Genomic DNA, 72,089 nt, shown 5'->3' with positions numbered 1-72,089 from the left:
GCTGGACTCAGGCATCCCTGCCTGTGCGCTGGGGCGGCCTTGCCTTGAGATCCTATTTCGATCTTGCCCTCCCCGCATTCCTATCCGCCCACTACGCTTCTCGTATTCTCTCAGACATCGTTCTTAGAAACCTCCCCGAACGGAAATTGTCTGAAGATTACTCTGCAGCCTGTAGTCGGTGGGAGGCTCGGTTTGGTTCGAAGCTGCCCAATTCTCAATCTGTACAGCGTCAATGGGACGAAATCTCTTACGAGACAATTTTCGAAGGCCTCCTTCCTGTCTCCAATCAACACCGTGTCGCTTGCCTCCGTGCAGGTCGCTGCGAAGGCGGCGGTGTCTGGTTAAAGGCTCTCCCTTCCATCGGGAACTTGGTGGAAAGGAATGCCTAAGAATCGCAATCTCCCTCCGTGTCGGGCTGAAAATCTGCCAGACGCACTAATGCTGTTCTTTACTCCAATTGCCGTGGAGTCCTCCGGGATCTGCGGCCCCAAGACACTCAGCTTCCTTCGCTCGGTCGACGGATTTCAAGGACAAGCCACGATCCAAGAGAGTATTCTTGGTTCCTGGAACGTCTGTCGATTGCTGTAATCCGAGGAAACGGCTTCGCCATTGCGAGGCTGGCCGGGTGTCTCGTGAGGCCATTAATTAGCTTAGCTATCTTCTTACTTTCACAATTGCCAATATCTGTCATATTTCTAAAAAAAAGTGAAGTAGGTTCCCAACTCACTCTTTAAAGAAATGCAGACTAAATATAGCGTTGTACCTGTTTCGTCAACATTCCGCAAGCAGTTCCAAATTTTATTGAAATAGATTTCGTCTAATAAATACCTATAGAGTGGTATCAAAATACGTCGCGTTAGAATGACTAAATATAGGGTCAAAAAGAATAAATGTTAGTGAAACAATCCTTTAAAATCCTCAAAAGCAGACTCAACATCAAATAGAAACTGCCGTATCTGATCCCCTTGTAGCACATCAGCAGCTCCCATATCATTAAAAACTCTATACCTACAAAAATATAAAAACAGCAAGACCATTTATCTATTTGAGAACGGCCATTAAATGTGGTATATTTATTCGAATAGGGAAGCAGTAAACGCAGCAGATCGGTCACATCGTGGTGTAACTGATCCTTTGCCACGTCTCCCAAATTTAATTTGTCCATTAGAGTTATAAACAACTAAAATCTGGAAACCAAATACCGACGTGATTTGTAATATTTCTTTTGCCGATTTATTCCCGCCTTCAGACGTCGGTAATAAAGGTTCGCCAGAATTAAGTCGTTCAAGAGCGGCGGGAACATTCATCAAAAAATAAATTATAATAAAAACAGAATATTTTTTCGCAAACTCCACAAAATTAGAGAATTTCCCAGCCTGTCTGAATGCTGCCTTGCACTGCTGAAGTAGTTTACTGCACGTCTGAGTATATCTGGACGTGACAGCTTCACGGAAAGTACAATTCAGGCTCGATGAGGTCGCGGATATATGCGTTTTCGAGAGCCTCGAGTGTACTCAGGCAGGCATAGACTTCTGAAAAGTTGTCATATCTTGAACTATGATAAATAAATAAAAACATTTGACGGTCTTTGGTTGTTTTGAATAATTTAACTTCCTATAAGAAGTAAAAGTAATATTTTAATACTTCAAACCACTTTGGATTTATAGAGTCTATTTATTATAAGTTAAACAAACCAACCTGACATCAACTTGATTTAAAATTAATATATTTCAGAATAAATAAAATTTATTAATATAAGTAAACAAATTTAATTTAAATTACAACAATAAAAACTTTTCTTTTAAAAGTCAAAACCTAACATATTTTATTTAAAACAATGACTTTTAATTTTTATTATCATAAATATTAAAGAATTAATATTTAAATTATACGTTTGTTGTGTACTTAACATGCCGAGACCTCGTCGTTCACAAAATCAATCAAATACTGAAGTAAATAAAAATCCCATCACATTTAAGACTGTACCCCCAGAAAACATAATTGTGATCAACCCGGGCTCTCTAAATCTCCGAATTGGACGTTGTACTGACCAAGTCCCCCTGAAAGTCCCAAATTGCATTGCCCGCAAAATGCACGTGGGTTATATTAGCAATAGTGACACTGTCCTCGACAGAGTAACCCTCATTCTTATCCCAGTACCAAATCGACCCTGATGCCCTCCTCAAGGGACAAGCCGACGTCGAATTATTGGTTAGCAGGCTAAAATCTAAAGATCGTGTTCAAGTTGATGTGTTTTTACCAAAAATAGACACCGAACAAAGGTTCTGACATTTTTACCCAAAAATTTACTGATTTGTCAGAACAGTGCGACTTTTATGTCGGTTCTGAGGTTTTTGGTCCATTTGAGTATGAAGGCCCTCAACATTTATCCCCGTGACTCATACGAGTTGCATTTCCCATTCCGTTTCGGCCGTCTAAACGACAGCAGGAGACCCTTGACGTCTGCAGTGGCCGATTTCATCCAAATAATATCCTCCACTATCATATCCCGCCTGGGAATAACCCACAATTCAACTTACAACGTGATTTTGTCAATCCCGGATTTATTTGTCCGTTCGCATGTCAATTTGTTGGTCGACGCTCTTCTCAACGAACTGAAATTCAACGCGGTTTTTTTACAGCAGGTCAGTTGTTTGGGTCATTTGAGGAATCGGTTTTGGTTGCTTTGGGGACTGGCCTGAGCAGTGTTTGTGTGGTCGACGTGGGACACACCAAGACGAGCGTGTGTTGTGTCGAAGAGGGTTTTATATATCCACAAACCAGGCAAGTTGTTGATTCTTTAAAAAATGAACAGAGTTACATTTGGATATGGCGGGAAAACAATCAGCGAAATTTTTAGACATGTTTTGACTGATTCTGGCCTTGCTGTGGAGTCTGATTTACTTGTGGAGCAGTTGAAGATGAGATATTGCAGTATGACTCATTCCAAGGTTGTGAATCTAAGTCAGTCTGTTAGACACGTGGAATGGCTGAGAAATGTCTACATTTCACTGTGGAGGGGGAAGAAAGGGTAGAATATTTCACAAATATTGGAAACCTGCAACTCCTGTCTTGTTCGTTGGCACTCTTTTCTTCGGAAATGATGGCAGTTGTGCCTAAATCCCCAGTTTTGACATTGGATACTGAAACTTGTCATGACGATTATTTACATCGTGACCCAAAACACCGGAAAGTAGTCCAAAATAAAGTATTGCTCGAAGCATGTCGAATTAGCCAAAAATCGAGACATTGGGGGATTCCTCTGATGGGAGTAATCCCGGGGGGTGTCAGTCAGAGGGTTCGGAGGAACTGAAATTTGGCGGATCTGCCGAGAACACGATGCCCGGAGAGACTCCCCAAGACCTTCCTTCTGTAGCAAAGGCTGTCGTACACAGTGTGACTCAGTGTGGTGGGGATTTGTATTTTTATTTCAGCATTGGAGGATCAAAAGACTAGAATGTTGAGGTCCATTCTAGTGGTTGGAGGAGGCCTCAATTTCAGAGGAGTTGACAAGTTATTAAAGTTTTTTATTCGGGAGAATTTGCCACAAAATATGATGAATAATGAAGAAATTGGCGTGTTTTGTAATCTAAAGGTTTCTTGCTTTTAAGACATTTTTGGAATCGGAAATGGACTTAATATTTTGGAAAGGTGCAGCTTCTGTGGGTCATGTGAAATCTATAAACGAATTATGGATTTCGAGGACACTTTGGAACACACGTGGGTCTATGAGTATACGTGAAAAGGCTGCCTTTTCGTGGTGATGTTGTAACATTCATTTTCCTTTTTGTTCAAAAATGACTATAATTTGTGTTACAATAATTAATTTATCATGGTTTATAGATGAGATTATTATATGCATTTACTAGATATGTCGTAAATGACAAGACCTAAATAGATTGGAATTTTAGATAGTTTCTGAAGGCATTACTTTTTTCTTGTCATTGTGCCGTAATCTAAATAAACAAAAAATAAAAATTTATTTTCACTCATCATTGCGAGCTTAAAAATGTTTTGTATCAAGAACAACAAGGGACTTTGGACTGAAGCAGCAGTTCTTAACCGTGGTCCTCAGGCGTACACTCAGTAAAGTGTTGCTCACCTGAATATTTAAAGTCAAAAGAACGAAATTTGATTCACCTCCAAAGCTTGAATGGTTTTATAAATCCCAATAAACCGAGATTAGAAGCATCATATGCTAAATTTTAATTTATATCTAAAACAAATAGGTCTCAGTGATTATTTCAAATAATTATTTTCCTGTCGAAGACCTAATTCCAAACTTGATCGTTCAACTTTCTTGACTTTATTTAAAGAATATCAGGAACTCAATTTTCACTAGAGCTTAATTGAAATTCAAGTAATCAGTCTGTCGGATTATTTTCAAATGTACTTCATTATTAGATTTTTGGTATTCTCATAAGTAATTATTTTATTTGTAAGTATTGAATTATGAGTAAAACTGCTTTGGAATCAATACTTGCATTTTCCACTACTTATTACAGTGAAATATCGATGTCGTGTCTTACTTTTCTAAAAACAAGATATAGAAACAGATTACGGTTACAAGATGATATTAACTTTTTTGAAGATAGAGCTCCTCAACATGAGTAAAAATATTCCAAAGAAACAATATCAGAAATTTCGTTGAATTACATTTGACTTGTCCTTTATTTTCATAATAGTCGAAAATATCTAAACCTCCCCCTGACGAGGCCAGCAATTGTGCGCTAATAGCAAAAAAATGTCTATTTTATATAAAGTGGTCCTCAGTCTTAAAAAGGCTAAGAACCCCAGTTTTAGAGTGTTGGTCGTTATTATTTAAAAACTGTCAAAACTTAACTAGTGCCTTATTATCGTTTAATTTGATAATTTTATTAAATTGAAAAATTTCACCAAATAGTCAACAGTTTTCCAAGAACAATTTATTAATAAAACATACAGTAAAACCTCTCGCCGATTTTTGGACCGACCAAAAAATCAGCGGATTCGAGAGGCAATTTAAACAATATTTTATAGTTAAAACATAAACTTACAATATAGATTAAGTATTTCATTTTATATACAAATGACTGAATTACCTATTGAGATTAATGATAAATTAAAAGTTAGATTAATTAAATTTTTCAATTTACTGGTCTTAAGCCTCCCTGAACAGCACCATCATCTTTCGTGATCCTCTTGCTATTAATTTGTCCTTCCTCAGAGTATTCGTTTTCTGTCACCTCATCATGTCTCCTCTTCATCGAGTTAGCTCCCCTTTGGTGAGTGTTCCACACTGCATAATCTTTGTTGAGAATCAATGCTTTAGTCATTACGTCTTCGAAACCATGTTTATATTCTACGAACATTCCTTCCAACGTCTTCTTTAATGCAATCGTTTGGATGTATGCCAGAACACTGTCTTTAATGCTAATCAAATCCATGTATATTTTAAAATACTTGGAGGTGATCGCATCCCAGGTAATGACAATCGGAAGTATTTTGACTTTGGCTTTGTAAATGATTTCTAATTCACTTGCCAGGATATCATATTTATGAAGTTTTTCAACTTCAACTGCTTTTAAATTATCCACACACGTCACTCCAATCTCTATTAGCCATATGTGGTTTAATTTTTTGTCGTATAGGAAAATGTCCGGCTTGTTATATTGAATTTTTGACTCGGTAGGGATAGTAGTGTCAACTCGTAATTCAGCACGATCATTGGTAATTACGCTTTGGATAGAGTGAGTCTTCAACCCTTTTGATTTTTTGAATCCAAATTTTCTGCATAGGTGCATGTGTATGCATTTAACAATTTCGTTGTGTCGCCTTGTATAATCGGAATTAAGCATTCTATTGCATCGAGTTGCCAAATGGTCGACTGTCTTATTAGAAGATTTGCAATGTGGGCATTTCGAACCAAGCTCGCGGAAGAAAATATTCCTGTCCTGCAGAAGGAAGAACATGGCTTCAGATTTAGGGGAAATATTTCCTTTTACAATCCATTTTGAGGATGTCTGTATATCGAAAGTCTCATTATCAAGTGATTCAAATAATTTTGAATGGAGAGTTTTCTTTTTAATAGCTGATAAGAGACACTCAATCTGCAGACTCTTTAGTGTCTGTTCAATGTGCTGGGTTGATTCATATTTTATTTGCAAGAATTCTGTGATTGTGGCCATATGTGACTTTCTTTGTTGTTCAGCCCACAGAATTCCTGCACTCCTCAGAGAAGTAAATTTTCGCCTTTCCAGACTTGTTTTGAAATCAAGCAACATTTTTTCAGCTTTGAAAGTGATAGATATCAATCCCCTTCCAAACATATTCCTCGGTAAGTAAAGTCTTTCTTTGCAAGCTGGTTTCATATGCACATTCAAATTCATAAGTATTTTTCTGACTAATTTATCAATTTCTTCAAATTCACAGGGTTCTAAGTCAATGAGTCCAATATAGTAATTGCACAGTGATAGAGCATGTTCATTGATTGCTTTAAATAAATTGACTGAGTTCAATTTAGTTTCCGATAACTTTTCAATACGGTTTTGCATTTCTTCTTTAATATTTTTGAGTACGTCTTCTTTGAGTACTTTACTACATCTGTTTTCTAAAACTCCCAAATATCTGTAGCTGTCCAGACCATCCATCAATTTACCATCATTTCTTAATAGGTAACTATTTGTTGCTGATTTATCGAAATTCCTCTCCAGTCCAGATGATTCAAAGTAATAGTTCACATCTTCCATCATCCACGCCAATGTCTCCTCTTCTTTGGACAATAGCTTCAAGTCGTCAATGAATAGGAAGTGATTTGTAGAAAAGGTTAGGGAATTAATGTCACCAGAATTTATCGATATATTTGGATATTTTGAAGATAAAAGTCTACTTAACGGATCCAAAACAAGTACAAATAATTGGGGCGACAGAGAGTCGCCTTGGAGTATACCACGTTCTATATTAACAGTTCCCAGCTGTTTTTTTCCCAATCTCAAAGAGACTTTCCAGTTTGGAATAATTGACATAATAAAACTAGTTATCCAATTAGGCAGTCCAGAGTTTTCGAGGATTTCAACAAGAAAGTCATGACTAACTGAGTCAAATGCTTTCTTGACGTCGATCCATGCACAAAATAATTTATTATCGTGCGATTTGTTGACGCATCTGTTTAAAAGTGCAAGTTCTTTTGCTCCTTGACAATGTCGTTTAGTTCCAAGCTGGTACTCAGTTATCAAGTTGTAAGTGTCGGCATATATTGCAATTTTTTCATTCACACACTTTGTAACCAGTTTGTACAAACATGGCATACACACACTTTGTAACCTGAGGTCCTTGGGGTCAATAGAGGTTGCTTTCTTTGGGATCAGGTAAGTGAATCCAGTATAAAACCAACTTTGCGGGTGACTAGTTCCGTTAATAATATTTCTGATTTCTTGAAATAGGAATTTGTGAAGAGAATCCAATTTTTTGATGAAAAAATTGTATACACAATCACATCCCGGAGCTCTCCAGTTAGGAAGAGATTCAATTAAGTTTAAAATGAACTCGTCATTGATGTCGGAGTCATGGTGCTCAGCACCAGTAACTCTCTTATTCACTCCAAAACTTAACTCATTTTTGTCCTTTTTCTTCCAGACGTCCATCCAAAATTTAAGACAATCAGATGTGTCGAAACAATCGATCAGAGCATTATCAGAGTTAGAATGGAGGTTTCTGTAGAACGACCTTCGATTCAACTCAAACTTCCGATTATCAATTCCGTATTGTCGCCTTGAATCTGCAATAGACACCTTTTTGTTTAGAATTCGAATCTGGTCTGTGATTGTTGTCGAGATTCTTTCAAATTCTCCCCTTTTGGATTTTTTGTAATTGTAAGAACATAAAATGTCATTGACTTTCTTCTTTTCTTCGTCTTTGATAGTAGACATAAAGTATTTTGATATTAATATATTTTTTTCAGTCAAAGACTCAATTTTATTTTGTATTCTCTGCTTCCAATTCGTTTTAATTGGATCTCTCATTGTAATTTGTTGATACACACATTGCGCGGAATATATCAGAGTTGAAATATCTTCAATACTTGTAGGTAGGTTGTTTGTTGTATATTCGATCAATGATTTATTTATTATTTCGATTAACTCGTGATTTACATATTGAGACGGTATCTTCCTTGTCTGTTGCCTCGCATCGATTGTTTTAGAATTATTTGCATCAATTTGAATTAATAATTCCTCATGCACCTTGTTGTAAAGTGCCAAATCAGGGGAATTATTATTCGTTCTATTTTCATTTTTGGAAATTTCGCTTCTATTCCCGAAGACAGAAGCGAGTTTTTTTAATTCATATATTGATTTCTTTTTTCCGAATTTAGAATTAAAATGTGTAGCAATGAGGGGCCAACCTCCTCTGGGGACTCGTTTAAGACGGTCTTTGACACAAATCAATAGAGATGACATCCATTCTCCAGGGTTGGAAGATTGAATGAATAATGAATATGGTTTATTTAATACAATAGGTCCAAAAGAAAAGTGGCCGAGGAATTAGAGCTTAGGGGGCTTGATAACGAGAGCCACGAAGGTCTCAACTTCGGTTTTGCCCCAGGAGACTGTCTTATCTCCCTCAGCGAATTCGAGTTTTTGCCAGGATCGCGTCTATCGTGTCAACACTCCGCTCATGCAGGTCCTCCAGCGGACTGCTGAGCTCCAGGCCGAATGCCAGTTTGATGGCAAATCGTCTGGTTTTTTCGAGTTTGGCGATTAGAAGGTCCCTTTCATCAGTTTGGTACCAGCCCTCCGAACCATAGATTATTAGTGGCTGAACATAAGTCTGGTAGATGTGTAGAAACGTTTCTGCGCTTAGACAAAAACGCCTCAGTCCTTTTAGGATTTTCGCTCCTTGTTTCCGCTTTGCATGCACATGGGGTTTGTATGACCCGGTGGGGTCTATAGTTACTCCCAGGTAACGTAGGTTCTTCGATATAATCAGGTTCCCATAATCCTCGAAAGTCGGTTTTTTGTCACGACCCATTGAAATCCAACAAATGGTACTTTTGTCCCGAGCGAGATTCAAGTCTTTACCATTGCACCAGATTTCAAGTTCCTCCAAGTACGGTTCTAGTCTGCTCCAGGACAACCTTCTTCTGTGTCGGGGTCCCCACATCGAGACATCCGTAACCAAGATATCGTCCGCGTAGATAATTAGTCTGCTCGTAGGAAAATGTGGTTTCGGGACGTCGGCCAGAAATATATTGAAGAGCAAGGGGCTGAGAACCGATCCCTGAGGAACACCTCTCCTCAGATTCACGGCCTTCGATAACAAATTTCCACAACGAATGAACGATTTTCTCTCGCACAAGAAGTCCTTTAGCCATCTGACAGTTTTTCGCCCAGCACCCAACTCCGCTACTTTATCTATCAACCCCAAGTGCCAGACACTGTCAAAGGCCTTGCAGACGTCCAGGCAGACCGCCGTTAGGCAGGCTTTATGGAGTTTGGCCCGAGACAGTTCTTCCTCAAGAAGCGAGAAACAGTGACCGGTTGAACGACCAGGTCTAAAACCCCACTGTTCCTCCGCGAGTATATTATTTTGTTCCACGTAAGCCGATAAACGATTGAAAATAATTCTTTCCATTATCCTCGACGTTGTGCAGATAAGGCTAATTGGCCTATAACTTCCTGCCTGCGTATTTGGTTTTCCAGGTTTTGGGATCATTCGGACGATTGTTCGTTTCCAGCTAGATGGGACGTGACCATTGTCCCAACTGGCATTGAATAGTTTTACCAGAATACGAAGCAAGCATCCGGGTGCCTTCTTGAACACCTCCATAGGGATGAAGTCAAATCCAGGAGCGTTGTTCTTGCAACCTCTGATTGCTTCGAACGTCTCTTCCGTGGTTATTTCCCTGCACAAGGGTCCATCCAAAACAAATTTCGGGTCGACTCCTCGAATATTTTCAGAGGCAGGATAGACGAAGGGTCCACCTCCTGAACCCCTGCTAGCTGCTGGCGGAAGACCTCCGGGACTTCCTCAGTAGGAATAAAGCCTCCATCCACCGATTTAAGAATGATTTCTTCACCTTTCGCCTCCGTCCCGTTCATTATTTTGTATAGTTTCCAGAATTTAGGATTTTTCTTGTTGAGTTTTAAGCATTCTCTCTTCCATGCCTCATCTGTGTTAGCTTTAGTCAGCTCGTCGATCCGACTCTTCAGGGTGTTGATTCGGGCCTTTAGACTTCCAGAGTCCTCAGATTCGAAGCACCTCCTTCTTTTGCTTTCCAGTCGCGCCTTGTCTCTGACTAGCTCAGATAGTCTAGTATCGGACCTCTTCGCGCAAGATCCCTGGGATTTCATATGTTTTTTAGAAGCGAATCTGTCCAGAAAGGCCACCACATGCTTTCGTATGGCCATATCGAGATAATCAATACTTTCACTCGTGGACAGATGCATGTGGGAGAGAGGTTCCAAAGCTGCACCCATGAATATGGCGAACATGGGCCATTGCACATGGGACAAGTCGTATCCCGTGAAGAGATCTGATACCAACTCCGTAGATGTCCGCAACAACATTGATTGGGGCAGATGGTCACTCCCAGTCCGCAGTTCTATCCGGGGCCTGTCGCAAAAAGGGCTCACAGACGCGGAAGAAAGAAATAGTCCGAGGCGATCACCTCCACTGAAGCAGAAATGATTAAGTTCCTCAGAAGTCCGGACATTAAGGTCATATTTCCTCGCGATCCTCAGTAAAGCCCGACCATCTTGGTTAGAGGTCTCGCATCCATAAGCGGTATTTTTGGCGTTGAGATCTCCCGCAAGAATGGCCATCTCATTATCCTCAAAGAACTTCCTGATCACTTCAGGGTAGTTTCTGAGGTCCTTCGAGTACATTCCACCGATTGTTATCCATCCAATGGAAGTTAGGAGTTCTAGTGCGATCAGTTCGCATCGGTTCTCTTCAAGGATCCTCAAGTTCTTTACAACAATGTCGGCTTTGTAGTAAAGCGAGGATCCCGTTCCCGCAATCGCCCCCGACCTCCATGGAATGTGGAGGGATCTATAGCCTTCGAATTTGATCTGCCGAGGCTGGAAGATTCGATTGACTTACAAATAGCTTTCATGGGAATCAAAGTTGAAGGGGTCTGTGGGGGTCCGTAATTGCAATTGCCCGAGGCATCAGGATGACCATGAACTGTCAGGTCCACACTTTCTTGAGTTCCATTTGTTAAAATTTCTGTGGATCCGTCCATGGAAATGACTTTTTCAGACTGCGAAAAACCAACCATCCGTACACCACAAGAACAATGTATATTCAAATGACTGAATACATAAAATTATTTATATTAAAAAAATCAGAAATTTTATTTTTTTAATTAATTTTCTTAACATTTCCCCAATTCGCATAATATTTTCATGATCATCTATATCTTCATTTACCTGAGAAGCATAAGTTTTAATAATCTTTAGAGCTCTGAAAGCTTCTGAAAGATTAACTCTTTTCTCCTTTGATTCCTCTTCAATAATTGTTTCCTAAGTATAATTATTAAATAAAATCACTAACTGATTGAACTTTTTTTGACAGTAATGTATCAGCTTCAGATTTTTCTAAAAATTCCATTAACTCTTCATTTTCAGTATATTCGTAATCAACAAATTCACTATAAGATATTGGATCGTCAATTTGAAATTTCTTAATTATATTTTCGTAGTTCTTAGATTCACTGTTGATTGTGATTGTTTCACATTTTATCCATTGTGCATGACGGATACAATTTTTGATGGTCATAGGAGTAACTTTATTCCAAGCAAAGAATGTTAATGTCGCAGCAGTTTTAAGGGTGATTGCATTAATTGCATTCTGACAATTTTCCCCTGCCTCAACCTTTTCGATTATATCATTTATTTTCAAATTGGTAAATTCGGCTTTAAAGCATTTTATAATTCCTTGATCCATTGGTTGCAAGAGCGAGGAAGTTCTAGGAGGCAAAAAAAGAATTTCAATTGAGTTTAACGTGACAATTATTATTATTATTTAAGCCAAAAAACAGAATCACCGTCTTAACCATTAACTAACGTGTTCAGGTGATTCCGACATTTCTCAACAGTCGAGCCATCTTTTCACGATGTTCAGACCGTGACCCCACACACTTTCTGTATGTACGGTGAAATGCTTGTGGTCCATCTCCACGATCCCTCCCACTTGCCTCTACAAGAGACTCCAGTGTTCGATGGACAATTTTCCTGTCGGTATGGTCCTTCAGTAGGTTTATGGATTTTTCTTGGATTTTCTCGATTTTTACTTGGTTCGTTGCCGCCAGGTTACAGCCCCAAGCAGCACATGCATAGCCTATTGTTGGCTCGATATACTGCTTGTAAAGGGTCTCTACCCCTGGCGGACAAGTTCTCCCACAGTTCCAAAGAAAGGCTTTCACAAAATTGATTTTCTTAATACAAGTTGACACGATCGATTCAACATGAGGTGAAAAACAAAGGAAAGTATCAAACGTTACACCCAATATTCTGTGTTTTCTTTTGTGTTATTGGGACTCCATTCAGCGTGACTTCAATAGTTTTCGTCCCCATCTTCCTGTTTTTCGTGAATAGGGTGACTGCTGACTTTTCGGAACATGCATGTAGTCTGTTTTCATATAGCCATCCATATAAGTCGTCCAGTATTCTTTGTAGTCTTTCCTTCGCGTATTCGGCATTTACATCCCTTGATGCGACAACTATGTCATCGGCATAGGAGAGTAGTATGTCATTATTATCCATAGGAACCGGGAGATCATTCAGAAACAAGTTGAAGAGGGTCGGGGATAAAGGAGAACCCTGGGGTACACCATTGGGCAATAAGCGTGATCTTGAACTCTCGTTCCCGACGCACACTTTCCCACGACGTCCGCTCAAAAAATTCGCTATCCATAGCTTCATAGGTGTAGAAATATTTGTACCAAATATCTTTTGAATTAGGATCCTTGGGACGGAGTCAAACGCTTTTTGAATGTCGATAGTGCATACAATTGATTTCTCCTGCAATTTCTTCTTTTTGTGTCCTTCATTTATGAAATCTGTTAGTGTGGTGAGGAAGGAGGTCGTTGACAATCCTTCCTTGAATCCATGTTGAAATGTGGATTGTGAGAGGAAAGGGCGAATATGTTTTAGGACCAGTTTTTCCAAGATTCTTGACAGCACACATATAAGGGATATTGGTCTATAGGAGCCGGGGTCGTTTTTCGGTCTTCCAGGTTTTAATATTGGCCGGATTTTTGATAGTTTCCATAAGTTCGGTATAGAGTTCGTGAATAATGATGTGTTATAGATCGTGGTTAAAGCATTTATTGAAACTGGGCCCAAGTGTTTTAGTAGAATAAGTGGAATTCCATCCGGTCCACATGAGTTTGTTTTCTTCTGATTCGAGATTGTTTCAGACACCTCTTCAGAAAAAATAAGTCGTCGGGGGCCTTTTGGATGGCTTTGATTTTAATCTTGGCTGTGAGTTCATTTTTTTATAAGGAATATGACTAATTTTGACACAGTGTTTCATAAAATTGTTTAGATTGAGCTGATATGTTTCTGTTTTACGCTCGTCAGGATTCTTTAAGCGTCTCAACATCGTGCACATGGCCGAAATAGAGGCTTGTTTATTCATGGCTCTAGAGATTCTGAGCTTCTTCTTCCTTTGGACTTGGTTGGTATTATTCGTAATAAGCATGTTTAGAGCCCTGATTCGATCGATGATTACTTTGGGTCGATACTTTTTTCTTTCTTGAGGCTGGTTCTTTCTCTGATTAGTTTTTTCGTTCTTGAGTCATATTTTGAGCTCCCACTTCTTATACATGCTCTTCTGATAATCAAATTTCTTGCATCTATGATGGTTTTGTTTGAAGCTTTCCACTGCCCTGTCCAAGAAGAAAAATTCTTAGGGTGAAAGTTCTGGAGTCTTGAATCGACGTAATTTGCGAAAGCATTCCAATCTGCGTTTTCGTAATCATAGAAATAATTTGGTTTCAGTATGAGATGTGGAGAACAGTTCATTCTCATTATCATTGAGTGGTGGTCACTTCGGAGATCATAGCGGACCGACCACTTGATGATAGGGGAAAGCCGAGGTGAGCAGATTGATAGATCTGGCGATGTCCTCGTGTCCTTAGAGTTGTAGGGTGTTCGAGTGTTCTTTTTCGGGTTGTTAAGGATTATTAACTTCTGCAATTGCGATATCAAAAGTTTTCCTCTGGCATCGGCAGTCTGGTATCTGAACCAAGCGGGATGCTTCGCGTTCAGATCTCCGCATAAGAGTAAGTTATCCAATTTATCAAGGCTTGATAGGTCAAAACGATAGCCCTTCTTGCATGAACCTGGGGGAGGTACGTAGACATTGGCGATTTCAAGTCTTCCGTAGGAGGTCATAAGTGAGATTCCAATTATTTCGGTGTTGGAGTCCTTCTTTAGGCTTGTATACGGTAAGGGATTCTCGAAATATTTTATTCCTCTTTTTATAAGGGTCAGTAGACCCCCTCCATGCTCCGACTCGCGGTCACATCGTAGTGCATCGTATCCAGCAAAAAGAGGAGTAGGGATCCGTTTCGAAAGTTTCGTCTCTTGGAGAAGACAGATATCTATTCGGTTCTCCTCCAAAAAACTAACAATAATTTGATGAGATGGACATTGATCCATTACAAGTAGAATTTTTCTTTTTTTCTTCGCAAGTTCACAATCAGAATCACTGAGCCACTTGTTAAAAATTTCACGCTTCATCCATACCTTATTGGAATGGGTGTAGGTAACATATTTTCCAATATTGAAATTTTTAAAACACCTTGGACTTTTGAATCTTCCTATCATTACAGGCCTTCTTTTATCGGAACCAGAACAATTTGCGAATAATAGTAAAGAAAATCGATCTTTCGACAACTTTATTCCAGGCCTTGATTTAGTGCACACACTTTTAGAAGGAATCGCCTTGTAAAAAAACACCAGTTTCATCTGCATTATAAAGATTGTCCAATCCATATTGTTCAATTTTTAAACTGATTGTTTCATTAAAATCAGCAATAGATTTTTGATCATAATTTACTGATCCACTGTCGCCGTGAAATTTTCTTAGCTTGATACCATTTCGTAATTTAAACTTTTCTAGCCACCCACGACTTGCTTTAAATTCTGTAAAATTTTTTCCAAATTTAAGAGCTTTTGCAATTAACATCGAATCTGATAGAATTGCTCCACTAGATTCCATTAAGTTAATCCATGTTATCATCGCTACACAATTTCATTAAATTTGAGTTTTGGAATTCTCGTTATGTTTAATTTTTTGATGTCAGTCCTATTCAAAAGGTCCGATTTTGATTTAAGGTCGTTTATAGTCCTCGGAGAAATTTTCTTTTTTAACAGTAAAGAAAAAATCCTGGAAAGTTGAGGTGCAGAAACGAACGGGTTGTCAGAAATATAACGTAGTATAGAAATTTTTTCGTTGATAGAAAGTCTAACACAACGACGAATCACAAAAAACAATTTAACTTGTAAAGAAAATTTTAAAATGTTAATTAATTTAACTTACAATTAGATAAAAAAATTATTTTTCATAATACTTGAGGAGCGGATTCGAGAAACAAGCGGATTCAAGAATCATTCATAGGAAATTTCAAATTTTTAATTAAAACAAGCGGATTCGAGAGGTTTCACTGTACTTAGATTAATTAAGTTAATATTGATGTTAATCCGACCGTTGTCCGCTGGAGGTTTATCTCCTCCTTTTAGAAGAGGACGTAACCAACACCACTCCTTGATCCTCTTTCTCCATGTTAGTTACGACTCTTTTTCCCGCACTCTCCATATTATCTTCGTACAAATGACTTGCTTCAATTAAGATGCTACTGGCTGAATTTATCTCCTCTCTTCTTCCATGATATTTTATTTGTTTTTTAATTCAAACCTATTACTGTTAAACAACTTACGATCGACGTAATTAAATTAAAAAAATAATATGCTTCTTCATTTAGATAGTTTAAAACAAATACAGGAAATTAAATAAATCAATTTTTTGAAAATAAATAGTAAAAATAAAGTTAGTCATAACATATCAAAAAATGATATTAAAAAATTATCTGGTAAATTATTGCGAGCCAATCTCAGTTTAAATTCATCCAATGTCATCGATTCCAACTCGTGATCAATACTAGTATAACAAAACACAAAAAACTGTAATTCTCCATTTGAAAGTTTATTAATAATATCCCTCAAAATATCTAAATCCATTAAAAATAAAACTACGTTGATAACGTCCAATCTTAGTCGCATTAAGAAGCCACGAATGAATACTCAAATAGCTGATTGAACACATCTTGGAACTCATAAGCAGAGAATGCGATGGACTTATCTAAAACATTTTTTCATTAATAAATACTTGCAAATCTTCTTTTAATGTCATTAAGTGTCCACAAAATGAAAGTGATTTCAATTTGGAATAAAAAAGTTGATAATATTTTTCAGAATCAGATTCATTTTCTGTAGTTTAAAATATTATAAAACCGCATTCAATAATCACCTCAAACCCCAAATAATCTTTTATATTCATTACAAGCTTGAAAAGATCCATTTTATGATCCTGATAAACAAAAACGGCTGAAAAATTCAAAATATTAAACCAATACACGAATCTTTAAACATATTTTGAATCTATTTTTTGCACTATCATTATTCACAATAACCCAAATCTAATAGATTTAAAAACTTGATTAAAAAACATTTCGTGTATGTCCAATTGATGCTCGCAATGTCTCATAAATGCAAAAACCAAAATAATTAGCAGCGTCTAGTAACAAGATGGATTGGTTCACGGCAACACGAGCAAGACAAAATATTGCAGTATATGCTTTAAAAAAATTATAGACAAATGACGTCAAATAACGGAATTTTGAAGATGGATCAATACGAACTAAATTTTTTAGGCAAAAATTGACCAGAAAAAAATTCAGGAATAGTCAAAATATTTAACATTTTTTTAGATGACTCAATGGGAATAATTCCTACAATTCAAAATAATAATATAAACCTAATATTGTGTCGTTTATATTTAAGGATTTCACTTCTTTGCCTATTCCGACAACAACTCCACAAAATGCCATTACTGAATATTCGTGGTCAGATTCAATTTTTTGTTCAAAAATAAAATCTTTTAGCTATTATGTGATAAAAATTTGAAAAACTTTTCCGGTGTCATGTTCAACGTAGGCATAATATAGCTTTGTTTTTACACTATAAAAATCAGAAATCTAAAATATTCAGATAATACTTTTTAAACATAAAAGTTAACCTCATACATAAGCGGTTTTAGAATCTATTTATATTTAAAACTTAGTATGATAAAAATATGACTTAAATATAATTAAAAAAATTTTTGATCGACTTGATTAATTTCATTTTTTCTGAAATTAACTGAATATTTTTAAAATCAGTGTCAGTTGGTACTAACATATTATTCAACATAAAAACAACTTTCTCGAATATTTTTGATAACTCTCTTTAGCAATTGTCGATAATTCATATCTTTGTCCGTTTTGAAATATTTAGCTCACTGGGAATTTTTAGCGGAGCCTTTAAAAGTTGGGAAAAATAAATCAATCATGCTAAATATTACTTTACCGGTTTCTGTATTTAACAGATTTAATAAAAACGACTTTTCAAAATCTTTTTCAAATTTCCATTTTCCAGAATGGGGGCTCATTGTCATAATTTTTTTCATTGCTTTTAATTTCAAACTATTTTGATAACAACAGATAAAATTAACAATTCTAAGTCTCTGGCTTTACCCAATTCTGAAATCGCAATGAAATGATTTTGAACAATAGATGTAATCAAAAATAGTTTTCTATCGCTCAAAGTGTTTATTTACATGATCTCGTCAATAATGACAAAACATGCGTAGCACAATAGATTAAATCCCTCGATAGATTTCTCTATTTCGTTTTATTCTAAGCCCCGTCGCGTAAAATATTGAGATCTTCTTCATCTTTAAAACGCTTCCAAATGAAATCCTAATCAAGGAAAACCTTAAAGCGTGGTCCGTCCATCCATTTCTATTCTGAGCATGTGACTAAACTGGCTTCCTAGATTTATCTCAAGAAGGCAGGAGTGCCGTAGCTGATCCCTGTGAAAAGAGTTCAGCTTTTTGTAATCTATAAGTTATTGAGAAAAATAATTACTGAGACTTTAAATGAGAATTTCTTTTGTATCAATTGGTGTACCAGAGGGTATCTATAGAAATCTTGCCAAGGATTGCAAATTAAACTCCTGAAGTCACAGCATAAAGTTTCAGTCCAAATTTCTTTGCGCATGTCGCGTCCCAAAAAACAACTTTCCAAACTTGAGATAGAAGATGAGTGAAAATGACATCCCAGATAACCCCTTTCATCACTCTACCGGTTTTCGAATCGCCAGAATAAGTCGAATACTGTCCTCTACTCAGCCTTCAACCGCGACGTGTGATCGACACACTAATTGTCAACACTTAACTGTCTGAACACAGAGTTGACATGCCTAAAAACAAGTTCATTTTATATTTTTTGGCAAATGGTAGACTGTTAGGAAAATTAAATTTACGTCTTTATTTACAAACAGCTTTGAACAAATTATTTTCAAGTAAATTTTCGCTTTGGAGTTAGTGTTCGAGTAAAATAATCCTCCCATTTTTCGAATGACCTTAACGAATCCGACCTGAAAAATAAAGTAAGTATAAACCTGCTATAAATTGGATTAGTTCGAATATTTTCGGGCGAAGCATCAATTTCCTGGTTAATCTAGTATTAAATTCACAAGACTACCAATAAAGAATCCGAACAAGACATATCTTGTTCTATTTCTGAACTAAAACTAGAAATATTGTCCATATCTTCTGATTTAATGGTTGGTGATGATTTGGTTTCGAATTTGTAACCTAATTCAGAACCTTTTTTGGAAATTGAAAATTCTGAATTATCGCGATTGTAAGTTTTGTCAGTTGATAGCTAAATAATTCATTTTCACAAAGAACTTTGCTTGTTTCGTGAATATTGCTTGAGATGCTGCCATTTAACGAAATAGAATGGTTTAGTGAGGAATGAGAAATAGAAACGTCTATGCTCTCAGTGGGCGTATTTTTGATTTTCAGATTTTCCGAGTTGTCAAATTTATACGATGAATATTCGTCGTCGTTCGAATTTTGTCCTTTGTCCAAAACATTTGGAAAATTAAGCTTTGCCAATTCTTCTTTGTGCTTATTTTGCTCTTCACGAATAATCTATCAAGTTATTAACATGGTTAAGCTTTTTTTTGTATTTTAATTTCTTTTAATATTTCGGCGATATTTTGTTCTTCGGACTGATCTCCGCACAAAGAAAAACTTGAATTCACACAATTCTCCACGGAATTAATTTTTCCTAGTGAATCCAAATCGCTTTTTGAATTTGTAAGTGATTTCGATTGATTAATTTTCTCTCGTTCTTTTTCTAACCTGTCGACTTGAAGCTGAACAACGTCACGGCAACTCCTTTTTATAATATTTAACATATTACTTGATGGTTTCGTATTCCTTCTTTAGTAAATATTCTTCTTCCTGTTTTGAATCTATCGAGCTATTTATGTCAGTGCATGGCGATTTTGTGGAAACTGAATTAATATGAATTGACTCATTCTCTTCCACCATTTGTGTTGGCAGATCGCAGAACTCTTTAGAAATTTGTTTATTGTCATATTTTTTACAATCCGCCAAATCCATACTTCTTAAGCATAAGTTTTAAAAATTGATAAACTCGCTGGTTGCTGAATCGGTGTGATCAATGTATATAGAAGGCACTTCGGCAATTAGAGACTTTATAGGAGAAATAGGAGCCTGAGGGATATCTTCAAGCACAATTTCCCCATAGATCGTCTGGTCTATTTTTTTGGGAGTCTTTTTTTCGGTTGAAAATATTTGATTCTAATAAAGAATTTGGTAGTTGGAAAAAACTGGAATGGCAGTCGTTAATCCACTTCTTCGAATCTTGTCGTCCATGGTCATGGAATTTAACTTTTTACACATTTTTACGTAATGCTGCGTTGATTTAATTACGAAATGCTACCTGCTTAGCAAATTCATGTTCCAAAGCTGCATTTCCACGCAAACGAGCTTTTTCCAAGTTATCCACGTGTTTCTTGTTATTTTGTTCATTAGTTCCTTGACTTTCTATGTTCTTATTTTCTGCAGATATAATTGCATCAATCTTCAATAGAATAAACAACAAAAAGACTTGATCAGTACTGAGTGGTCTCTCAGTGTAACATTTTGGTAAATGATAATAAGTCGTAGAGAAAAATCCAACTTTTTTCATGTCAGAAAGATTGTCTATAAAGTTTCATGAGATTATTAATTAACTTAGTTTCTTTTTGGATTTTAATATTTCATGTAAATGTGATTGCGAAATCTTTGAACTTATAATTCTTTTGGACCGATCAGTTTCTGTGGCAAGTGATTTCATTCTTAAAATATATGGCTAAAGAGAAAACCTATAATATGTCTGTTTTTTGGAATTATAGACTTTTTCTTTATTTTCTTTGCAAAGTAACTTTAACGCAATTTCGAATCGTTTTTGCGCCACTTGTCGGTTTTCCCAGATTTCAGTTCTTGTAATATTTTCAAAATCGGGCTTAGAAATTGAATTCGAAAAAAACCTGTTGCTCTGCACTAATATGTCCTTGGCCTATTAATTCGTTTGATTTTTCCAATTCATTATAAAGTTCCCGCAATCTTAATTTTTTGTTAAAATGGAATTGATTCTAAAATTGATATCTTTGCGATGCCTGGATATTATTTATATGTCGGTCTAATTCAAGTTCTTTCATTTTTCGTATATTTTCTAAGACTTTTCTGGCGTTCTGTCTTTCCTGTTGTCTGACCTGGAATATTAAAGTGATAATCACACCTCTTGCAGTCTCGAGAGTCTTCGTCGGTTTTTTTCTTCGGAAACTAAACGCTTAAGTTCATTCGGGCTTGGGGTAGCCATTTCAAAAACTTTGGTTGCTTGACAATAATTTTATTTCTATTGAGTAAAAAAATTATTACCTAGGTTAAGGTATTTAATTTAAAACTAATTAATTCAATTTTTATTTAGTGAAGAGTAATTTCTTCTTTTTAAGAGACGAGATATCAGCATCTATCTTGTGTTCTTGTTCCCCATTTTAGTGACGAGTCTTTTTTTGACTTTATATACTGTCTTCATGTGAATGACTTGTTTCAATTATGAAGCTACTAGTCGAATTTATTTTGTTTTCAGTCATTTGATCTCATGTTTGTGTTCGACCGTCATACTCTCTGCTGTTTTTTTCAATACAGCTAATTATATCGTCCTTGTGTAGTGCGGCGTATGTAAGTGTTTTCCTTATTCTAATATCCTCTGCGTCACTGAGGAGGGACCTTCGTTTCTTAGTTTTGCGTCTATCTTCTTATAATTTTATCAATAAATTAATGAAAGAGGAAAAACAAAACTGAAGACAAGAAAGCTCAGCTTAATTAATTAAAACTGTTTATGCTTAACTTCACATTATGTTGCCTGGTTCTTCTTTGCGTGTCCCTTTTTGGCTGCTGCTTCTCTGCCTACTGTTATCTATTAATGTGATAGCTTCTATTTAATTGATGTGTTGATTGATGTCTTTCATTAAAATGTTTGATTAGTGTGTTTGTGTATCATAAACTTCCCCTCGCTCAGCAATAACAAATTAAAAACTAAACAGAAAAGAAGATATCACAAAATCCAAAAAGAAAAACTCCAAAAAATAAAAATCTTACGCCACCTAAATTATGCAACGGAATGAGATTAGTTATCAAAAAATTGATGGTTAACGTAATAGAAGCGACGATATTAACAGGTATGTATAGAAGTGAAAATGTTTATATTCCACGAATTTTGGCTTATTTTTAGAAAGCGAATGTTTTTCTCATGGACAGCTGTATGTGGGATGTTCAAGAGTAGGCAGAAGAAAAAATTTATTCATCAAGGAAGGACGGACAACTAAATTTTGATTCTGGTTAAACTTTAGTTTGGTTTCCAATAAATAAAAAATTTTTTAATAAAATTCTAAATCCAAAAAATTCACTCTATTTTGTCTATAGAAACTCGAAGTGACTTTTAAGTTTTTTGACACTCATGAAAGTGGGCAAAAACTTATTTCAATTATACTTATTGATTTACTGTTAAATCTTTAGTTTCTTGAATTTTTTAATTTCCAAATTATTCTTACAAATCAGTTGGCTGGTGTCTTGACAACGTTTACATAATACATTTTTTTCTCAACTTTACTAAAAATTGCCTTTTTCTTTGAGGGACTTGGAACTTTTTTCTTTGAAATAAAATGAGAGATTCCAGTGTAAAATTATATTATATATACAAATTGTCAAATATTCCGAAACTGAAGTTGTTCCAAAAACTGAGGTGTTCAAGCCCCGAGGTCTTTTCCAAATTAAGTTTTGACTGTATTACTTAGAAAATCATATTCGCGATTAAACATTGTATACGAGCGTGATTTGTTTATGAAAATACGTTAAAAAATTCAAGATTAGATAGATATTCATATGAAAATAAATTCACATATTTGTGAGAAGCTGATTTACTGATGAGATATAAAACAGAAATGCATTGACGAAACTAAATTTAAAATAAATTGATAGTTGGTAATTAACTAGCAATTCATCAAAATATATACAGTAAACTCTCTAGAATCTGCCAATTCTTAAATTTGTCAATTCTGAAATTCGCCATTTTTTATCGATTCTTTCTACTTTTCAATGATATTTGCGAATTATGAAATTTGCCACAATTTGTGAAAATTCTCTTTATTAATTAAAAAATTCTTTTAATTGAAAAAATAAAAAGAATTTAAAGCGAGCATGATTCGCACTGTTCCTGTTGAAAGCTACACTAGACTTACAATTGGTCAAAAAGTAGAAATATTGCGTTACAAAGAAAGTAATAAGTCTGCTTCATGTCAGTCGATTTGCAGCAGATTGTCTACAATCTTTAAAAAGACAATCTCAAGAAGGACGGTAAATGCAATTTTAAAGGATGCAGAATCGTTCTTATTTCATTTCAAGAATCGAATTCCTGAACAAAAAACTTGTAAAAAATTTAAATATCTCGACCTCGATCAAAAATTAGTCGAATGGATGGATTCAATGGAATCAAAAGGTACACTTCCTACTCTGACATATAAGGTGCTTTATTGAACGATTCTCTAATATTACATAAGGCAGAATTTTTCGCTAAAGAACTTTCGTTAACTAATTTCAAAAATTCATACGGGTTTTTAGACAAATTAAAAAAAAAGACATGGATTTCGAAATCGTAAATTACACGGAGAAATGCGCTCTGAAAAACATGTGGCTATTGATCAATTTTTTAAAATTTTGAAGAAGTTTCACAGAGTTACTCGTCGGAAAATATTTACAATTTAGATGAGACAGGAATATTCTATAAATTGATTCCATCTCGGAGTATTTGTAAATCACGTTTTGACGGATATAAAAATTTCAAAGATAGAGTCTCAGTCATGTTGTGCGCCAATATGTCAGGAACACATAAGTTAAAACCACTATTGATCGGGAAACCAAAATTGCCCAGATGTTTCAAGAATTATGATTATAATTCCTTTGTTTCTTATTACAATTCCAAAAGGGCTTGGATGACAGCATCAATTTTTGCGAATTGGATTACGAATTTCGACAATTTATTGAAAATAGATTAATTTTGTTATTGATGGATAATTGCCCATCCCATTGACCGCCTCTTTATTTGTAAAATATTAAAATAATGTTTATTCCAAAATACAGTACAGGGCTTATTCAGCCAATGGATCTGGGTATTACAACAACGTTCAAAATACATTTTACAAGACACGGATTACTTTATTTAACGGATATATTGGAATGTGAGAAATACTCAGTCTATGAATCGTATAAAAAGTTAACTCTTAGAGATACTGTATTGTTTGTAAAAATGGCATGGGAAGATGTGAAATCTCAAACGATTTCAAACTGTTTCAAACGTCTAAAATGTACAGAATGTGAATCACAACTTCTTAACATAAATATACCAGGTGACATTGTAGGCAAAACAGATATGATCCAACTGAAATAGAAGAATTTATTTCAATAGATTACAGTGAAAAAGGAGGCAATTGATGATGAGGAGAAATTAATTTATATTGAAGAACAAGAAGAATCGGGTTGTGTAGAAGTGCATAAATCATTAAGCAAGGCTGAAATGCTTTACAAATTAAGAGATTGAAAATAGCCTTCTAGAAAAAATTGAAAATGACAATGATGTGGAATTCATTACTTCAATAAGAAGATATTTCGACGGTTAATCGAGACAAAAGCTCTTGACATATCAATGTCAAGAATATATGCCGCATTTTTGAACTTTGAATGGCGGAACAATGCCATCTATGGATCCACACGATGTCAGAAGTCGATCTTCCTTCCCGAAATCCGCTGTGAAAAGCGGATATAAATAGTTCGGTGCGAGGTTTTATTCTTTCTAGCGTAATGATTGCAAGAACTTTCCGTATGCTATTCATAAGAATTACTGGCCTCAGATTCTCCACTTTTCCCTTAGCTTTGTTCGGTTTTTGGACAGGGACCAGTATTCCTCGTCCAAGTGGTAAATGGTTGTTTGTTTTAAACATTCCGTTAAAAAGGTCTGCAATGAGGACATTTAGCTTTTCACTTCCATATTTGAGTAGCTCTGGTCCTAGTCCGTCTGGTCCTGGGCTTTTATTGTTTTTGAGGTCAGCACATGCTCTTTGCACTTCTGCAGGAGTTATTTCCAACTCCAATTTCCTAGGATGCCCGGTATATCCATCAATTCCTTTGCTGTTGGATCTAAACAGTTTTTCGAAGTGGCCGGCGATTAGTTCTGCTAATTCTGCGGAATCTGCAATTCGTCTTCCATTTTTGTCATTTATGATTAGTGGTTGTCTGTGTTTACGTCCTCGTAATAATCTGATCGCTCATAATACCTTCCATTGTCTTTCAAGGCTTCCATGGCCTTAATCTGTATCTCAGCCTCCTTCCTTGACATATAGAAGACGCACTTCTTGATCTTCTTCTTAATATTCAATCTTTCCCGACCAAGTTTTTCTTTGATGTGCTTGTTCTCCGTATTTAAATATTGTAACCAAATAGATTTTTGTTTCTTAGCAAGGAGCGATATCTCAGTTGTTCCATTTGGTGATGTGGTAACCATTTCCCTGTCCATGAGCTGTTTCTCCGCTGCTCCTCGTATTGATTCCTGGATTTGTCCCCAGAGTTTGGGGAATGGTTGATTTGTTTCCACACTTCCCAAATACGTATCAAGGTATTTCCTATAGTTATCTCCCATTTGTTGTATTGAGAGTCCATTTAGGTCGAGTATTCTCTTCCTAAGGATATCCTGCCTCCCTTTGATATTTGTGTTGTTTAGATGTTTATTCAGTGATATTCTTGCAATGACCATTTTGTGGTCACTGTCAATGTTTGACCCACCATATGACCTTGCGTCAGTGAAAAGAGCTTTGTCTTTAGATCGACAGATTATATAATCTATCTGGTTGTAAATGTTTATAAACCCCGTCCAAGTAGTTTTGTGTCTTGCACGGTGCATGAATGCAGTGTTGCAAATGAATAGACCGTTTGCCTGATAAAAATCGGCAAGTAATGATTTTTTATGCGATCATTTATGCTCCAACAGCGATGAACCATTGGTTTCAATTCCTTCTTTATTACAAATTCTTGGCCAAAGTGTCTGCATTCACTTCGGAATAAGATGAAGTGATAGCCCGACAGTTCCTTTTCTAATCCCCCATGCAGTTTTGTCTCCTGTAAACATCCAACAGAGACTTTGTATCTTTTCAGATCTTCGCACAATGCTGTTCTTTTCCAAGATTTAGCGATTACTCTGACATTAAACGAGAAATACTTACACGGGTACGCTGGATAGAAACCTAAAGAGAGCTGGTAAAGAACTGAAGAACGGGGACGATCTCGATGCACTACGGGACGTCGCCCAAGATCGCGGGAAATGGAATAAACTAATTACTCGTATTGTTTCCTGTGCTGCACAAGCTTTGTCATGATCCATGCCATCGTGAAAGTGCCTATAATAATAAGAAGATATAAAGAAAATATTATGTCGCGAGCGCAGCGAGCGACGAGCGCAGCGAGCAACCACTCAATTCTAGATCCGATCAATCAAAAATCTATAAATTGACAAATAACCAGGCTTGTATTTGGGATTAAATATATTCGATAACAAAAATTAAAATCGATGCCAAAGCAGAATGAGCTTAAAACCGATTCATAAATAAAAATAATATTTTAAAATTTATAATTGATATTTTAGAATAATGAGAAAAAATCTAAATGCTTCATAATTTATAAAAATGTCAAAACAAGAATCTTCTGAAGGAGCAAGCCTGTCTGCACAGTTCATTTTTGATTAGAAGACCTAATTTTAGAGATTAAAACGAAAAAATAGCAATGAGATCTGTCAAATTATTACCCCCCTCACAACCTAAACCAAATTAGCGTTCAGTATTCATTGATTTTACTTTTTCTATTAAGGTCTACTTATAAATTATTTTATGGGATTCAATGGAAAACTTAAGTTATTTCAATTTTAATTTTAAATCATGTTAAAATTTTAAATAATTTAATAAATATATTTGTTGATGATAGGCTTGTTAGGTGTCAAAGTTGCGTCTAGCGCTCGGTCGCGCGCTGCGCTCGCGACATATTAAAAATTCTAAAAAGAGGCAATTGGGGATTGAATATTACTTTAATAAAATTTAATTTTTTAAATTCCTTGGTTAATAATAATATTTCCAATAAAAATACAATTTATTAATTTGGCCACAATTTCGCACTGAACCAAAAATGGCAAATTAGAGAGAGTTTACTGTAATATAATCTACAATGATATGGCACCATACTTTATTTTGAGATTAATTAGTTTTGAAAACTTTAACATCTGTCGCAACTGAGTAGATTATAAAACATTTCTAAAAAATTTTTGATAAAAGATGAATTTTTCAATCAACATTTTATGTATATTTTTTCTACTAATGTCTCAATGGTATTGACTTATATTTTAACTAACTAGCTCAAACAAAAATCATACAGCTAAAAATAAGAAAAAGACATCAAGAAAAGAAATTAAAAAAAGAATAGAAAATTTTAAACAAATGATGGAAAAAGCAGAATCAGTTTTCGACTTGGCTGATCAAAATGACGATGGGAAATTATCACTAGGAGAACATATAGAGTTATATTTTGACATATGTCCAAACAAAATTAATAGCACAATTTCTAGTATCGTTAATGTAGCTCGGTATTATAATAGTGAGTGACGATGAGATCAAAGTAGAACATTTGGAAAAATGCTTCATGAGATTTGGAATAACCAAGTATTATGCTTGTTTAAAAGTCTCATCTTTTGATAAAAACAAAAATGGATTTGTAAGTCAATTTGAAATACTGAAAATTCACCAAAAAATGGATTCAAATGGTAGTTGATTAGTAACACAATTTTTTAGGTGACAAATATATCACTAAAGCAGAAATTGGAAAATTCTATAACAGAAAAGCACGTAAACTAGTAAAAACATCTCTTTGTTCTGTTAACTAATTACTAACTATATTAATCAATTTTTTCTTTTATTTGGTCTATAATAAACTAACCAATTTGTTTTTTACTGTTCAATTTTAATAAATCAGATTGGAAAAAAGATAAAAATACGTACATGGATATCTCCCCTCATGATTTTGTTAGTTTATAAGACGATTCATTTAAAGAATAAAGACCCCTAATTCTCCGCCTTAGAAGCAACAATCTCAGTCTATCAGAGCTAACAAATTCAGCGGTGAACGTTCATATACTTTTCGGGAATGTTCTGGTGACTCTGGTACTTCTTAAATATGGCCAAGATGGTTCAAGCAAATTGTGGGAGTGTATTAATGGCTTAAAAAATTAAACAAACAACAGTTTTTATATTCATCAAGAATTTTGTTAAGGCCAAGCTTATGAATGACACAAATCAATATATATTCAGGTCAGACTTTTTGGAAATAATTTTTGTAGCCCGTCATAGGTTAGAATGATTATTTTTTAAATAAGTTATCAAAGAACTAAATGTACAATTATTTACAAACAACGGATATAAAAAATAAATTTATACAGCAGATATCTTGGTTCACTTTAAAATATGCAAAACGTGTAGACCCTCACAGGATAATAAATGACACAGAATCCCCTGACACGTACACTTCGGTTCAATCAAGGTATTTCAGGAATGTCGTCGTATACACACTCATTTCCGACAAAAAACTAAGAGCAAAAGCATAATAGACCCATCACATTATATGTGCGTGACTTGGAAAAAAACCCTACGCCGACTGACTTAATTACCGTATTCTAAGGAGGGCTGAGATCCGGAGATATCCTTCACACTTCAAGATCTCATGTGAGTTTGTCATGGTACACATAATCAAACATCTTCTCAATTTCTAGTAAAAAAAAAATTTCTAGTATTATTTGAAAAACATTCCATTAAATAAAATTGCTTCGACACTTTCTACCGCTCTCTAAATCATTTTTTTAAATTTTTTGATAAAATAGTTTATTGGGCTTAAAATAACGGGTATTTGACAGACGAATTGTTTCCGCCTCTGGTCTTGTCAAGTTGCTGCAACTGCACTCGCAAATAGCGCGAAATATCCAACAATAGTTCAGTCCTACAGCTATTAGAATGTTATTACTTTTTTGTTATTTGGCTTTCAGGTTCATTTTTATTTGTTTCCTTGTAGTTTTGGGAATATTCTAAACTAATGGGCATAGAGTACACCTTGAGCTACTTTCAAATACTCCAGCTGCTGGATGAAATAGTTCAGATCTTCGGATAGTTTTAATGTACATTCCTTCGAGTCGGATGCAACTGATTTTATTCCCGGTAAACGTTTTTCCTGCATTTCAAATTGTCCTATGTTTTGATAGTGAGAGATGAATTCCTTCGGATTGTCTGATTTGAATGTCCCCCCGCATTGCTATTTTATAACGACAAGACTGGACCTCTCTGAGGGATAGAGTACCCCGAAGTTCAACAGTTTTCGAAATCAAATTGCAATTCGTAGTTAAAAAAGAGAGAGGAAGTGTTATTCTTTGGCAAATGATGATTGCAAAAAACCTCATTTGGACAGGTTTAAATGACGACCCGTTTTTTGGAATTTTCCTTCCACAAATGGCGCATAGACTTTCTCCCTCCTCATTTTTGTTGAGGGGAATGGGGAATAGACGATTTGTTACGCAGTATGTGTGCACACCTAACTCGGTTTATGATTAGATTACATTCGTGAGTTTCTGAATTATTGACAGGAATTTTAAACTCATGAGATTCGGGAAATATACTAAAGTACATAATGGTAAATTGTTACTTGGTTTCCAAATTTGCTGAAACTTGTTTGTGAAAATAGTTTCGGAAATTTTTAATATCCTCAAAATACTCATCAGGACGGTCTGTCACGTTGGATTCCAATATGTTCGATACCCAGTCATACCCCAACAGCAAAGATGATTTTCTCGAGGAAATGTTTTTGTTGGAAATATTTAACGGAGTAGGTTTCTAATGCTGAGGTGAATTGGTTACTTGTCTAAAGTCAACTATCGGTCTGGCAAGTTCTTGAAATCTCCCAGGTTCTGTATTTGTTCGATAATTCTCGAATCTGTTTGACTGAAAATGTTATGTATTCTTGTACTCTTGAATGCAATTGTCTATTGTTTATTTTTTTATTCTTTTGTTTTCCCGATGAAAATTTAACTTTGTTATCTATTTGTTTGTTAAATAATCGAAAACCTTTCACCAAAACATTCATCATTGTTGGCATGGATTTAATGAAATATAATTTACTAATAAGAACGTAATTTTAGAAAAAAATACACATATAATCAAATAAGTAACAATCAGCGTATCGATCTAGGCACTTGACGGGTTTAAAGATTCATATATCTACTCTTCATCAAATACTACCGTAATCTATTTTTTGGCATTAATAAGCTCAATACCTTTTTTATTGGCTACCGAATTGTTCAAGACTTCCCCTTTATTGCAGGTCTCGGGTCACAAGTAGTTTGGTCAACTTGTTTGGTTTGGATTCGATTTTCTGCTCTTCCACCTGATTTTGATCGAGATGGACTATTACTCCGTGTCACAAGCAAGCTCCACATCGTCCTGAACAAGAAACAACTATCCCGATATATTTGAAGCCAACAAGCGAAGCAAATTTAGCAGCTCGGGTTATCCTTTTTGGTTTCCATTTACGTGAAACTTAATAAATTTACATCAAGCTGTCGAGAAAAATATCAACATGCATGAATAGCTAACTTTGGTTTAATCACCATTATTTTTGCATTTATTAAGGAGGTTATTCTTGCCTTTTCTTCAGAGTTTTTTTTATATCCAACAAGAGACAATTAATGGCAAAGAAATTTTAATGGAATATTCCAACCTTCTATATTCGGACAAGGAGATTGTATCTCCAAATTTAAAATTAAAATTCTATAGTATGACATTCCAATCACCCTCAGGACACGCTCTAACCTTGAGTGGATAGATACCGGCCACTGTTTTTTATTTCAACATTAATGGAGGAAATAATTTCTTTTACTGCGTTTAATTTTGAGTTCGTTCTCAGATTAGGGGGACTTGAACTTTCACCAACTGAACGAGGCTGGACATCCTCCATGGCAGTTCTTTTTACATGTTCCGTGCTAGCTCCGGCACTATACCTAGACTCTAGGTGTTTAGTTACCAAAAGAGTCAAGCATGACAACCCAAAAAAACACCGTAGAGAAATTTAATTAGAGATAATTAATAGTTATTCCGTTTTCGTATTATCATTAATTTTTTGTGGTGTTGTGCATGTCCGTTTTTATCAATAACAAGAAAACGAATCCCATGGGCCTTTCTGCAGAATCAAATAATAAAAACAGTATAGTGGATGCAGGAGTGTTGTCTCTGGGGCTGGATAACGGCACAAGAACTAATATTAACAATAATCCTACAGTTGGAAGTCGTGCTGCACCAACTAACTTTCATTCCATGTCCGCCATTATTAAGGATGTCAAGTGTGTCTCTGAGACTGAATGGGTGTCTCAGGTGTTCTATGCTATCAAAGAAAGATTTGGAAGGATGCCTAGAGGTGGCTGGGATCTCATTCTGAAAAAGTTCAATGAAAAATACTTAAAGTGCTCAAGTCTATATCAACTAAAAAAAATGGTCAAACCACTAAATGGGAATCAAAATGTAGGGAAAAGAGGCGATTGTAGTGAAGGAAAATCTAACATGAATATTGAAATTTCTAACTTCAAGAATTGTCTAGAAGAACTCAAAGTCCAACTCGAAAGAATCAAATCTATTCCTAGAGAGTCTCGAAAACCTACCCCAAAAATCCAAAAAAATAGAGTGAAAACTAATATTCTGTCTGGATTGAATTCTGCAATTTATCGTATTACAGAAGATAATCCTCCACAAAATATGGATCAGATTACAGACATATTATATGCTGCACAGTGTGCTTATTTGGCCTTAACTATAAGACCAAAAACAAAAAGCACATGGTTGGAAAACACAGAAAACAAAATTTCGAAATTAGCAGCTGAAATTAAATTAGTGAATTCCTTTTCGAGACAAGCATTACCTCAATCTGAAAAGAAAAATGTAATGGATATTCTTTGCCGCTACGGGTATAAAAAATCTAAAAAGGGAGAGCTAATGAGAATTGAGGCCTTAATGAATGACCTAATCAGAATTAAAGAGAAACAAATATCCATTTATAACTCGAGGAAAGAGTTCCGAAAAGACAATGCGTGCTTCGAATTAAACCGTAGAAGGTTTTACCGAAACTTATCGTCGAATAATGAGGTAACCTTATATGGCTTTGATGATGATGACTGCTTGTTATTCTGGGAGAACGTCTGGAGAAAGAAAAATATGGATCACGTTTCGTATAATTGTGTGGATGTGAGGTCTACCGGTGGTGAAGCTATGGAACCTCAATTCACAAATGAGTTGGTTAAAGATATGCTCAAATATGCGCCTGATTGGAAGGCGTGCGGATGCGATGGAACATATAACTTTTTCATCAAGAAAATGAAATCATTACATGAATTCTTGTGTAATGAAGTAATCCGGATAATCAAGGGTGAGTACATGCCCGAGAGTTGGTTTTACACAGGATTAACTTACTTGATTCCAAAAAAGGATGATTGTGAGAATCCAAAGGATTTACGCCCTATAACGTGTATGCCAACTTTGTACAAGCTTGTAACGAAGTGTGTGAATGTTAAACTCTCTGATTTTGTGGATGGACTTGGGCTGATTTCAGACAATCAACTTGGAACCAGAAAGCAATGTCAGGGTGCGAAAGAGCAGGCACTTATTAATCAATGCTTGAACAAGGAATATGGAAACAGTCTGTACTCTGCTTGGGTGGATGTAAAGAAAGCCTTTGACTCGGTTGATCACCAATTTTTATTCCACATATTGGACAGCTCTGGAATTCCACTCTGGATTATTAACTTTGTGAAAAGTATAGTCAAGAAGTGGAAAGTAAATCTACATCTTGATGGAAGGAAAATTGGTTCAGTAAAGCTAACCCGAGGAATTTTACAAGGAGATTCATTATCCCCATTGCTATTTGTTATGGTAATGGATCCCCTAAGCAGGATCCTGAACTCTAAATTCCCCAAATTGCAAATTAATCAGGAGGATCTAAATATGTTGACATATTCTACCAATCACCTATTTTTTATTGACGATCTAAAGATATTTGCTCTTAAAGAGGACAGTGTTATTAAAATGATGGAAGCTGTTAAAGAATTTTTTGACATCGTTGGCCTGGAGATGAACTCTGAAAAATCGGCCTCTAATGTCAAATCTTTATCATGCTGTGAGACTTTGGAAGGAATCAATGGATATCGCTATTTGGGCGTATTTGAAGATGGAGGAAGTAATGTCCTCAAGAATAAAGTTATGAATTCAATAATGGAGAATGTAAAAAAAAGAATAACTATGTTGTCAAAAACAAAATTGAATTCGGTGAACTTATTCTATGCCATAAATGAATATGCATTGTCCCTATATAATTATTATATTGGGCTAATTAATATTGAGCCATATGAATTTGATGACATTGATAAACAAATACGTCGACTGCTCATGACACTCAAGTTACATCTCCAGCCTGCAAATAAAGAAAGGCTGTATTTAGACCGCAAAACTTTTGGAAGAGGACTTGCCTCCATCTCGTTCAAGAGCGAATTAATACTCATGCAATTCCTTAAAAGCTTGGAAAAACAGTCGGCTGTGTGTTTGCGAAGGTCGGGGATTCTGCGAGTTATTAAAACAAAGAAATGGCATTTGGCTACAATCGCAGGATTTCTTACCTCTAAATACGCTATTGCTGACACAGAAAGCATAGATATTAATTCTCTCAAAGACATTCAGAAAAAATATTTGCTAAACAAAATAAAGTCCAAGTCACTACACTCTGTTATGTTCAAATGCCTGGATGAATCAAATGTCGATCTTTCTACTTCCTCAGAATGGTTAGCCAAAGGAAATAATGGCCCCCGAAGTGAAGCATTATACTGCCTTCTGCAAGATAGAAATTTGTTTTTTGCAAACACGAGGCCGTTATGCAATCATTGTAAAAAAAGTAAACAAACTGTTGATCATCTGGCCACTCAGTGTGGTAAAATGCTCAATAGCGATTATCTCCGAAGACATGACGAGGTGGTTAAATGTGTCCATCTTCATATTTGTCGAATGTATGGAATCAAAAAGAACAGGAAATTAAAGACTCATTCAGTTCAGTCGATATTGTCAACTCAAAATGTAGAAATTAGAGTTGACACGTCAATTATAACAGAAAATAAAGTCAACTTCAATAAACCGGATATCTTTGTTTATGACAAGATTAAAAAGGAAATAACCTTAATCGAGGTGGGCATAACATCTCAGGACCGCTTAAAACAAGTGGAAGTTGAGAAACTTCACAAATATGATTTCCTTGCAAATGAACTATCACTACTCTACGAATGCCAAGTTAAAATTATTCCCGTGGTTCTGACCTGGGATGGTGTTGTCACAAGATGCTTCAAAAATTATATGGATAAACTATATATTGAAAAATCTACAATGACATACATCCAATCGGTTGTGCTCAAAAGGACGCTAGAGAGCATGATAATTGAACACAAGCATGGAATGAAAATAACTGGCGAGGAATATGCCTCTGCGACCGATCAACTAGTAGAAATGGCATGCCGCCAGGACACTCCATTCAAAGATAAAAGACGCACAACAACTGACGCAGAGATAGAGAATGAAGAGGAACAAGCAGCAGACTCTTCTCCTAAAAGGAGAAGAGAGACTACCAATCAGGATTGAAAATCCTAATTAAATATCTTAACCTTAATTAAATTTTGGTTTAATAAATTATTAATTTCCGTTTTCGTTATTTGTAGTGTTTTATTCCATCAACCTCACCCTCTTAAGATCCACGTTCAGTGCATGGATGGGCAGATTCAGGTGCTACCTCTTTAACAGACATCGATAACCCGTGCCTTGTCTCGGCTTGCATGCTTTCTAAGGTCTTTCGCAACTTTCAATAGCCATTCTGGAATTCGTAAACTGCAACAGTAATGTTTACACTCTTATTTTAATTTAAAATAAAACAGAAAATTATAGAACGAGTTGTCAAAGAATGCTCAATTTGCAAGTTTTCTATTCCACTTAAAGTATAAAATTAAAAAATAATCGCAGTTTTCCAATTCTAAATTCCGTGTAATTCCCAAAAGACCAAATGAACGATTCCAGGCAGACCTTATAGACATCAAAAATTTAACGATTTAAATGATGGGTACTAAAAATAAATCTGCAATATTTATTTTTAAATCTTTTTTTTGCTTAATTAAAACATATTTCAAATGAAAACAAATTAATTAAGGAATGGGCAGAGGGGAATCTCCGGGGGCTAAAGCACGCACCCTCTTGCGGAAAGTACCGCATGCGTGTTGCCACAGAGAATCGCAATGGATATCCGCTGCAATAGCCACGAAACCTCGCGTGGCTCTTTCATCATGTGGGCCAATTTCCTCCCGATGTCGCTGATGAAGGCCGAGGTAAGAGGCCCAGCGACGCCCGATGTCTCCAAAGCGATTGGTACGAATATAAAGCGCCGTCCAAGTTCTTGGTATTTTTTAATTTTGGCCGTCTCAGCCTTTTCCGCAGCGGACCCGGGGAAGTGACAGATGACAGATTGCCGATGGAGAGAAAGAATCGATGCACGTAGCATCCCAGACGAGGCACTTGCCGTCCCGAAAAAGAAAGATTGTCATTCCGTCTGGGCGTTTGACGTCACCACGGTCCAATCCGACAGGCTCAAGTTGTGACGGAAAGCCTGCAGCCTTGAGGGCTCTAAGCACTCCTGCGACACGAAAGAGGGTGGAGCCCTTTAGCGTCGATTTTGGCTCCACATCGGCATTGGTGGATGCTGCATATGTCGAGACCAAGCCAAAGGGAGATCCCTATCCTCAGGCAGTTGAGAGAAGCATGGTAGGCAACGTAGAATGAAAAATATCCTGGCATGTGAAGGCTGTTTTTCAGCAGAAAAAAAGCATTATGTGAGTCGAGCATCAGCAGTCTTTTAGTAAGGCGGTAGAATTCGCGGTCTTTATTGACTAGATAGTTTCGGAGACCTGCAGGTCCGAGTGGGCATTCAAGAAAGGTTGCTTCTAATGGCTGGGTTATTTGTGCACCAGTGATGAAGTCTTGGATGATCATATTGACATTCGGAAAATCCGCCTCAGGGTAGTTGAGGTTTAGGAGTTTCGATTTATTCACGTTAACTTCTAGGCCAAGGTTGCGCAAAGCAGGGATTAGGCGGAATAAGTCCTTGGTGATAAATTCCACAGAGCCGTCAATGGTCGCGTCGTCCAGGCACCATAAATTGAATGGTGAGAGGATTGATCGTACAGCCTCGTCGATTGCTAAGGCGAATAGTAATGGTTCAAGAGGGTCGCCTTGTTGGACTCCTGTTCGGGAACGGATGACTTTATCGCCAAAGATAAGTGAGGTTTCTTTCCCGTAAGAGAGAAAGATAAGCTGGAAAATCTCCGGAGCCCTCTCGACGCATACCTCTATTATTCGGTCCCTCCTGACGCCGTTGAAGGCATTCCGCAGATCAAGTTTAACAGCCACGTGAGGATGGAATAGAGCATCCTTTGAGAGAGAGAGAGTTCGGGCCGCGTGTACGACAGCTTCACAGCCGTTTAGGATCTCGACTTCCAGTTGAAGTGGAGCCAGTTCAGCGCTGAGGCGTGGACTGACGTGTCGTGCGGCAGCTTTAGCGGCAAGCCGGCGGAACAAGTTGCCAGTAGATGAGACGATGAGATGAGAAAAGTAGCTTCGTAGCAAAATTCGGGATGTTCTCGCTCAGCAACCGGTTTATAAATGTGGTGATAGCAGTGAGTAGAGTTTGGCCTGCCTCGGCGGTCGTTTGCGAAATAAGGTCTTTTAAGTGCCCTGGGCGTAGTCCGTCTAGGCCCCCACAGCTGCTTTTCCCAAAAGATTGAATTGAACGCTTGATTTTCTCGTTCGTCAGAGTTAGAACTGAAGTGTCTCTTGGATCTTATATTGCAATTTCGATATTTGTGAAGCATTTGAAAAAATTATTTTTGAATTCGGGTTTCGAGATTCTACAAAAAGATAATGGAATGGAGTTTAAGAATATTTATCTCAATTCTTTCTGCCTTAAAAACAAAATCAAACATATTTATGGAAGACCAAATCATCCTCAATCACAAATAATGATACAATATTTATCTGTTTTAGGGTATTATGAAAAGGTTTGATCAAACTATGACACGAAATCTTTCAAAGCTTACGAATCAATTACAAACTGGATCCAATTTATTAAACGAAGCACTTTCATATACAGTGCACGACAAAAGTAACCGGACAAGCCAAAATTTCCATTATTTTAAGTCATTTTAAAACTTTTTTCACATAAATCACCCTTTGTACATTAATTTACACGAAAAACAATTTTTTACATTTTTAATTTAATCTTTTTTTCAATTGTACATTAAATTTAAAGCATAAATAATTACGAGGTGCGACAAAAGAAACCGGACAGTTAAAAATAATCAAAAATTAGTATCTAGAATTGCCTCCTTTGGCATTATACACTGCGTAGCTTCTAGCCTTCATTGATAAAATTAGTTTTTGTATGAACTCTATCGGGATTGATCTCCAAATTTGGATAATTTCCTCTTTTAGGTCATTGTGACATGTTGAGGTTTTTTCATCTATTTTTCTTCTCATATATGCCCAGACGTGCTCAATGGGATTGAGATCAGGTGACTGGGCGGGCCATGAAAGAACTTTGATTTGATTTTCTTTGAAATATTCCGTCACAATTTTTGCTTTGTGGCAGGGAGCATTGTCCTGTTGGAATGTGAAATCCGTTAAATTCATTTTTGCTGCAGATTCCATCAGGTTATTCGTCAACAAATTCACATATCGTCCACTGTTTAACGTACCATCAAAAAAAACTAAATTCCCCACTCCGTTGTATGAGATACATCCCCAAACCATTGTTTTGCATTTTCCATGTTTTACAGTTGGCAAGATATATCTAAATAAATATCAAATTTAAACATAAATATTTGCAAGAAAGAAATTAAAAATAGCTAAGTTAGTTAAAGGCCTCACGAGACACCCGACCAGCCTCGCGAATGGCGAAGCCGTTCCCTCGGATCACAGCAATCGACAGACGTTCCAGGAGCCAAGAAAACTCTCTTGGATCGTGACTAGTCCTTGAAATCCGTCGACCGAGCGAGCGAAGGAAGCGGAGTGTCTTGGGACCGAAGATCCCGGAGGACTCCACGGCAATTGGAGTAAAGAGCAGCGAGTTGGAGAGGTGGCCGTACTTGAGAACTACTTTAAGGATTCCCCTTTCTTTCGGTAAACTATTCGAGATTTTTTATTCATAGATAATTGAAAAATTGATTCGTCTGAGAAAATTGTTTTCTTCCATTCTGCGTCCGAAATCATTAAAAAATTTTTAGATATGTTCCATCTATCCTTAACATTTTTTTTGGAGAGAAAGGGTCTTTTCATGGTTAATCTCCCAAAATAATTATTTTCATTCAATAAACGAATTATTGTCCTTTTGGAAATGTCTTTTCCAAACTTTTCATGTACAAAGGAACGTAAAACGTTTGAACTTTCATATGGATTTTCTACACTATGAGCAGTTAGCTCATCAGTTTCAATCTTAGAAAGTATTCTAGCTCTCCCAGAAACTGGAAGTCGTGAAATTATCATATTTTTCTTGTATTTTTTCAAAAAATCGTGGATCGTCGATTTTTTGGTACAAGTAAGAGTTCTAATGCGTCTGATAGACATTCCTTAATTTTTAAAGGCAATTATTTGTCCTTTAACAAAATCTGACATGTGTTTACCCCTAAAAAAGGTTAAAAAAATGTAATTTTGGCGAAAAACTGAAAAGTGTCCGGTTACTTTTGTCACCTACATTTAATAAGTGTGCTTTAAATTTAATGGATTATTCAAAAAAAAAGAAATTAAAAAAGTAAATATATTATTTAATGAATATTTTAATTAATAAGAAGCTATTTTTTTAAAAAAAGCATTAAAATTGGCTAAAATAATGGAAATTCTGGCTTGTCCGGTTACTTTTGTCGTGCACTGTATAACACAACTTAAACGAGACATCATTTAAAACACTGAAAGGAGTTTCTGGCGTAAACACACTCATTCATGAGTATAAAAGTTTTTCAAATTTTTTTAATTTTAAAGAAAGTGAAAGTTATTCAAATTTGGTCATAAAATCGACTAGTGGTTTATTTTATATTATATCAGATTAAGACACGTTCGTAGAAATCTGAAATAATTAATATGAATCGAGTAAAAAAACATAGACGCTTAATTTTAATACATTTTTTTTGTTGAAACGGTTATTGATTAGAAACCAATTCAATTAATTTTAATATGTAGCCACCATTGGCTGGGTAGTTCTGGCGGGACGTGACATTATTTCATCGATCTTACTATACTCATCAATATCGATAAAACTCGATTCCATCCAATGTCTTGCAGCGTTAAAATTACATCCGATTAGTTGCAGACTTAGAAGGGTTCATTCTTTCAAGAATTTGAACAGTAACAGGCATCGTGGAACATTGGGGCCTTATTTTTATTTATTGAACCAGAAAACCACCGTCATAGCCAAAAGAAAGAAGAATTCAGGTGATCCCAACCTCCCTCAGCAGTTCGCGCAGCCTCTCCCGATGTTCCGCCGTTGTCCCGACGCATTTTCGGTACAAACGGGGATTTTCAGGACGAACCTCTCGTAGATGGATTGCAGATGACTTTATGATGTTGTCCCAGGCTTTTGGGATAATCTCTTTATCGGAAAAAGTATTTAGCAGGTTTGCCGCTTTCAACCGAATTTTGTCGATTTTTGATTGATTGTTTGCACTTAAGTTTGTTCCTCAGATTCCGCACGCATATCCGATTGTAGGTTCCAAGTATTGGTTATATATGTTGTTTAGGCCATATAGGCCTTTGCATTCTCCTGCGTTCTTCAGGAAGGCCTTCACGAAGTTAACCTTTCTTGCACTCGCCATAACTACATTTTCGACGTGGGTTGAAAAGGCTAGAAAGGTGTCGAATGTAACTCCAAGAATCTTCTGGGTTTGCTCTGCGGTATAATTTCCCCGTCTAACTTAGCTTCAATTGAGACTTTCCCAAGCCTTCTGTTTTTCGTAAACAGAGTCAAAATAGATTTTTCCGGACTTGCCTCCAGTTCGTTTTTATATAGCCATGAAATCAGATTGTTGAGGTTATCCTGTATTCTATCCGTTGCTTTTATTATGCTCACATCCCTTGATGCGACGATAATATCGTCTGCATATAGTAATAACAGATCGTTGTCCCCTTCTGGCTGTGGTATGTCGTTCATCATGAGATTGAATAAAAGTGGAGATAGTGGAGAACCCTGAGGGACCCCATTTGGTAATAATCTCGATATGGAAGATCTGTTTCCACAGCAAGCCCTTCCCCGACGGCCGCTCAGGAAATTCCCAAGCCATAGTTTTAGATTCGTATCAATATTTGAGGAATAGATCTTTTGTGTGAGTATTTTCCTTGGCACCGAATCGAAAGCCTTCTTTATGTCGATCGAGCAGACAATGGATTTTTCCTGTTTAGGTTTTTTGTTTAGACCGTCTGATATAAACTTCATTAAAGCATTTAGGTGTGTGACAGTTGATCGCCCCTCTTTGAATCCATGTTGGAAACTGACTTCTGAAAAATGATATAGAGAAACTCGACAGATTTCATAAAAATCAACTACTATATGAAATCTTTTGTTTAAAAAAATTTCAAACGAAAAACTATATACTTTATGTAATTCTAGGACCAATCAGGATGGAAATAATATTATCGGGATAACGGATATTTGGACATATTCTTGGACTATGTCTAAGTACACCATGCAATCTAATAATGGAAAATTATTTTTGCAATTAAAGTAATGTATTCGGAAGGATACCAAGGACTTCACTCGCAACTTTCTTACAAGTAGACTATCGACGAAAATTTCTGACGAAAAAGAATCTATATCTACAATTGGGATTCCATTAACCTGATTAATAAAATTGTCTTTATTAACTCTCATCTTGATTTAGCCGATTAGAAAAAGTCCTTATGTCTGTCCGTTATAAAAATATTTTTTTAGAGATTTTTAATTTATTTCAAATCAAAAGAGAAATAGTCATTGGCAGATAGCCAGAGTATTGCCTCTGACTATGGCTATAGATATTCTTTCGATTAAATACCGGTGCTCACAGGCAATGCGCTGGAGTAGGGTCGCCGGTAACCCTTTCGATTAATGAGGCAATGCGCTGGAGTAGGGTCCGAGTAGAAGGCCCCTGTATTCCTGACGTCTCAACAGCCAGGGGGACAAACACTCTCCCATTCCCGATTCCAGCGTATTTCTCAGCTTTTCTCTTCTCTGCCCGTTCAGACGGGGCTCCAGGATTCTCGATGCATAATTTGATGTTCTGATTGGAAAAGGAGTTCACACACGTGACGTCCCAAACCAGACACTTTCCCCTCTGAAATGGAAATGTGGTCATCCCATCGGGTCTTCTGCCGTCCTCTACGAAAATCCCTGCAGGTTCCAATTGTGTGTGGAATCCAGCAGTTCGAAGAGATCGACAGATGATCTGGTTCAGTTCGGAATGCCGTGAGGAACGTCCAATTCCGTTTCCACATGAGAGGGAGTGATATCCAAACTCGTCAGTCCACATGCCACACCGGCATTGGTGTTTTTCATAGACGCGTAGACCGAGGCGCAGACAAACTCCAATTCTTACGGCTTCATCATCAAGAAAGCAGCCAGTTGTAATACAAGGGTAACAGTTTAGCCACGCGCCGCTTAGGGGCTGGCTGCCCGCTTGTAAACAAGCCAACCTTCTCTGGTCCATGGTTTCCTTTAGGCATGAAAACGTATTGGCGTGGACTTTCGACGTCCACTCCGATTGGCAGGTCACATCAGATGGCAATGGCAATCCCAGCTTTTCCCATACGGCGACGCAATCATCCACAGCAAATGATTTCCTCTGTTCGTTTATTTGAGAAAGAACAGTGTCGATCATATCTCTGGACGAGAGTACTGAGGAAAAATATGCGCCGTGCGCTGAATCTGCCGGGGTGATCAAGCCGATCCCTCCCAGGGAAATTGGAAGAGTCGCCTGTCTCCACGACTGCGTATCGAAGCTAACGTTGAGGATGTCCTCAGTGCAAGCTCTCATATGCTCGGAATAGTCTTCGAGAAGATCTGTTTCCTGATAGCATTGGGCCGTCCTCAAAAGGTATGTTAACTTCGGAATAGATAGACAGTTCCTCATTAAAAAGAGCCCAATGTGGCTATCCACACAACGTAATTTTTCTGAGAGAAGGGAAAATTCCGAAATTTTAGCCTTCATCACAGCTTTGATACCACTTTCAAAAATAGGAGATCCAAGAAAAATCAAGTCCTCTTTGAGGGGGAAGGTGCATCCAGGTAGCAGTTTGTCGAATTCGGTCATCCACTTACGAAAGGAAAGTTCGTCCGTGTTGACATTCACGATTTCGCATTTGCCGCAGTTGAATTCAAGCCCAAGCGCTCCAAAATTAAAAACAAGAGACTTCAGCGTTTCCAAGATGCCTTCGGGGGTTCCTCCAATTACTCCATCATCCAAATACCACATGTTAAGATCATTTTTACACGATCTCGTTGTTTGGTGAATTGCGAGGGAGAATAAAAGAGGACCTAGAGGGTCACCTTGTTGAACTCCATTGGCAGAATCAAGTATTGTTGTTCCGAATACAAGCGCGGAAGGCTTGGAGTATGCCAAATTGACAATCGGTAGGATGTGCGGAATTTCTTTGGCGCAAGCTTCAAGAATACAGTCTCTTCTAACAGAATTGAATGCATTCTTTAAATCGATCTTGGCCAGAATTCGTTGGGAATCCGTGGAAGCAAAAACGAACTCACGCAGAGCGTGGACCCCGGCCTCAGCGCCTCCTCGGACACCAACTCCGAGCTGTGTTGGTACGAAGTACGACAGAAGTTTCCCAGAGCCTGCCTTGCTTGCTATCTTGGAAGCAATCCTTCGGAAAATGTTTCCGACAGCAATGGGGCGAACTCCGCCATCCGCCTTCTTTAGGGCCGTCAAACATGAGGAGAAGATCAGTTCACGGGCAAAAGAGCATAAGTCGCCGGACAATATTTGTCAAAATGTACGCAATAAAATAATTATAACTTTTTACATATGAAATGAGACAACGAAGAGCGCACACACGGCCAATTTTGTCAAAATTGATGTAAAAATGTCAATATTGCTTATTGCATTGTCAAAATTGACGCAATAAGTGATCCATCCACGATGTTAATTCCTTGATTGAGAGGACGAGCGAACAGATAGGTAGTTTCCGCGCAATATCGCGAGTCAGCTAGACTCACGTCTCTCGTGACTTTTCCTCAAGATCATCAAACCGATTTCCGAAAGGAACTCCAGGGCTTTTGGGTCGATTATCCCACTCGTCTCGAAAGCCAGGGGGACAAAAAAGCAGGTGTTCTCCAATGAGGCGTACTTTGCGATTTTTTTCGTTTCGGCATGTGCAGAAGCTGAGCCAGGGCAGGACGCAGAGTCGATGAGAGATGACGAGGAAAGCGAGTCGACACAGGTGACGTCCCAAACGAGAGCGAGTCACCCCTTGAACGGGAATAGCGTGGACCCATCGGGACGTTTTCCGTCACCACGTTCTAACCCAACCGGCTCCAGGACCGAAGGGAATTCAGCGGCGTTGAGCGCGTTCTTGACAATATCATTCAAAACGGCATGTCTGGGTATTCGGCTGGCACTGAGCCGACAAGAGAGGGGGTGTAGCCCTCTCCTGTCAATGACTTTTCCGCATCTGCACTGATGTGACTGGCAAATCTCGATCCCAAGGCATAGACACAAACCAATGCGGACGGATTCGTTGTCCAGGAACATTCCAGCAGAGGAACTCGGCAAAGCGTCAAGCCAATCGGCCGAGTGGGGTTGACAGGCACAATTAATGCTTGTCAACTGAAACTGGTCAGCACGTAGGCGGATATCTTCGAGTACATGCAAACAATGTATATCATCCCAGTTCTTTTGAACTGAAGAGACGTCGAGAGCATGAGATAAGTTAGGTTCGGTATAAAGAAATTGTTCTTGAGCAAGAAAAGGCCTAAATGGGATTCAAGTTTGGAAATGCGGGAGATTAGAGTTTCCAATTCTTCGAGCCTGTTACATAAAGCCTTCTTAGTAGCCTTGCTATTGATTGGGGAACCCAGAATGATAAGGTCATCAAGCTGGGTGATGCACAGGTCTTCAATATGGTGAGATAAGGTGGAAAAAATAAGTTTGAATTCTGAAGGGCTCGCAGACAAACATATCAGCTCGGATTTGGATCCATTCAAAGCGAGCCCAGTAAACGCAAAACCAGAAATGATTTTTTCTACATCATTCTTGACGATCTCCAAAGCCCCACCAAGAGTAACATCATCGAGGTACCAAATGTGACCTCAGAGGACAATTGGCGGGCAATGTGATCAACACCGAGTAAGAATAAAAGAGGCCCAAGAGGTTCGCCTTGTTGAATACCAGTTTCGGACATAATAACATTGCCGGCAAACAAGAGACAGCTGGGGGATCGCGCCAAATCGAGTTGAACGCGTTTTTGACATCAATTTTAAGGAGGAATGGGATTTCATTACATTTTGCAGAAGTCAGCTGCCGTATGCCATGGGCGGCTGCTTCGCAAGCTCCTTTCACCCCCACGGAATTGGCATAAGGTTAGCACTTGCTTCTAGAACCACTAATTGACAAATAATTTTAGCAGCAAGGCGTCTGAAGATGTTGCCAACAGCGATAGGCCGTATACTATATCATCATCACTTTTGTTAAGAGAAGTCAGATTTGCAGAAAAAAGTACGTCCCTAGCGAAAGAAGGGATCGTACCAGAGATAATTCTTGAGCAGAGGGAAGTGATAGCCAACAATAAGCGTCTTTTACCCTCAGCAGTCACAAGGGAAATCAGATCTTTTATATAAATCGGTTTGAGTCCTCTGTGAACCATTCGAGTAATGTCCTTAGTGCTCTGAATTGGACGAGGGAGCCTTTCAGCAGGATGAAGGGAAAAATAGCTGATATCAAATTCTGAATTGTTGAAAAACTCGCAGTTTGTGTTAATTTGCTGCGAGACGGACAAGCGGTCACCACGAAGAGGGCCGTTTAAAGGGCTGCCCAGACAAAAGGGAACAAATGAAAGAAACTTGCACCAATCGCACCAAGAATTCGAGGCCAGAGCCCGCTCAATAACTAGAGGTAGGGAATTAGCCACTTGAATCCTGGCCGATTTAGGAATGCGTGACGGGATAGACTTCGATTTCCGGAAACGAGACAAAAGTACAAGAAATTCACGAGCCTCGGGACAAGACCGGTCCTTAGATATTTTGGGAAGAGTCGGGGCATCGATATACAGCGAAGTAGAAGAGCAGCGAAAACATTTTCAGTTTGGGATGCTTGCCGAGCTGATCTTCGATAAGCCGACACAGGAGAGGTGGAAGTAGAGTTGGCACGAAGAACAATACCTTCCCTTTTTCCGAGGACACGTAAGTCTGCACTTGCTAAGGAAGACATAGGATTAGATAAGTCGCACCACAAATTCATTGTTAAATTGATATAAAATTGTCAAAATTGAACTGAAAATGGTATAGAGTCTATATCATTTTCCATGCTAAATAGTTTCAAGCGAAATGATAAGCTAAATGGAAAAATGTTAATGAAGTGAAAATAATGTTTTTTTGTTAATTATCATTTAGCTTGAAACTATTATCATTTTGGCATGGAAAATGAAATAAATTCTATACGATGTTTGAATAAGGATATCCTCGGGACCTGGGATATCCTCGTCTCAGGCCGATCTTGCGGGAAGGATTGAACCTTTCAGAAGGATCTCCCTCGTTTGGATCGGAGATCACGGGAATAACTATAATTAACTGGCTTTGCCCGTGTTTGGTCTTTAAATAATAATAATAATAATAATAAGGGCCAGAAACAAGGCGACGTGGAGAAAATGAAGGGAGTATAGACAAAATGTATGGTGCAAGCGAAACCATTTATGGGCTACTCGAAAGAGCGCTTAGCTAATTTGTGTCAATTAAACTTGGAAACGTCGCAAACAAATAGAACAATATCACGCCACAAAAGTCTTGAAATAAAAATGTAAAATATTTATTGCATTCCAATGAATTAAAACTTCTGATATCTAAAGGCAAGCGAATTTGAATAAAAAGAACTGAAAAATGAATTCTTGCCATGTTTTGAGAATTGTTGCTAAAAAAGACCCCGAAAATAGTTTTAGTATATTTATTCAATTTTATTTATTTATTAAACATCATTCAATAAAATAATTAGTTAATATTTATTACTTATATAATATTTTAATATTCTTTTAAAAGCTAAATTCAAATAGATAATACATTTCCCATATTAGTAGATTTGAAATATCGTGGTTTTTCCTAGTCTAGTAAAATGAATCAAAGAATATCCACAAATGAAAACGTAACTTTCTGATCTCCAGTTCTATAAAATTTAGAAAAATGGTGCAAGAGTGCGTTGTGATTATGTCACTGATAATTGTTCTTTTAACGCAGATTTTGCTGAGTTCATCGACTTGAAAGATCCAAATAATTTGAAAATAAAAAATATTTTGGAATTGTTTGAAATTGGTCGTAAAAGGGCTGGGAACGACGGGGATTATCTGGGTCATCGACCTTCTCCAAACGATTCTTACAGTTGGCTTTCATATGGGAAAGTTCCTAAAATATTTCCTATTTTTTAGTTTGACGAATTTGTCAATAAATGTGCTTTGGGTTTGACTCGATTGGGGGTCAAGCATGGAACTGACGCTTTCGTGACGACATACAGCAAAATGTCCAAAGATGTACTTTTGGCTAATATTCAGACATTTTTGATTACTTTTGCTGCATTTAAACGCCGAAATGTAATCGTCCCTCTGTACGACTCTCTCGGACCAACTTCGATCGAACATATCATCAATGAGGGTTTACTTTACTTTTTCAAAATCAGCCTCTCCTATTGTGGCGTTTTGTGATACAGAAGAACGAATTAAAACTCTTTTAGAATTCTCAAAATTTAACTTTTCTCATATTTTTACTTCCACGCCAGTTTCCACGGAACTAAAAACTATGGCAGGCTCTGTGAAGATTCTCACGATTTCAGAATTAATGGTAAATTTAATATATTGACCAAAATGAAGGAACTTGGTGGGGATTGTGACTCCGAGTCTACCTCATTCGACGAGCCTGATTTAGATGACTTAGTTTATATTCTCTACACCAGTGGCAGCACTGGTTTTATTATTCATTTGAATATTTTAGGAATTCCGAAAGGCGTCAAACTATGTCATCGTCACATAGTTTTTAATGTAATGGCTGTGATCAAAATTTTGGTTTGTATTTGAATTTGCCTTACAATTAGGGATTTGAGTATAATCCTATGGACTTTAAGAGTTTGGTGTATTACTCTTATTTACCTTATCAACACTCCTTTGAAATTTTGGTCCTGGTTTAGTTGGTTTGTTACTTTTAGTTTATTATGACAACTTTTGGGGTTCGGATTGGCATTTCCCAAGGAGATTTGAAACTTATGTTATCGGACCTGCAAGCTGTCCAGCCCAAGTTGATCATTGCTGTCCCGCGTGTCCTGGATAGATTTAGGGAAAGGATTTTAGACAAAATTGAGAATTCCAACTTTTTAGTTCGGACTATATTTAATTGGGCATTCAACCGTCGCCGACAACAGCTTTTGCGGTAAAAAAATCACAATTTATTTTGCAGTACAAATGAACTAAAACCTTCTACGTTTTATAATGCAATTTTTCATTCAATCCAAGCTAAATTTGGCGGGAGATTGGAATATATAGTCGTCGGGGGTGCTCCAATGTCTAGAGACTTGGAGATATTTTCCCGCGTTGTTTTTGGTGTCAAGGTCTTTATTGCATCTCTATTCTAGTTGATTCAGGGATATGGACTCACCGAAACCACGGCGGCTGCTTTGCTCCAAAATGTGAGAAACGGCGGAATTGGTCCTCAATTTTTGTGTTGACTTGGTTAGGTGAATGTGGGGCTCCTGTGCCCGGGGTTGAGATAAAATTGGCGGACTGCCCTGATTATGAATATTTCAGTTCGGATGGGACAGGAGAGGTACAGAAATTAAAATCACTGTTTTTTAGCTTTTAATTAGAGGACCAAATGTAACTAGTGGGTATTATAAGAGACCTGAAATCACTAAGGAAGCCTTTGATGAGGACGGATTTTTCAAATCCGGAGATATTGCAAGATTAAACAAGGTAGATACAATTTGTATTTTGTTCAGAATGGTACTTATACAATCATAGATAGGAGCAAGAACATATTCAAACTTAGTCAGGTTGTTTAATTCCAACATTATTTAGGGCGAATATATAATTCCAGAAAAAATCGAATCGATCTACGCTAGACATCCATTAGTCCACCAAATTATGATTTACGGGGACAGTCTAAAGGATTATCCGATTGCTTTGATAATCGGAAAGCAAGAAGAGCTTGTTAAATTTGCAAAAAACATGTCCATTTCTTCCGAAATGTCAACTTTATTAAAAAATCGGGTTTTTAATGTAAATTGATAAAAACAGGACTTGATAAACCGTTTAATTGAAGAATTAAATGCTCTGGGAAAAGAGGCCAAATTATTTGGATTTGAGCAAGTGAAAGGACTTGTCTTGGATTATAACGAATTCACCACTGCCAATGAACTATTAACTCCAACAATGAAGATTAAACGCGCTCAAGTTATAAAACTTTATTTGAAGTCATTCAATGAAATATATCACTCTAATTCTGAATAACTTATAAATCTCTTAACATTAATATCTTAATAACAAATGAGCTTTCAAAAAGTCTTTCTAAAAGATCGATATAAAACGACCGTTCTGACAAGAATAAATGTTAGGTGACATTATTGTTAAAGAAAGCTATTAAAACCGACTTGATGATCATCTAGGAAACCATTGTTATTAGAAAACTGGCAGTTATTATTGGTCTCTCAAAAAGATTTAGTGTGCAGATCCAGATAGATTTGCATCGTTTTTTTGATTAAAGATTTTTCATTAACGGAAAATAAAAAAAGGGAGCAAGAGCCCTTACGCGGAGCAAATTTTCAAGTAATTCCTCAGTACAATGGGGGAAGCACGTTAGAACAGCCAGGTAGTCTCTTTAAAGCAGGTGGAGTCAATCCAATTAGATTTCAAAAAGGAATCAACGCTCCCGACATTCCAGACAAGGAATTTGATCACCCGAAAACAAAAAAGTGGAATCCCATCGGGGCGTTTCCTCTCTCCGTGGTCGAAACTCACATGGTCTGGGACCAAAAAAAACCTACACAGTCCAGGCTTTTCTAACAATGTTGTGTTTATAGAGTGCCTACAAAATCTACCCACATTCAGTTTGCAAGAGAGAGGGTGAGGTCCCTCAGAGTTGAGTACTTCGCAGCAGAATCGTGAAATTGGCACAGACTTAGACTCAGAAATAAGGAAAGCTCGCTGCGGACAAAATTTTCATCCGAGAAGGATCTGATGGAAGCCAAAGGACAGCCCCAAGTCAATCTAAACGATGCCCATGACAGGTAGTGAAGCAACTAAATTAAGTTGGTCCAAACAGAGCGAAGGTTTTCCGAGCATATTAAAATTTCAATCAACTTTTCATGAAAACGTTTCTCCTTTGGAATGTCCAGGTTTAAGTAAAACCAAATGCCAAGAGGGGCTACTGAATCTGACAACTCAAAATAAAAAGAGATAGAAATATATGTTCAACAAGGAACTAAGATCGTGGAAAACTTTGAATACCTCGGATTTTGGCCTGTTTAGAGAATGCCTCATTTCCGAAATTTTTCCATAATGTATTTCTTCGCTATTTTAAATTAAATATTTTTAATTAATTAAAAATTAATTCGGCTTATAAACTATAAATAGAATTTTAGTAATAAATAAGCGTGCGTTTCTGATACCTTGTTGTGTTGTCCGTTTACACCTAGTTCGAAATGTTTATGCCAAAAGCTCACGAGAAAGCCATATACGAATACGTGTTTACAAATGGGGTCATCGCCGTGTCGATCAACACTCACATAATGAACGAAGCTCTAAAAATCCCCAACATTCACGTTCTCAAAAAAATGCAAGTTATCCGTATATTAATATCCTCCATAGTCTCTCGAATCTCGCAAATGTGTGACTAGAAAGCATAACTGGCAGCACTATTACTATACTATCACTAATCATGGAGTACAGTTCCTCAGAACTGCCCTAAAGTTGTCCGCAGACGTTATGCCTATAACTTTGATGAATCCTGGAAAACGAGAGGGAACGAAATCTCAAAAAATTGGTCAACGTTCTCAATATCCATCTGACCAGGACCGATCTTTGTACAAATCAGGTTTGTAGATATTTTCTCACGTTTAGAAAACGAGAAGGAGGCCTCAGCGGGTGCCCCTGTTGCTTATGAAGCCCAAATTGTTTTTTCATTTTTATAACTTTTTGTAGAATAAGGGGAATAATCAGGATCCTCGATAGTTTAGTATTTAGACTGTTCTTTTCAATTTTTCTGTTCTAATATTCTAATTGTTATAATAAGTTAATAGGCCCCCTTGGCTGAAGCTTAAACTATGGATCTGGACATTCCCCTGCCCGCGAGGCAACGAGTACTCCTGACACGACACAGTTGAAAATGGGGATCTCTCACCTTCCTTCCGGTCTTAGCGTGGGTCCACCATGTCAGTTGGAACTTCCAATCCGATATGGAAACGCTCAGGAGGCACTTAATGCCTACCGAAAAAAGGACTTCTAGAACTCTGACCCTGGGACATCGTCGGCTCAGGCCGATCATGTGGACAGGATCGAACCTTTCAGAAGGATCTCCCTTGCTTGAATCGAGAGCACAAAGATTATAATAATTGTCACTGGCTTGAAGGGACCAACCCTAATTAGATATTTCATACACTTAATAATAAAAATACCCAAAAGGGGTTATCAGAAATTATCTTCTCTAAGACCTCAGGGAGGCCTTTGAGGGACAATTCCTGGGTGTCACGCATTTTCGTACGTGCAATGTGATCATCAAACTTACTGGACGCCTTAAAGAGCACGCCCAAATAAGTCATCCGATCAACTGCAGGAATTGCTGACCCGTTCAGCAATAATCTAGGGACGTAAGGCCTCACCGCATCTGCAGCGGTGTTTTGCGCAAACATCCAGGCCGAGTCGGTGAGCGACTCCGATGCGAATGGCAACATCGTCTAGCCACGTCCCGATATTGGAGAGAGGGAGAGCATTCAGCCAGCTGCCAGAGTGAGGGGCGGATGCCGCACGAAGGCATGCCAGGCGGTGTTGGTCAGGGGTTACCGAGAGCTCAGACACACGCGCTCGGCATGCGATAGTGTCCCAGGCACGTTGGGAGGATAAATCTCCAGGCTTCTCAGAAAAGGAGCAATCCCAAGTAGTAAGCGTATCCGACAAAGCACCGTCCAGGCAAAATCCGAAATGTTTGAGTAGGATCTCTGAGGCCAGGTTGTTGCACATCGAAAAGAGAATATATATGCCAGAAGTGCCAAATCGAATGCAGTACGGATTCCCGCACCTCTGAATCTCAGCGGGAGCGAGCATTGGGCCCACCCCGGAGCATCGAGGTGGACGTTGAGGACGGATTCAGCAGCTTTTTTCAGAATGGCGTCACATGCAAGGAGTAGATCCATTTGTAAGAAACACGGATTGCTTCTGAGGGTGAAGATAAGTTTCGGCAGATGGATGCTGTTCCTCAGGAGGAAAAAGGCAGTGTGTGAGTCCAGGATAGATAGGTTGGTTGAAAGTCTTTGAAAGTATTAGGTTTTGGCAGATAGCATGCATCGGAGCTTTGTGTCGGACAGGGATCCCCCGAGAAAGGTGACGTCATCAATTGGGGTAACGTTGGCGCCAGGCAGGGTTGCTCTGAGGCGAGCCACAGCGGATTGGAAGTTTGCCTCCGAACAGGAGACATTGATGATCTCGGTCTTCTTTGCGTTGACCGAGAGGCCGAGGGTAGCCATTGCTGGTACGATGTGTTCGACATCCCGAATAACCTGGTCAGCACGGCCACCCAATGTGGCATCATCAAGATACCAAAGATTGAATGGAGAGACAGCAAGTCGAGCTGCCTCATCGATTGTCATCGCGAAGAGGAGTGGCCCTAGCGGGTCACCCTGTTGCACGCCAGTCGCCGAACGGATGACTGCTCTCCGAACCGTACGCAAGCGGGACAAGATGGATTATTTCTGGTGCTCTCCGAGAGCATGTTTCCAAAATAGCATCGCGACGCACTTGCTTCCCGTCATTTCTGAGATTCTAGAACAAATGATATATCAGAGATTGTAGTATGACTTAACTCTAAAACAAACTCTTGATGAGCATCAGTGTGACTTAATGCAAAATGACTTCTATGGAGACTATCTTTGAATTCTGAACTCATCGATGAAGAGGACACTACAACATAAAGATTGCGAGATCATGGTAAATATAAACACTGATGAAAACTTTCAACACAATTTGGCATGACAAGTGTGCTTTTGCCGTGTGTGAAGTATCCACCTGCTAGAAAGCGTTTACTTTTTGATTTCTCGGATGGCGCTGTTAGATGCCTGGCATGAGAAAGTTTTTTCAAACTTAAAATAGAGTAAGAAAACTGTCACTAAAGGCTGAGTATTAAGTCGGACACTATTTAACGTATTTTCGGCTTCTTTATCCAAACCAAACAATGTTGTGTCTAGAATGTATTTCTAGGAAATAATATTCTGAGATCACTCTATGAAGTGTCCACGTCGAACGATGGAAAATGTTGTCGACAATTTCGCACTTCCAATTTGTCTTAACAAATGCAAGGTCTTCAAAAATCTAACTGTATATAAAACGTATACACCGTTGACGAAAAGCCAATCCCAGTAGTCCGAGAATTAGCTCAACATAGACTGACGTTCAAGAAAATGCAAAGATCTGGTGCAGTTGGCGCTTTTCTCCTGGAAATTTCTTAGACTTTTGTGAAAATCCAGTTTCAATTCTTCTGCTTAGGTAAACAAAAATAAGGTTTTCGGTATCAGGACATTGGAGGTTAGGATTGACAATTGGTTTTCGAAGAGAATTAATTTGTTTAATAAATTTTGGTCTTCTTGAAAAATAGGACGATCGTCCTTTTTTGACAAATCTCAGTGGCAATCCCGAAATGTTGATAACAAAAAAGAGGATTAAGCATTAAAATGATAAAATATTGAGTCCAATTCAAAGTTCTTTTTTTGTTTGAGAATGTATTTTTAGCCTAACATAGTTGTTTCTTTAGACCAGCGGTTCTCAACCGTGGTCCCCGGGGACCACTAGTGGTCCCCAGAAAATTTTTAGTGGTCCCCAGGAATTTTCGAAAAATAAAAATATATTAAAGTTAAAACTAATTGTACAATTAAGTATAAATCAAAAACATTGAAATTAATCAAGCGGTTCTCAATCGTGGTCCCCAGAAAATTTTTAGTGGTCCCCAGGAATTTTCGCAAAATATATTAAATTAAATTTAAAACTAATTGTACAATTAAGTATAAATCAAAAACATTGAAATTAATCTGATTTGATTAGCGTGGTTTATCATTCTAGTTATGGTTAACAAGAATCGTCGTCTTTGGTCGGATTCTTACGTACAATTTGGATTCACTAAATTCATTGCCCCAAATAATGAAATAAAGGCAAAATGCATGATTTGCCATAAAATTTGGGAAACAATTCACTGAAACCTTCTCAACTTAGGCGCCACAAAGAGTCTGTACACCCAGAAAATTCCTGTTGAAGACCCAATTCCAACTGGATCGTTCAGCCTTTTTTGACCTCATTAAAGAATATCAGGAACTCAATTTTCAGCAGAGCTTGATTGAACTTCAATGTAATCAGTCTGCTCAGATTATTTCAAATGTACTTCATTATTAGATTTTTGGTATTTCATTAATAATTACTTTTTATTGTTAGGTGTCAGATGGCGAAAGAATTCCCCATTTTGAGTAAAACTGCATTGGAATCAATACTTGCATTCCCCACTACTTATCACTGTGAAATGGCGATGTCGTGTCTGACTTTTCTAAAAACAAAATATAGAAATAGACTACGGGTACAAGATGATATGCGAGTAGCTTTGTCGAACATAGAGCCTGATATAAGTAAAATTATTCTGAGCAAACAAGATCAGAAATCTCACTAAATTACTATTAAATTTTCTGTTATTTCATATGTTTTGTTATTTTTTATTTAATAAATATTCGAACATGTCAAACTGGCCCTGGCGAGGCCAAAATTGTGCGCTAATACCAAAAATGTTTATTTTATTTAAGGTGGTCCCCACAAAATTTTATAGTGCAAAAGTGGTCCCCAGTCTAAAAAAGGTTGAGAACCGCTGCTTTAGACCATCTCACACACTTTGAACGTAAGAAAACCGCATAAAAAATCAAGTTAATAAATTGGCATCCCAGAAGTAGAAATTTATCATTAAACCAATTAAGACAAACCAAGCAAGAAGTTTTAAAAGAAAAAATTATTTTAAAGAAAATAAAACAAAAAATGAACAAATTTAGATCTTAAGTTTGGTTCTTCTCCAATGCCTTCTCTTATTATTGTATCTACAGGTTATTATTCTTGAACGACTTTAATTGGTTTTCAGACTTGAGGCGTATCCAGTGAGGCAGGGGACGATTTTGCTTCATTTTCTTAGCTAAAAATAGCTTTGTTCTCAACGACTTTATTGAGCTCTACAAAGCAATCAAAATAAACGATAAACACCATTAGAACAAAAAAACGCATTAAAATATTAATTAATAGAAGTAAGAATATTATTTTTAATGAGAATAATTGTTCAACTAATCGATCAGAATTTATTCGATCTTATGGAGCACCCAAAGCATTAAGGTTAATATTTTCCGATTTATATTTTTTAAAGAAATCAAGAAGAGGCTTTGGCTGTCAAAAAATTTTTATTGTTCTTTAATGATATTTCTTGTACAATTTTAACGTTACCGCAATTTCACCTCAAATCAATCACCGAATTGACTAAATTAGTGGATTTGGATTATATTGGTTTTATATTTTAACGATGTTTAGACGTTTTTGACCTGAAAATGTGTAGGCATCTTTTTCAAGGTATAACAGATATCCCGGATAGTTTTGGCAAGTAAAAAATCCCATATCGGCATATATTCCAAATTTTAATCCCTTTTGATGAACCTTGAAATTTTATTTGTGTGTTAGAACGTGTTTACTAGAGACTTGATTCCGTTAGGGAACCTATTTTTGTCGGCAACCACGTTTTCTTTGGGGTCTCTTTTTTGGATCCAGCAGTCGTCAATTATTATTTATTCGTAGCCAGTATCTCTTACTCTACTAGATACCAAGTAATCAGCCGTTTTTTGATTAATCGCGGAAACTGTCATTCCATACGCAACGCGGCGTCAAAGAGCTGACTTTTAGACTCTGACAAACACCTTTTAGTCCTAGTTAGTTGATTTGCTTCTAAATAAATAATTTCCTTTTTAAAACTTAATTATTCCGCATAAAATACTGCATTTCGTATTAATAGAATCTATTTTGATTTAATATATTTAAAATTTATATTTATAAAAAATAATATTTTTTAATAAATTTGCATAACTGTAAAATTCTTGTTATGATTCCTCGCATGCCGACTCGACTTGAACTAAATTCCAATCTTATTGATAGTGAGCTTTCAAAATATACTAAAAATGAACTTGATAATAAGAATAAAGATTCCCACAATTTGAGTCATAACAACACGATGGAAGAAAATCAGAATAACCATTAATATTCTTTTTTTATTATCAATTTTCTATATTTGTTTCATTAATATATATGAGCTAATTGACGTCAAGAAATTGCATAAATACGATCTATTGGTAGGGGAGTTGTCCATTCTTTACGACGCTCAAGTGAAAATAATTCCACTGGTTTTGGTCGGGACGTGCTCGTTTCCAAGTTTTTTAAAAACTACATTGAAAGGTTGGTCATCGAAGACGAAACCCAGTCTTATATACAGTCAGTTGTGTTGGAGAAAACACTGGAGAGTATAATTGCTGAGCACAGGCAAGGGGATCAGAATCACTGATGAGGAGATAAATTCATGGAGTAGTCTCTTAATTGAAACAAGTCATTTGTATGAAGATAATATGGAGAACTAGGGAAAAAGAGTTGTAACTAAATTGGAGAAAGAGGATCAAAAATTGGTGTTCGTTACTTCTTCCTTTAAAAAAAGGAAATTAACCTCCAGCGGACAACGGTCGGATTAACATCAATTAAATAATATTAACTTAATTAATCTATCTATGTTCTAATTTAATGTGAACTAATCGGTTAGGGAGAAAACATTATTGCTGACTCAAACACCCACAAATCAATGAAACTTATTTATCTCCTGGTTATAATTTTCTATGATCAATTCCTGCTCACTAATGTGCTTATTATAAATTAAAGGCCGCTCTTTGGTTAGTTATATACAGTGGGCCCAAAAAGTCATGGCACCATTAATAAATTTTAGTATTTTACGTTTTTCCATAAAATATGAAGTATTTTGACTTTTAATTATTTTTTTGAAAAATTCAAAAGATTCTGATTTAGAAAATATTTTAAATCCTTAAAATATTAATGATTGACAAAGAAAAACAACTTTTTTAAATTTTTAGCGTTATTGAAGGGTCAAAAAGTGTTGGCACTCTTATATCTACAGTTTAGTTTAAGTGCATATGATAAGAGAATGTCATTCTTTCAGATTATTTTTTTAAGTTTTCTTCACAAAGCTTTGTTTACTTAATAACGCATTATTATATTGATATTACGAAAACAGCCGTTTTTAGCACTACTAATGGGAAATCGGAAGGAATATCTTTTGAGCTAAAACAGATGATCGTCAAGTCCCACCAAGAAAAAAAAGTTACAACCAAATTTCCAGACAATTCAATATTCCGAAAAGTTCAGTAAGGAATATAATAGTCCGTTGGAAAGAACAAAAAAATGTTTGCAATAAATCGAGGTCTGGGCACCTAAAAAGATATCGAGCCGTTCTCATTCAATGAAAAAAGGAGTGTGGCAAATGATCCCATAATTATTAGAAGCAAGCTGGCAGATGATTTAGAGACCATGGGAATCAAAGTTGAGTTATCTACGATAACTAATACATTGCGCAAACAAGGAATTCATAAAGGAGGGCACGACATATTTTTCTACTAAGAAAAGCCAAATATCAGCGCGACTAAAATTCGCTCAGAATTTTTTAAATAAAGATTTAGAAATATAATGAACATATTATGGTCAGATGAAACCAAAATTGAACTTTTTGGCCTCAGGTAAAAAAATCAAGAATATGACAAAAAATGTACCATACCTACAGTTAAGCACGGAGGAGGCAGCCTAGTGTTATGGGCGTGTTTTTCGTCTCAAGGAGTGGGTGAACTATTTTTCATAGATGGAAATTGAATGCCAAGATGTACGTCGAAATTTTGGAAAATTGTTTAGTTCCGTCCATCAATAAATTAAAGCAAAGAAGCAATGGGACGTTTCAACACGACAACGATCCCAAACATAAAGCTAAAATAACTACTGAATGCTTAATATAATGGAATAAATGTTCTGAAATGGCCTAGTCAATCTCCTGACTTAAACCCAATTGAAAATTTATGGAAAACGTTGAAAATAAAGGTAGGAAACCAAAGACCTAGAAAATAGTGGAGTTAAAAGCATTCTGTCGTGAGGAGTGGAATAAAATTTCCAAAAAAGAATGTTTTAAATTAATAAATACATACAAAAGAAGATTAGAAGCAGTAATTGTTGCAAAAGGGCATGCAACAAAATATTAATAAGGCATCGTGCCAACACTTATTGACCCTTAAATAACGCTAAAATTAAAAAAAATGTTTTTTCTTTGTCAATTATCGCTATTTTTAAAGATTTAAAATTATTTTCTAAATCAGAATCTTTTGAATTTTTCAAAAAAAATAATTAAAAGTCAAAATAATTCACATTTTATGGGTAAAAACGTAAAATACTAAAATTTATTAAGTGGTGCCATGACTTTTTGGGCCCACTGTACTTCGGTGGGACTATCACGTAGAAAGCCGATTGATTTTATAAAAGGGGCAGTCATAGTGGTCTTTCAGGGATTTTAACTCTGATGTCGAAAGAGGAAGAGGTTATGACGATCCTTAAACATTATTCGCTCAGTGAAGCACAAAAAAGCGAGTATTTAAAAAAAACAGGCCCAATATAAGTTGTATTTTTTCATTTTGACTATAAAAAATCTTTAAGAAAAGTTTGTTAATTAAGTTATTATTATTAGGGCAATTTTTTTTTAACCTAAAACTTCGATTTTTTAACCTAAAAATTTTAACTTTTTAACCTAAAAATAACCAAATTTTAACCTATAAAACAAAAATTTTAACCTAACAAATTTTAACTTAAGAATCATTATTATACAAACATATAACATAATTCTCTATATTTTCAATATTAAAATTTCTGTTATCCTCAAAGTTTTTAATTTGAGAGAAGCATCGTTCTATGGAAGAGGATGAAGGCTGACACTTTAAAAGCATACAATATTCTTCAGGAGAAATTGATGAATTTGTCATTCTTATAATTTGACATAAATCATTTTTTTGTAATCGTTCATTCAAATATTTTCAATTATATCTGATTCGTCGTCAAATTTTAAATTCTTTAGCTCATTGTAAGCTAACTCTATTGAGGAGTGAGAACTTTCAAATTTGCACAATAATTCTGCTATTATTAAACTAGTTTTACCTGGAATTGTCGAATAATTTCTAACAATAGAACTTAAGCTTTTTACTAGAGATTCATCTCTTAGGCTATTTTTGCAGCCTGAACAATGATTCCATCATCAGGAATTGTTTTGAAAATGTTTATCACAGTATCAAATTTTTTGCATAATAAAATGCAGCAGTTAGCCAAGTACCCTATCTAGTTAAAACTACATGAGGTGGAATTCCAATTTCATTAAATAGTCGTTTTCTCTTGTTATTTTTTGTTATTGCCGCTTGAATTGATGCAATAAGAGAATCAATTTCAGGATAAATAGTCCTGATTTTCATTGAACAATTATGCATCAGATGAGCAACACAAGTTACGTGAAATAACCTTGGATATAAAAGCTTAAGAACTTTTCCAGCTATAATTATATGTTAAATTAAAACCTGCTAGCATATATTTAGCGGATCTGTTATTAGGAGAAGGAAATTTTGTCTTTCAATTAAACGCATTTAATCGTATCGTCAACATTTGAATAATTTTTCTTTGGTAGAAGTTTTTCAATTTTTACGAAAGAAATCGAATAAGTTTTATCGGGATTTTTAAGTATCCCCATTAAAACTGCAACAAATTTTGACTACGAATAGTGACCTCGTCACTTATGGCGAATACAAGTTGATTTCTAAAAATTATATATTCATAAACCTAAACTTTTCTTGAAATAATACAGTATAACCTCCATTTGGGGCACATTTTGAAAAATTGCCCCAAAAATAGAGGTTCCCCAAAAATGGAGGTCTGAAATTTTCTTTATTTTTATAAAAATTTTAATAGTTTTAGCATATTTTTCATTAATTTATAAATAAATAAAGTATTTTTAAGAACATTTAAACATGTTTTCCACTAATTTTATTGATAATTAGAGTATTTTTCAAGTAGAAAAAAATTTTTATTCTATTATACACGAAAATAATCTGTTATTTGTTTCCTGTTGCAGATTTCTTCATATGTATGCCCAATATTTTTCTGAAATTGTAATAGTCTTTTAACGCATCGGGAAACAAACGGTGAATATTCTCTTCAAGGTTATTCATTGCTGTTATCATGTCCAAGTGTGAACAGTTGCATTCAGTTTGGTCATATATTGACTCATCATTATTTTCTTCTTCATTTTCAGCAATTACGTCTGCATTATCGTGTCCAAATTTTCTTTCTCACTGTTAACTAAAAAATTTGAACTAGGAATCTGTTGCCGACAGTTATTAATTGTTTCCCACAATTCGTTATTGTTTCAGGATTTAAATTGTGCCATGTTTTTCCAACAATTATTATGACATGACGAAGATTTATTTTTTTTAAATTAACAATTGTAACTCAACGTCCTCAAAATAAAGAATATTTTTTAAAAGAGGACCGGACACAGGAATAAATTTTCCCTTGTCTTGGTGAAAGCCTCAAAAACAATTTTATCCAATTTTTGGGATAAAGTATGAGGAGAGCGTTGAATATTTCTGGGAAAATCTGTTTGAACAGCCCCAGTATTAAAAAAATTGAGATAATTTTTTTTAATACGTGACACAGCGCCTAAAACTTACATTAATAAAAAACCTTTACTAATTTTGTACTTATCTACAATATCTCGTTCAGTAAGATGTTTATTTTCACTTAATTCCTTGGCAATTTGATCTTTAACTCAAGACTAAGCTTACGAGCCATAACAACAAGAATACAAAAATTACACGAGGCTTCCAAATGAAATTTTATAATAATTATTTTAATTTTAATAGCAAATATGTATATAAATTAAAAATCCTGTGCCCCACTTAGAGGTTCCGGTAATTTCTAAATTTGGAAATTACCGCATAAAAATTATATCCTTTTCAAACTACTCCAAAAATAGAGGTTCCCCAAAAATAGAGGTTCCCCAAGCCAGAGGTCTGCCCCAAATGGAGGTTATACTGTACAATATATTCAGTTTTCAATTGTTTAACGCACATTCTTGCTTTGTATTGGGAAGGAAGAGGCAAAGAAGTATTCTTGAATAAATTCTTTAGAGGAGGCATAGTCAATTTATGCAAGGGTATATCGCATTGAATAAATGCTTTAGTGACTTGCATTGACCAGTCATCATTGGGTAACTCGTCCAAACAAGGCTGATAGAAATATTCTCTAAAAATTATATTAATTTGTAAAAACTTAATAAATTTGAGTGCTTCTTCGATTCTCGGTGAGAATTCACAAAATGCTTTTTCTCACACCTGACTGTGCATAAGCAAAGTTGACATTGCAACTCGCCATTCTCTCGTAATAAAAACTCCAGCGGATATTCAATAACAATTTTTTTGCCTTAAAATACATTGTTTTTGCAGTTCTTGGCATACTAAACACCCACGCGCTATTTTAAATAAAGTTAAAATTTTTAACTTTATAAAAAATTTTTTTTTAACTTTTTAACTTTATTTTTTTCTTTAATAAGTAACTATTTCATTTAAAAAATACTTTATTTTTACTTTTAAGCCAAAATACACATTTTCATATATTTTAACTTTTTTAACTTAAATTGCCCTAATTATTATTCATAAGAATTCGATCAAATTTTCAATTTGCAAGTCCTCTTTTCGAGCTACTCTCCAATTTTCTGCAGTCTCCTCCTCCTAAAAAGATCTACCAACATCTTCCACTTGGAGTTGAGAGTCTTTCTGTACAGTTCTTAACTTCACATTATTTTCCTCGTAGTGCCCCTTATAAAGCGCCTGTCTTTGATCGTCAAATCGTTGATTTTAATCTGTTGACATTGTCAATTTACACATTTTTGTATTTAACTCGCATACTTTTCGAATCTTCTTTGGAATATATATGCTTTAAAAAGTATTTTGATGGTGCTTTTAAAAATTTATTACAACACAATTCCAGGACCAAAGATACTAATATTCACTTTATCAATGATAATTTATTTGCACGCCGGTCGTATTTATGAATCTTTTTCGCTTGTTCAATAATTGATAATTAGTGATCCCAGCATCAATTAAAGTTATACTTTTTTAATTTTATCTAATATGAAAATGTCATGTTTATTGTTATGGATCAGTGGTTTCCAGACTTTTCTGAGTTAAGGTACTTATTCAGATTTTCTAAAAATTTGAGGCACCCTATTTTTTTATTAATAATATCTTATATTCTGACTTAATTTATTAAAGCAAAATTAATTTGATCTGTGTAATTGTTTTTTGGCCTACATAGATCTTTAATATCCTGGGTCAATGTAGATAGTTTCAAATTTATGTCCGAGAAAGCTTCAAGATTATTCCTGTACTTTGTTTTCATTGAGGGATGTAAAGAAAAAAAACTTGCAGAGGTATGTAGTGAAAAATGATAATAAAGAAATTATTGTTTTTTGCGTATTTCTTGATATTTCCGACTACATTCAGTCCAAAAATAAAACAATCTTTCTTTTTATTTATATCAAAATAGAAATAATAAAAATTTCAAAATGATTTATGATTATGATTGTTTTAAAGTCCTAAAAGACAAAAATATAGACTCAGAAATTTGTCTAAATCTTTTGAGTTTGAAAATGAAAAACAATATAAGGGTTAAATCAATATTATAGTTTAGGATCAATATTATAGAAAATGCGCATTTTTCAAGATTAAAAAAACTAAAAACTTGACTAAAAAATAAGTATAGAGTTTGGTCAACGGTTAGTGTCAGTTTAAGGGTGTGGAGGATTAAATCATTTATTAAAATTTTCTTGTATAAAGTACGTAACAATAGACCTACAACTTATGAATAATAAATCCATTAAATAAGCATATTTTAAAACAAATCCTTTTAGATAGTTGACCTATAAATCCAAATAAAATCTTGTTAAATATTCTTATTAATATTGAAAATAATTGAATATATTGAATATCTTAGAGTTTGAAAAAAACATGTAGTTTTTTTGGGAAAATTAGTGAAATTGGAAATGTGGTCCGGCAAATGGTTAGTCGGGATAATGTACGGTGACAAATTATACGAATATGCTAACCATAGACGGTGATGATGAGTGTTAGTGTAAAAAAACTCTAGAAAAAATATTTACAGAAATAAAGATGCCAGAAAAGTAATTCCTTGCCAAATCAAATCAGCTTATGAAGTTAACCTACCAATAATTTGAGGAAATCGTAAAAAAGATCTGACGAGGCTAAAGTGAAGAGACCAGCGCTATAGACCCTAACCCTTGCATAACAATTTCATTTATCTTTTATATAATAAAAAAATTAAAATTGTTTATAAGTTATGAATTTGACATTTTTCATCTTGTTTATTTGTTAAGGAAAGTGAAATAACTACCACAACAAGCAAAATGCCTGCAAAAAGAAAAAAAATTAGCCCCGAGGTGAGTTTAAGAGAAGCTGCGTATATCGACAAAGAAATAGGCTCGCTTATTAATGCAATAATATTCTCAGCCTGGAAAATACAAGTGAAAAGTCGTCCTGGCAATTATAATGTAAAAATACCATTTTCCTTAGTTTGAACAAATGTCAGCATAATTGACTTTAGATTTGCCAGGATAATCACAAAAGAAGAAATAAAAAAGGCCCCTAAAATTTGAATAGGCAATAACAACCGACATATATAACCACTCTTGACTGAGCAATTCCGAATGTTACATATCCAATCAAATTGAGTATCAAAGCGATGCACGTCAGCCTTTTTAGCTCGATAAAATTTTTATTAAGCAAATAGGTCCCCACGAGGCCAATGACAGTGCCCGATATTCCCAATTCCAAATTTAGATAAGCGTAGTACTGATTGTTGATGAGAAATGGGTCACCACTTACAAACAAATAGTTTGTCGTTATGAAACCTGGTGATTTTAGTTGCTCGTATGGAAACCTTGGAATGTGACGAACATTGTACAATATAGCAGGAGATATACAATCAAAAGTTTTTTGTTTTTGTTTTTTTGAAAAATATTAATGAAAGATCTGAAAATATAAATAAACAGACAAAATACAATATTTCGGACTTTACAGAAAATTTCTGTTTGGAGGTGACATCAGGAATAAGAAAAATTGAATAAATTATTGAAATACAACTCATGGAAAGTGCGATTATTAACGAGATGAGATAAAGTCTTTTATTTGTCAGAAAACCAGCACAAATGCTACCAAAAATAAACCCGATAGTACAAACGACTTCTGCTATTATTCCTCGTTCTGGCACTTTTTCGGGTTTGCAAGTTTTTAAAATAAACGTAAAGCACGTCATAAAAAACACAATTTCTCCACCACACAGGGATTTTATAAAGGCTGCCAAATATACGTACTCGGTTGGCAGTTCGTATACTGTAAAAAGTATCATGCATACAAGTCCCAGCGAGTTACTAATCATTGGAAGGACCAATCCATATTTGTACTTTCCTTTGTCGACTTGAGCTCCGAAATAAAACCCAATAAAAAGTGGAAACAAGAGTGAGAGAAATGAATATATTGCCAGGATCTGACTTGATTGGTCTTGTACAACCGATCTTTTGTACAAAGTAATATTGTCGAGCATTTGGTCTGACCGTAAAAAGGAACAATTTCCGTAAATTTCTCTGCATTTTGATTCATAGACAAGTGATCGGAGAATTAGAATTTCCATAGATGCTGAAAGTATGGAAATAAGCAGAATTGGTTCAGCTAATTTAATTCGCATTAGTTTCATTATTAGAGTATTAATTAGTGGTTTAATTTTAAATTTATTGATATTGATGATCTCATTGTAAAATTAAATTTTTTATTCTAATAATAAATTTTAATATTGGTTAAAATTTAATTATTAAATATGAAAATTTTAAGAATTTCCAAAACTACAACATATTTGATCTAAAAAGTTTATTAATAAGATTCTTAAGTTTTCTTATATAAAAGCAACTTTTGGTTAATGAAATAACAAATTTTAAGAAAAAATGTGATAAAAATCAATTTCGAATTAAGGAAAAGTATTTGCGGTTACAAATTAGTGATATTTTTTTAATTATTATTTAGTGAATTTTAGAATTAATTATTCAAGTACTGTTCCCTTATGAATTATAGAAATTATTTATTTATGTTGAATTCATTCACTGATACTCTGTATAACTGGATTACTCTAAACGGGCTAGCTCTAACAACTAAATCATCAGCCACTCTTCTAACAAGTAATACACGAGAACACAATTTCATTCTGACAATCACAGCCAACAAAATTCAAATCCTCTACACCAAAAAGTCAAAATACTCGGGATAATTTATGATACCTCCCTATCATTTCGCCAACACATTGAAAACTTGACTTACAGATGCAAATGTAAAATGAATGCCCTGTGCTTTTCCAAACTTTCAAGAAACTGAGCGAGTATTAATTCACTTTTGAAAGAAATTGATGCTGCGACCTAACTCCTGCGGAAGGCCTGTTTCATCAAGCAACTATAAATTTATGTAAATACAGTAGACTATCCATTTAACGAAAAAAAATTTAACGAAAATATTCATTTTACGAAAGTCAAAAATATTTTTTTACGTTTTTCCTTAGATAAATTCAAAAATAAAATTTTTTTTTCTTTGTATTAGTGAATATTTAAATATATTAACGAATATTTAAATAACGAAATTAAAATTTTTGATAAAATTTTAAAATAATTTTTCCTCGCTATTTCTTGTAGTAAGCCATGTTGCAAGGGTGAACAATATGAAAAAAAGAAAAACTTATCAATTTCAACAAAAAACTGGAAGTTATTGATTTCAAGAAGAATAATCCTGCTGTTACTTAAGAAAATTGGCTCAGCGGTTTAATATACCTATTGGAGTGATCAATTCAACGTTGAAGAAAATGCAATTGTATGGATCAAGGCGTCACAAACAAAAAAAGAATATTACATTTAAAAGTTGTACTGATAAGATATATGAACCACTATATGCATGGATTCAGATCAAACGTTTCTGTAATCACACCATAACTAATGAAATGGTACGCGAAATGCACTCAAAATTGCTCAACGATTTTATAATTAAAATTCAAAGCATCTCACCCATGGATTTCACGCTTTAAGGAAGAGTATAAAATAAAAACACTCACGATTTCTGGAGAAGAACAATTAGTGGATCCCGTTTTGCTTATAGATTCATATGAACGCTTTGCAGCCATGTTAAAAAATATGGATCGAAAAATGTTTACAACTGGGATGAAACTGTTTTTTTTCAAATGTACTCCAAAAAAAACATTAGTTCTTGACTCCGAATCAAGGGCTTCAGGAAAATTTTCTAAAGAACGAATAACACTGTTATTATGCACAAATATGGAAGGAGATAAAGAGCATCCGTTGGTAATCGGAAAATTCAAAAATCCTCATGGTTTTAAAAATATTAATATGAATAATCTTGGGATTCAATATGCAAATAGTAATAAATCTTGGATGACCAGTTTAATTTTTAAAAACTGGGTTGAACGGTTAAATTCCAAAATGAGTGTGGAAAATAGAAAGATTTTGCTTCTTTTAGATAATGCGCCAGGTCACTATTTTGATGGCGAATTCAGTAATATCGAATTGTATTTTCTTCCTCTAAAGACAACATCTAAGATTCAACCAATTGATCAAGGGATTGTGCATTCATTTAAATCGTTGTATAAAAAAGGAATGACTAGAAATTTGAGTATGGGAACAAATATAGGAACATGTCATATACAGATGAACTTACCAATTCAAATTAGTGAATGCTCTACCTTTAATTATTGAAACTTGGAACGAAGTCACAGTGGACACTATCAAAAATTGCTTTAACAAGGCATTAAATAATTGGGCGAAGATAGATGAAAAAATACTTGAAGAATCCACTGACGAAAAAGGTATTAAAATTTAAATCACCTTACAATTAAAGATAATAAAAGTGAAATTATGATTGAGTTTCCTGTCTGTGCACCTGTCGTCTGCGAAGAAAACGCGTATCTTGATACAATACAATGTGAGGAAGAAAATGAGCATGAAGAAATAGATAGCACAAATGACAATCCCATTGGTTATGCAGATGCACTTAAATATTTGGAAAATATTGAAAAATATTTTTTGCAAGAATCTGGTGAACATATTCACCTAATTACCAAATTTGAGAAATATATTGGCAAAAATTAAAAAGAAGGAACCTAAAATTACCGATTACATGACACATTTTTAATTAAACAATTTTTTTCGTTAAATTCATTTAACGAATGCTCAATTTTCATTTTCGTTAAATGAATAGTCTACTGTATATAAAAACGACCTGTTTTGATGTATTCCTATTCCAACGCCTATTGATAAACGATGTTTGTCGTCCGTCCTTCCTTGGCAAATATGAATAAATGTTCTCTTTTGCCTACCCTTGAGCATCCCACATACAGCTGTCCATGTGAAAGGCACTTTTTCTCTAAAAATAAGCCAAATTATTTTTAATGACTGTTCCTGGGTCTTGTTTATTGGCATTGCAAAACTCTCGATGAAAACTGCAACCTTTTAAATTTAAACTGTAATTTATCAAATATAATAATAATTTTTGATATATAAACATCCTCACCTCTATACTTACCTGTTAATATCGTCGTTTCTATTACGTTAGCAATCAAATTTTGATAACTAACCTTGTTCTGTTTTCCAACACACTTTCTGGCCGGGCGCAAAGTCTTTTTCCTTAGGTATTCTTCCAGCGTGATGTGATTTTAGATCAATTAGACAGTATATACATCTTCAATAACCCTTAAAAATATACCCACCAAGCATACCAATCAAACAACAACATTACCTCCCCGAATATTTTCTTCTGCTCCCCAAACCTAGAATTGAAACCTTTCATTAGGTAAATTGCTTGAATCGTCAATATAGCTTGAATCGTCATACTGTATCAGTCAGTCGCACAGCAAGCTTGCATATATTGCACTCACCTATAACTTGACGAATGATGTTTCACTTGATTACATAAAATTTCTATCTGCAAAGAACATTCAGAGCATTATGCCCACAATGGTTTGTTTCGTGGATTTCTTGAGCAATGATTTTCATTTCTTCTGTGCTTGTTGAAGCTATAACGAGCTTGTGAAGTCGATTAGTATTTCGAAGATATAGCTTTCCCTAAATAAGAATGAAATTTCCAGCTCCATTTTTAACTTTCGATATATCCACTTCTTGACCTTCAAGAACGGATTTCAGTAGATTGTACTCTTCATCATCTTTAACAAACATGCTCATTTTGGCCGTTAGGCTTACAATTACTATTTTAACGTAGATTATTATTTTATAGCGAGCTGTCAGTGTTTGACAGCTTTCTTTAGGTTCTAATAGATTATGCAATTGCCGTGTAACTTTTTCTTTCTTTTATCATCCAATGATATTATAAACTCTGCCTTTTTCTACTCTGTCAAACACGTGGAGCTTACAAAATATCCAGAAATGTTAGCCATGGCTTCCTTCTACAGTCGGGTGCCTAAAATGATGCCATGCACCAATGCCTCAGTAATCATCTTCTTGTAGAATTAAGATCCAGTTTTGTACAACCTGAGTGGCATCACCTGCCGCCAAAGGAGTTAGTTCGGCTTGGCGTTTGATTGAGCTTGGGAATAAAGATTTCTCACCATTATCTCTACCGTTGTGGAGAGGTAGTTTCGGCGTACGGTACCCACGGTCGCGCATGAATGCCGGCAGAATTCTTTATCCCTAAACTACGTTGTCCAAAGGACTCTCTGCTTTGCTGATTTCTCGTCAATACTGCAATCCATTGGAGTCAACAGGTACGACTGAAAAGGCCTATTTAGAAAGAGTACGTACATTTTCTGTGAAGGCAAGCCTCTCGTCTGAGACTTTAAATTTTCATAAACCTTTTAAAATTCTTTTGCAATGATCGGTAATAGAACTGGGAACGGAAACTTTGTGCTTGTCTAAAAGTCTCACAGTTATTTAAATAGAACTTGAGGACTTATTTAAATAAAATATGTTTTGTATATTATACCAATTTAGACAAAATGATAATTTTAGACTGGCTGGCCTATAATATTGAATGATATAAATTAATGTAAATTATTCGTCAGTTATGTTATTTGCGCTATTTTTGTCCGTGTTGTCGAACTGTGCTGATTTACACAGTGATCTGGATGGAAAGCACACAAATAATATTGAATTCTATTTACCGGAGATTGGTATACAAATGTTAAAATAAAATTACACTGCTTCACTTCACGTGTTTATTAGGTCACCCAAATTCAGATGCTCTCTTCCAAGAAATAGAAATTTTATTAATTCAAAAATCTTCAGTAAGTCAGTTTAATTTTATTTTGAAAGTCGAGATACGTTTTTGAATTGTCGTTTTCTAAGTTTGTGAAATTTGTTCAATCAAGCAATATGACTCGGGTTATCTATTTCTGGGACAGGAATTCCGGACAAAATTGCACTTACATTAAAGAAACATTAAAAAGTGTGGGCAAACAAGTTAAACTTAAAATCGGAACAGTCGATATTTCCCAGAAGATCACGTATTTCAGTCAATTTAAAGTTGACTTGTTACAACTATCGTGCGTTTAGATAACTAAATTTCCAAAAATAATTTTAGTCAAACAAGGAAAATACAAAAAATATAGCAAACAACTCATTAAGAACATGCCGAAAGATTTGGTTCAATGGATAAAACATAATAAATGGTAGTTAAACTAACATTCTTTAATATTGGGGATTTTATTTTTGTGTTAATAAATCGAGTCTAACATTAAAGTTATTTTTAATATGAACGGCAACTGCGAATAGTCTGTTTTGGAGACACACGCACAAACAAGATTGTCACGGGAGTCCTCTTTCCTTCTTGGTAATGTCAAGTTCGGGCTGTCTTCGCTCAATTTTATTCTTTATTAAAAGCAAACATTATTTGTTTTGAGTTTCAACAGAGGCACACTATAAATTTCCAAATCGAAGAAATGCTAGAGAAACAGCTAAACAAAGTTGAATTGTGATCATAACTATAGTTCTATCTATTTGACAAGAAATAATTATTCTTTTACGAAGGGACGTTGATTTTCCTGAGAGAAGTCCTAGACGTTGAATTCTCGATCCTCCTGCGTTTCGATAAGAGTAGCCGGCAATTTAGTATTGGTTGGCATCTAGAGAATTTGCTAATAAGCGATATAGCACAAGACCATATTCATGTGCAAGTCGTGACTTTTTGGCGAAATAAAATTTGGGACTTTTGGCCTGTAGGTTTATATGACCTGACATCAAATAAGTCAGGAAATTGAATTTATTCATTTTTAATCAGCTTTTTCGCAATTAATGTATCGATATTGAATCCAGGTACTCAAGGGGACCGCCAATTAGAATGACAAGAAAATTTGACAACCAACAAGAGATGTTAATAATGAATGTTATTTTAGAGAGTGAGGTCACATAACAAACACATTGGTAGGCTTAGAGTAGTTGGTGGGGATTATTAACCTACCAAGTTAACACCACGCTGACTTGTTTATGTTCTGACTCAAAACGAACGGGCCTCAAGTTATGGAAAAATATTATTATTCTACACGGCTTGTTCCCGCTCATGAGAAGATCAGAAATAATAGTTAAACTTTTTAGACGGGAAATTAAAAATTGACAAATTTTACATAAAAACTTTCAAAATACAAGTTTTTAAATAATTTCTAGTATTGTATAAAAAGAATAATTATTTTTTGTTGAGTTGACTTTATTACTTTTGATTTCGATTATAATTACTAACCAGCAAGTGCCTTCCTTCGACCCATTTGGACACCTGTCTTGACTCCGACGCCCTCCGTTTTGGCATTTGCCTCCGCCTCGGACTTCCGATCTGTAGTCCCCACCCCTGCCGGTGCGGATCTACTATGGACGTATACGGGCTCCATGCCCTCTCCTGCAAGAAAAGCGCGGGTCGTATTCCACGCCATTCGGCGATTAACAGAATCATTCTCGACTCACTCGAAAAGGCCGGCTACCCTTCTGTCCTTGAGCCTAAGGGTCTCGACCGTGGTGACGGGAAAAGGCCGGACGGCTCTACGTTGTTCTCGTTTTATTCTGGGAGACCTTTGGTCTGGGATTCCACTTGTGTGGATACCTTCTCAAAGTCTTTCATCAACGAATCGGCCTCTCTTGCTGGGTCTCGTGCTAATAAGGCTGAGCTTTCGAAGTGCCGGAAATATCAGTCTTTGATGGATGACTTTTGGTTTTGGCCAATCGTTGTCGAGACTTCCGGCGTCTTTGGCTCCGGGACCCTCACTTCCCTAAGAAATTGGGACATCTTTGTTCTTCGCGGTCCAAGACCCTAGGGAATTTACTTTCCTCATTCAGAGGATCCTGCTGGCTGTCATGCGTGGCAACAGCTGTTCCCTCCGTCTCGCTGGGAGAATTTATTAGTTTGTTGACTTTACTTAGTAGTTTGACCCTAAAAAAAAAAAAAAAAAACCAGCAAGTTTGATACTCGAACAGAAGAAATATATCAATGCTTCTACTCACAGTTTCCTGATAACTTCATTCTTTGAACGAGCTATATCAAAATACCTACAGATCCCTGGTGTAGCATTATTGACATGGTTAATTACAAACTACAAAAATAACATAAAGGTCAATCAATCATCCGGGACCTCCAAGTTTCAAAGTCTTCATAGTGAGTTGGATCTTCTTCACTTTGATTGGAATCACTTGATTTTTCCTTTACTACAATCTTGCGTTTCGATTTTTTTGAACCTGATATATTAAAATTTACACACGACCAGATACTACGCGGACCAATTCAGCAACAACCGAATTAAAAAACGACATTTCGCAGTTTGAGAGTTTAGCAAAACGTAATTTTTGGACTTTGATCTTGGACTCTTTGCAAGCCACGTAAATCGAGGCCAGAAGGTAGGCTTTATGATTCTCGGCCAATCCAGTTAAATCCTTCCTCCACTCAGAGAGTCTGCCTGTTACAGAAAGATTACTTTTTGAATATTTGAGTGGCTGAGGAGATCAAATCGGTGTGACCTAAAATTATGCATAGTTCCTCGATGCTTTGTCGCTTTGGAGTTATACCCAGTAAAGTCTGAGTGAAGGAAACAAGGGAATATAACTTCTCAGGTTTAAGGTTGCAACACTTGGCCAAACATGCCAAAAATTAATACTGAGTTAATTTACCACGTCAACAGGAATTAGGAGTTCCCTCGCTGAAATTATGAGCGCACAAGCAATTCGAATATTTGCACTGTTTCGGCCAGTAATGTGCACGGAACCCTTTAGGCGCATCAAGCATAATATTTCGCTGGTTTTCTCCAATACATCACGGGACTTTCTCATTCCGGCCTTTTCACAAAGGGGATACAACTCAGAATACTCCACAGCGTCCATACAACGAGTAACTTTTTGAATAACATTATTTTAAAAAATTATTAAAATTTATAACTTCTTGCCAAAACAGAGTAAACCTTCAGTCCACTTTAAATAAAATAAACATTTTTTGTTATTAGCCCTACAATTTTTGGCTTTGTTATGTGCAGGTTTATGGACATGTTCGACTATTTATATATATT

At 35.9% G+C, this 72,089-nt stretch overlaps 4 protein-coding genes across 4 annotated transcripts; 2 read left to right on the top strand and 2 right to left on the bottom strand.

The window, feature by feature from the left end:
• Positions 1-17,541: 17,541 nt before the first annotated feature.
• LOC115227291 lies at positions 17,542-20,025 on the bottom strand. Its single transcript, XM_029798171.1, has 4 exons — positions 19,954-20,025; positions 19,757-19,923; positions 19,520-19,726; positions 17,542-17,728 (listed from the first exon to the last, which is right to left on the bottom strand). The coding sequence occupies exons 1-4, from the start codon at positions 20,023-20,025 to the stop codon at positions 17,542-17,544; spliced, it is 633 nt and encodes a 210-aa protein (XP_029654031.1).
• A 4,289-nt stretch (positions 20,026-24,314) lies between these two features.
• On the bottom strand, positions 24,315-25,618 carry LOC115227290. The gene is made up of 2 exons (XM_029798169.1): positions 24,996-25,618; positions 24,315-24,858 (listed from the first exon to the last, which is right to left on the bottom strand). Exons 1-2 carry the CDS (start codon positions 25,616-25,618, stop codon positions 24,315-24,317), a joined length of 1,167 nt encoding a protein of 388 aa, XP_029654029.1.
• Positions 25,619-30,962: 5,344 nt separating this feature from the next.
• Positions 30,963-34,457, top strand: LOC115227289. The gene is made up of 3 exons (XM_029798168.1): positions 30,963-31,576; positions 31,694-33,035; positions 33,180-34,457. Exons 1-3 carry the CDS (start codon positions 30,963-30,965, stop codon positions 34,455-34,457), a joined length of 3,234 nt encoding a protein of 1,077 aa, XP_029654028.1.
• Positions 34,458-65,859: 31,402 nt separating this feature from the next.
• LOC115227288 (tigger transposable element-derived protein 6-like) lies at positions 65,860-66,297 on the top strand. The gene has a single exon (XM_029798167.1). It carries the CDS (start codon positions 65,860-65,862, stop codon positions 66,295-66,297), a length of 438 nt encoding a protein of 145 aa, XP_029654027.1.
• The last annotated feature ends 5,792 nt before the right edge of the window (positions 66,298-72,089 follow it).

The sequence above is a fragment of the Octopus sinensis genome, unplaced genomic scaffold (genome assembly GCF_006345805.1).
Source record: "Octopus sinensis unplaced genomic scaffold, ASM634580v1 Contig02586, whole genome shotgun sequence".
NCBI classification, from domain to species: domain Eukaryota; kingdom Metazoa; phylum Mollusca; class Cephalopoda; order Octopoda; family Octopodidae; genus Octopus; species Octopus sinensis.
Note: the sequence above shows the minus strand (reverse complement) of the source record. Positions and strands in the feature narration are given on the sequence as shown.

Excerpts from the sequence above, each read along its gene's own strand:
- LOC115227291 (XM_029798171.1), bottom strand. The coding sequence starts at position 20,025 with ATGTGTAAAAAGTTAAATTCCATGACCATGGACGACAAGATTCGAAGA. Across the intron at positions 19,727-19,756 it reads ACCGATTCAGCAACCAGCGA|AAGTATGGATTTGGCGGATT; the intron begins GTTTATCAATTT and ends CTTATGCTTAAG. Across the intron at positions 17,729-19,519 it reads AAGGAATACGAAACCATCAA|TTTGAAATTAAAAGCAATGA; the intron begins GTAATATGTTAA and ends TTATCAAAATAG.
- LOC115227290 (XM_029798169.1), bottom strand. The coding sequence starts at position 25,618 with ATGCACCGTGCAAGACACAAAACTACTTGGACGGGGTTTATAAACATT. Across the intron at positions 24,859-24,995 it reads GCCTTGAAAGACAATGGAAG|ATCCAACAGCAAAGGAATTG; the intron begins GTATTATGAGCG and ends AAAACTGTTTAG.
- LOC115227289 (XM_029798168.1), top strand. The coding sequence starts at position 30,963 with ATGGGCCTTTCTGCAGAATCAAATAATAAAAACAGTATAGTGGATGCA. Across the intron at positions 31,577-31,693 it reads GACATATTATATGCTGCACA|ACAAGCATTACCTCAATCTG; the intron begins GTGTGCTTATTT and ends TTCCTTTTCGAG. Across the intron at positions 33,036-33,179 it reads GTAATGTCCTCAAGAATAAA|CCATATGAATTTGATGACAT; the intron begins GTTATGAATTCA and ends ATTAATATTGAG.
- LOC115227288 (XM_029798167.1), top strand. The coding sequence starts at position 65,860 with ATGGAAGGAGATAAAGAGCATCCGTTGGTAATCGGAAAATTCAAAAAT.